The sequence below is a fragment of the Polyodon spathula genome, chromosome 2, assembly GCF_017654505.1.
Source record: "Polyodon spathula isolate WHYD16114869_AA chromosome 2, ASM1765450v1, whole genome shotgun sequence".
NCBI classification, from domain to species: domain Eukaryota; kingdom Metazoa; phylum Chordata; class Actinopteri; order Acipenseriformes; family Polyodontidae; genus Polyodon; species Polyodon spathula.
In genome coordinates this window covers 62,942,093-63,014,181 of record NC_054535.1, presented here as the reverse complement: position 1 = coordinate 63,014,181, position 72,089 = coordinate 62,942,093, and the positions used below count along the sequence as shown (strand labels likewise).

Below are 72,089 nucleotides of genomic sequence, written 5' to 3'. Positions count from 1 at the left end.
AATTTCCAATCAACCCGACAAACTTCCCAATAACCAGACAAACTTCCAACTGTCAATCTTGCACTGTGCCGAAAAAACACTGCAACCTTTCTAGCTAATAGGAGTACACACTAATATTTTAATCAATGAAAATCCAGCCTCACTTAAAACTGCTTCAGCCAATAATATTTAACAAGATACTCGACTCCACTGATTTTCAATGGAGACTTCCGTCTCACTGCGCGCAAACCATTGTAGGATATAGAGAGTTAGACAAAAACCAATTCTATGGAGAGTCAATGCAGGCGTACAAAATGTTGCTGGAAATAAATGAAGAACAGACAAAAAATGAAACCTCAGATGAGAAGTTGGATATGTGTTTATTTTCTCTGCTTTCTGTTGGGGTGTATACACATTTTAGCAACACATTTGTTTTACTATTAGGCAACACTTTAGCCAAATTGATCAACTTATGTTAAAATTCCTACTGGATACTCCTCATCCACTATTTTACCCCATGCATGCTGTAGCCCCAGAGGACCCACTGACTCAGCCTCTATGGTTAATTTATATAATCAATCAATCAATCTTTTACTTGGGTATAACAAGCAAGCCTAAGTCAGAGGACCTCAGCTTGCATGCAGGGACATAGTGGGTCAGCAAGTTGGAGAGATACTCTGGACCTTTGTTATTAAGGGCCTTGTAGACAAGAAGAAGAATTTTGAAAGTAATCCTGAACTTAACAGGTAGCCAGTACAGCTGGGTAAGACAGGGGGTAATGTGATCATGTTCTTTTACATATGGTAAGGATCCTAGCGTCAGCATTTTGAACCAACTGCAATTGGTTTATGGCGCGTCATGGAAGACCACCATAGAGAGAGTTGCAGTAGTCGATTCGAGAGGCGATGACTGAATGACAGAGTATCTCTGCATCCGGGGGGGGGTAACGGACCTTTGAGATGTCACCATAATATCACCATAACTATTTTAATTTGGGCTGTAGCTATAGCATTTATCTCTTCAGCAAAAGTATTGCTTAACTTCTTGATATACTGTAGGCTTCGGGATATTCAAGCTGTTCTGAATCTTGCAGTACAGTATAAAAATTACTTTAACTCAATGTAAGCTTTTGGTATTTGGTAATGCAACACTGTATTTCAAAAGTAATCTGTGACAAACTAGTTTATAGTCAGATAATGCCCTCTAGCATGCAGAAGATGCAGGACAGGTTAACTAATAGCATATTGCATTGGCTTCCATTTTGTCGCGGAGAATACTGTGCCATATTTCGCCATTTTTATAACTGGTTTTGGCTACCACTTTAGTACCAATCTTCATTCCATCTTAATTTCAATCTTCAGTACTTTAAACTGAACATTTCCCCCTTATTGGCAAACAACCCCAGAGTGCATTGCATAACAACCAGCCTTTTACTTTTAGTTTGTCAAATGCTGCTGCTACTTTCAGGTGCAGTCCCATTACAAGTCCTCCAAGTTCTTCTACTGAGTCCTTGATTCCAGGAAGTATAACAAACATTCAGTGATGAGCACTCGAGGAAGGTATCAGAAAAAGGGGATTCTAATGTCTTACCCCTGTGCTCAAAAAAAGAAAGATTTTGATCCTGTTACAGGGATGTGTGCCCTGTAGCAGAACTGTGTATTAAAGAAACTTAAATTTCCACTATTCCAATTGTCAGAAGTCATGTGACTTGTCAGCAGGAATCCAGGATTTTTTTTTTTAAAAAGCTGGTAAGCAATAGGAGGGGAGGAGGTAATGGTGTCGAGAGACGGAATGTGCTGGGTGGTGTTTCCAGCAACAAAAGTGAAGAGAGCAGTGAAGGCATTTGCTCAACCTGCACGGAAAAGAGTTCAACGGCAACTAATATGGTGGAGCAGTGTCAAGAATAATCGTATTTCCACATGTGCAGAAATTCGGAGACAGAGTTCCAAAGGCGACAGTGTTTGTAAATCGGAGAAGAGTAATCCAGTCCCAATGGTACCTTTGTGGAGGGACTTTAAATACAAAGCGAGTAGGGCTTTTATTACTGTCTTGCCGAAGTAAGCTGCAAAACTAAATGTATGCAGTCTGGACAGTAGCTCAGTTAGTGTAATCGCCGAAGAAGCATCTCTACCGAGTAACTCAGACTGCAACTGGCTGTGTTTATTCATGCTTGGCTTTTAAAAAAGCAAACAGCATTCTGTTTGCACCTGCTTTGAAAAGAAAGCCACAGAATGATATGGACTGTTTTATTCACCTGCTCAATTAGATGTTGTGTACCGTGCTTGCTCCAGCAGTAAGTTAAATTGACAAACTGAACACTTTTAAGCAGACAATTTTAATATCAGTGCGTATGATGTGTATGCACTAAAGATACAAAAGCCTGTAGTTTATGTTTTTATGCTTTTAAGCAACAGTCAGTGTATTTTCTATGGACTGTGTTTTCTTTAACCGAGGCTGGGCTGTATTGCATGAACTGTATCAAACGAAACACCATTGAATTCTTATGGTCTGTGTGACCCTGAAATGGCAGTCTGGGGTTTAAATTAAAGACCCAGACTCTACTGAACCAAGACTTTTGTTTAACGACCACGACACGGACTGTAGTAGTTTGTTTTATTATTGTTGTGAAAACAAGCCAACCAGGTACCTGCCAAGCAGAGATTGCATGTCACAGTGTTCGCCAGCAGAGGGTGCTAAAAGAACCTGAAAAAACACAAGGTGCTGTATAATTCCAAGGACTGTAAAAGTGTGCTAAAGTTAGGTTATTACCATAACCTTGGTTCCCTGAAAGAGAATGACAACCATTACTGAATGGGAAGAGCTGTCTCTGACCACCAATCACTGAGCATATATAAAAAGGCTGCCCTATCAGGGCCTTGCTGTGATGGGAAAGTCCTCCCACCTCAAGAGGACGTTATCACAGTAGCATATTGCCATTTTCTTTCGAAAACAGAGGTCACCTTGGGACAAGACCTCGAAGGGTAATGTTTGTCATTCTCTTCAGGGAACCAGGGTTATGGTAATAACCTAACGTTCCTTTCCAATGGAATGACTACCATCACCGAATGGGAAGCTGTACCAAAGCTGTCGTGGCTCCAGATAACCAACAGTACAGCCTCACGGCGATAGCCTCTGAGCCCACATGATGCCTAAGGGCATATAGCCTGCAACACCCTAGAGCCCAGAGAGGGTCTTGTTCGGTTTGCAACATCAAGGCGGTAAAAACATGCAAATATCTGACTACCTGTACATAGCAGCATTGCATAACTCATCTAAGGAGGTGCCATGATCTATGACCTGTTTTGTGTTTGCCTCTGCGCGTCTTTTGGAATGTGTGCAAATTAGCAATCGTCCAGATAGTTCAGGATCCGAATACCCCGCAGCCTGAGTGGAGCCAGTGCTGCATCCATGCACTTTGAAAATGTGCAGGGCACAGGCGAGAGGTCAAATGGCAGCACGCAAAATTCTTACGCGTTGCCTTGAAAGGCGAAGCGCAGATACTTTCTGTATGTGGGACGGATCAGGACATGGAAGTAGACATCTTGCAGGTCGATCGTTTTGAACCAGTGCCTGGTTGGACAGACTGGAGGATACGCTGTGCTATCAACATGTTTAACTTCCTCTGTTTGAGGAACAAATTGAGGACCCTAAGGTCCAGAATAGGTCTGAAACCTCCGTCCCTCTTGGGCACGAGGAAGTACATGGAGTAAAAGCCACTGAGGGCATTGGTTGGATCTACCAAGCACACGGCGTTCTTCTGTTGAAGATTGGTGATCTCCTGTTGAAGATTGGTGATCTCCTGTTGAAGGGGTGTCGTGCTCCCTGGTTCGACAGTGGTGAGGAGCACACCCTTGAAGGGTGGCGGATCTAAGCAGAATTATAAAGCGTATCCATGTCTCATTGTCAATAGCACACAGGAGTCCTGGGTGCAGCCTTGCCATGGGTCGTTGTCTTTGGTCAGTCCGGTTGTGAGGGGCGGTTTCCCTTGGGCTTAGGAGGGAACGTGTCTTTCTTATGCAGAGGTCGCGAGGTCTGTGCAGGGCTGTAGATGGCTCCGATGAGGTTCACCAGTGCTGAATCAATCGGTGCCGGGATCGTTGCACAGATGTAGACGGCTCTGAAGCTAGTCACCGGTGCCGAGTCAATCGGTGCCAGGATCGGCATCGAAGAAAGCACTGTCGGTGCCGAACAGTCGGTGCCGAGTCAAATGGTTCCAAGATCGGTGCCGATGGTAGGCACAGTCGGCGCCAAGCTGTAGGTGGTGCCGAAGATGATTACACTGATGGAGAGTCAATCGGGGCTGGGTAGGCGCTGTTTTTCTCAAGCCTGAAGGTCGGCGGGAAAACCGCGGTTGATGCCGGGGTATGCAGCTGATTCAGTCGGCGTGGTCACCGAGGGCAAGCGCAGTCACGCTAGGTGAGCCCGAGGCTTGAGAGGGACGCTAGGGAATTGTTAAATTATGATTATACATTCTACTCATTTACTGATCCAAGGCCGGATCTGCACTCTGCCAGCAGTCACTGAAAAGAACCTGGACTGGACTTTTATTGTGGTGTGCAACAATTTGTTTTTAACTGTCAACGAGAGAAGCTCATGCCAGATGTAGAGAGGGTTGAAGAAGTAAGATTAGTGGGCAGGTTTTCTTTTGTTTTATTAATTTTCATAAAAGTTTTGTTTGGTCTGTGTGATCTTTTAAATAAGGAATAATAAAACTGCTTATTCAACCTTCTGCCTCCTTGTATCACCTCTCATACAGTCAGTTGACTACCACATCAATTACTGAACACATCGTTCAAAGAAGGACAGCAAGATCTGGCATATTGACCTCTTCTCATGATTTGATTGATAATAGCTTGCACAATGTGTAATCCATGAATCTAGTACTGATCACTCATCCATTGGGATAAACATTTGATTTATCACCATTGACATCTCTTCATGTATATGCAGTTACAACATCTCAGTCAAATTAATCAACTTAAAAGTTCTAAGTCACTTTTGTATTTATGTTAGCTCTGGGTTTGGGTTGTAATGTTGGTGAAAAAGATTTCAAATGTTTATTTTATATATTTTTTCACTATCACACTAACGGATTGTACTTATATTTGTTAAAAGTATCCTGACATGTTTCACCAAAATAGGTGAAACATATTAATCGCTATTTTTGTGTTTCTCTATCGAGGAAAGTGTCATTGGGGCTTTCCCAGATCAATTCAAATAATTTTAAAATGTTTCCAATCATAAACCTAGTATTGTGCCTAGCTTTACTAGCTCTAGCTATCATCATATTGTTACTGTTCTATCCTTGTGTTACTGTTATATCCTTGTGGTGTTACTGTTCTATCCTCATATCGTTACTGTTCTATCCTTGTGTTACTGTTATATCCTTGTGGTGTTACTGTTCTATCCTCATATTGTTACTGTTCTATTCTTGTGTTGTTACTGTTCTATCCTTGTCGTGTTACTGTTCTATCCTAGTGGTGTTACTGGTCTGTCCTCGTATTGTACTGTTCCTTATGGAGCGCCATTTGTGCCAAAACTATCTGGCCATTAGTTTGTCAATTTATTTGTTAATTTGTGAATTTGCCAGTTTGGAAATTGGTCAATTCGTCCATAAATTTGTCAGTTCATACAGTAATTCATAAACGTATTTGTTAATTCATCTAATAATTCATGAATTAATTTGTCAATTGATTAATATGAAAGGCTGTATGGACCAGCAATATTTTGTATGCCTGCATTGACTCTCCATAGAATTTTATTTGCCTAACTCTATATACCACAATGGTTTGTGCGCAGTGAGACAGAAGTGTCCATTAAAAATCAGTGGAGTCAAGTATCTTCTTAAATAGAATATCTTTTGAAACACCCTTCTAAATATTATTGGCTGAAGCAGTTTTAAGTAAGGCTGGATTTTCATTGATTGAATGTTAGTATGTGCTCCCATTGGCGAGAAAGGTTGTAGTGTTTTCGGCAAGGTGCAAGATTCACAGTTGTAAGTTTTTCTGGTTGTTGGGAAGTTTGTCTGGTTGATGGAAATTTGAAGGTTCATACAGCCTTTTGTATTAATGAATTGACAAATTATTTAATTAATTATTAGATTAATTAACAAATCCATTTATGAATTGACAATTTTTTGTGGACAAATTGACCAATTCACAAATTGACAAATTCAAGTGTTACTGTTCCTCATGTTGTTACAGTTCTATCCTCTTGTTACTGTTCTATCTTGTTGTTCCTGCTGTGCTGCAGGTACCTGGTATATTGTGCCATTGATGGTGCAGTGGAACATAAAATCCGGAACGCTTCATAGAAAAGTCAGCGGAAAGATTTTTCTTTCTTAAAAAAACATAAGAATTTAAAGTTTGCAAATGAGAGGAGGCCCTTCAGCCCATCTTGTTCATTTGGTTGTTAGTAGCTTATTGATAACAGAAACTCATCAAGCAGCTTCTTGAAGGATCCCAGGGTGTCACCTTCAACAACATTACTGGGGAGTTGGTTCCAGACCCTCACAATTCTCAGTGTAAAAAGTGCCTCCTATTTTCTGTTCTGAATGCCCCTTTATTTAATCTCCTTTTGTGACTCCTGGTTCTTGTTTCTTTTTTCAAGTCAAAGAAGTCCCTTGGGTCGACATTGTCAATAGCTTTTAGAATTTTGAATGCTTGATCAATGCTTGATCGTCGCATAGTCTTCTTTGTTCAAGACTGAATGGATTAAATTCTTTAAGCCTGTCTGCATATACCATGCCTTTTAAACCTGTAATAATTTTGGTCATTCTTCTTTGCACTCTTTCTAGAGCAGTAATATCCTTTTTTAGCGAGGTGACCAGAACTGAGCCCAGTATTCTAGATGAGGTCTTACTAGTGCATTGTAAAGTTTTAACATTACTTCCCTTAATTTAAAATAAACACTTCAAAATTTATCCGAGCATCTTCTTGGCCTTTTTTATAGATTTCCACATTGTCTAGATGAAGAAGTTTCTGAGTCAACAAAAACTCCTAGGTCTTTTTCATAGATTCCTTTTTCAATTTCAGTATCTCCCATATGATATTTATAATGCACATTTTTATTGCCTGCGTGCAGTATCTTACAATTTTCTCTATTAAATGTCATTTACCATGTGTCTGCCCAGTTCTGAATGCTGTCTAGGTCATTTTGAATGACCTTTGCTACTGCAAATGTGTTTGCCTCGCCTTCTATTTTTATGTCGTCTGCGAATTTATCAAGTTTGCTTACTAGACCAGAATCTAAATCATTAATGTAGATTAGAATAGCAGAGGACCTAATACTGATCCCTGTGGTACTCCACTAGTTACCTCACTCCATTCTGAGGTTTCTCCTCTAATCAGTACTTTCTGTTTTCTACATGTTAGCCACTCCCTAATACATGTACATGCATTTCCTTGAATCCCTACTGCATTCAGTTTGAGAATTAATCTTTTATGTGGGACTTTGTCAAAAGCTTTCTGGAAATCTAAATAAACCATATAAATAAAATATGCTTTGCAGTTATCCATTGTCGATGTTACATCCTCAACAAAGTCAAATAGGTCAGTTAGACATGATCTCCCTTTCCTATGACTGTCTCCTAAGATACTGTCACCATATAGGTAATTTTCCATTTTGGATCTTATATTAGTTTACATATACGAGAAGTCAGGCTTATTGGTCTGTAGTTACCTGGTTTGGTTTTTGTCTCCCTTTTTGCAGATTATGTGGACAACTGAACTGTGAACAAACCAACTAGTTTCATCTAATTTTGTTCCCTTCTAATGAACGAATCTGATTTGTAAATGTTTTTGTAGTGTCTATGTGGGGTTCAATACTTTTTCACTGGACCATTGTGACCTATGGAGTGAGACATATTTTTACATTTCACAACTGCAGGGTCTCGGAAACAGTGGTCAAACCGACTTGATCTGTCTGACGTACAATGGATGAAAACAGCATTCTGGGTTGAGGCAGTTAAAATCATCTCAACAAAACAGGAATCACATTTATCTAACGTCTTTCTTTGCTTTAATAGAACGTTTAAATTAATAGAATTGGCGGACTGGTCTGGGTTAGATGACACAGTCATTATGGGACAGGGAGGATGTGTGACTTTATATTGCTTAAGCTTCTCATTATTAACCCCAGTATAAATCGTAGGCTGTCATAATGGATAGCTGAAGAAAATATTTGGAAATTTCCATTTTTGGCTATGTGGAAATGTCATTTAAATTAAAATAAACTACTGTATAAATCAACTTGTGGAACATTTACAGTAACACAGTAGGTCAGTGGTTTTAAACTTAAATTCAAACTGAGCTGTTTTTGTATTTTGTTGGACATCAGTGTAATGTAGCGATTGTGTTAAACTTTTTTTTTTTTTTTAATGCACTGGTGATAAATTATACTATATCCATATACTATACACATACTATATCAACCTCCTATCTAATTTGCGCAAAGAGATGGTCATCATAATACATCTGGAGCTAGGTAGGGAAATAAATGTAGCTCAGTGTCATTATTCCTCAACATATCCTTTGGAGTGCTGATACACACTGCTACAACATTAGATCATGTTTATAGCAATACATTTTTCTATCAGGTTACTAAAGCACAGTCAGTATTTCTTTAAATTTCACATTGCATGTTATTGTTGATGCTATCTATTTAACAAATATGCCTAGGAGGTTTAATTTCTGGGTTTTGATAAAGGTTAAATGGGAAAATGTTGATATTCTATGATTCATCTTCTCAACAATAGCAAGTATATACATACACACACCACTCTTCTTTGCAAGTAACTACTCTTGTGATAAATAAATAAAAAAAAAACTTCACTGAAAGACAAGAAGGAGTCAGTAAGTTGATTTGCTCTGGGGAGGATGGGAAGAGGAGTTTTAATGGAATGTGACAAGCCAGTGAATAGTGCAGGAAAGCAAAGTCCCTTCGCAGGCAAGCAGAAGAAAAAAAAAAAACATATGTCAAATCATAACCCTTGGATGCATGAAGGGCGTGCACATTTTGTATCTCTGTAGACAAAAGGCCAAGAAAAAAAGCCTGACATTTTTGCAAAAAAATATCTCAGAAGCATAAACCCTTGTTACTAATAACAAACTCGCAATATTGTTTCACCTTGCAAGTTTTTTAAGTCTACTTTCTGGATGAAAAAAATAGGATGCAGTTTACTAGCTCCCCTGAGAACTTTGCAAGAAATGCTGGGGTATTATTAACCACCCGGCACATTATACATATTTGTCTGATTTTGCACTCCTTAATCTTCTGCAATGCGACATATGAATATGCTATCTTGGAAATTGTCTCTGTGCGTTTAAACAGAAGTGTTGAGAAAAATCACACTTTAATGAGGCAGTGTTTCTGAAAGATTTAAGCCAAATGGCATTTGTGTCTAAGGGAACCCATCAATTTTGACACCACACATCCCAGTACACACAAAAATAATAATAGTGTTAGTAAGCCTAATTTATACATGAAAGTAAAGATGAGTGGTGCATCTATGATAGGTTCACATGTTTAGATTTGTTTATATAGACTGAAGCTAGGGTTCTCCTCCAAATAGTAAAGCCCTTTACAATAATGTTTGTCCCAGATGCAAATACAAATTCTAGTAGAATCAAACTGCTGGCTGTAGCAGATTCACCTCAGCATAAGGGGGATGAAGAGTGCTATTTATTAATGATGTAAACTGTCGATTTATTGCTGTAAAAGAGAATAGATTTTCTTGTCCATTGGTGACCCCAGAGGTGAGTGGCTGTGACTATGTTTTACAATTCTAGGAGAGCTGTAGATTTTTGCTGGAGAGATTTCTGGAGGCCATTTGCTGGAGAAACATTGTGATCCGAGAAAGCTGCCGAATCTGATGAGTGAAGCATCGGTGAAGACAGCAAGATCGTGGGAAGCGGAGATGAAGTCTTTGTAAAAAAGAGAGAGGCCTTTCCAGTGTGTAATTAGTGTGGTCCACTTCTTTATATCCTTTTTGGCTTAGGACGATATATATTAATGAAAGAGTTTTTTGCTGTAGTGGAGAGTGCCACAAGACGAGAAATGAATGTTCTACCCTGGGGGTTGATGCGTAAAGCAACGTTGCAATGTCCAAGAGATAATAGATCACGTTTTTTGATGGAAGTGGAGACTTGGAAGCTATTAATAAGAGAGCAAACACATTCTAGTTTAGCAGGAGGGAGTCTGGCTTTGAATTTTTCTGTATCGAGTCTTATTCCTAGAAATTCCAGTGACTTGACTGGGCCGATGATTTTGTGTTAGGAAAGTGGAACACTGACAGTAGAAAAGAGATTTTTTAACTGTTTGATTGCTTAAGCTGGAAGGTTTGATGGAGGGGATATAAGAAGGAAATTGTCCATTAAGTGGATGAGAAATTAAACATGGTAGGAGTTGAGGAGAATCCAGCAAAGTGCTTCGGAGAGTGTGTCAAATATTTCTAGGCTGCTGCGGCAGCAGAATGTAAGCTGAGTAGAAAAGTAGTATTCGCCCTCCCAACAGATATCGAACAGGTGGCGAAGGGAGGGATGGATGGGCATAACTTTAAAGGCATCTGAGATATCAATTTTAGCCAGCCAGTAACCGCGACCTGCTATTTTTATGGATTTAATAGCATCTGGAATCTTTACATAATGTAGGGAGAATTAATCGTGTGGAATGAAAGAATTTATACTACATGTACTGGTTCCTCTAGGTGCTGATAAAGCGATGATGAGGCATTTCTTCCCTGAATATTTATGAATTGCAATGCCTAAATGGTTGATGCGATAGGTGGGAAAGGAAGGACCTGTGAATGGACCAACCATAAAGCCTTTATCGATTTTGGCTTGAATGAGAGAGCTGACAGTTTTGGTTCAGTTAAAGCAGAACACAGATTTTTGCACATGAATGAGGATGATAGAATTTCAGAAAGCCCGGTGAAGAATCCATTTGACAAGCCGTCAGTGAGACAGGAAGGGCAGATGGATTTCGAGTGAGCGTCCCCACAGAAGCTGCAGATGTGGAGATATCTGCAGGTTTTATGATAAAAAAAACAGCAGTGTTGAAATTATTACAAATCTGTTTGACGCCGGTGAAGTTGATATTGCGACCGTATCTGTCCTGAATTGCAGATCTGTTCGGTGGAGCTGCTGAATGAATGGGGTTTGTATTAAGGCATGGAGGGGAGGAGCGTTGACCGGGCTTGGATAAAGGGAGGTAGGATGCGCTGTGGAGGCACAGACGCCGCAAGCATTAGCTCATAGCCCGCTGAAGATGCTGTTAAAGGATCTGTCAGGGGAGGACCAGTCGATAATATGGTGGTCTGAAGATTGACTAGAAGCAGTATTGGCTGAGAAAGCTTTATGATACTCAAAGAACATGGTACCCCCATATCTTACAGAGAGTTCCATGATGTAGAATAGATATTGATCCAGCTCGTGTCGGCGATGTGGGTAGACTGAGCAGAGATCATCATGGTAAATGGAAAAGGCAAGGACGAACTCCCCCAGGATTAAATCCTTCAGCAGACGTGGGTCACAGAATTTGAGGGTAACTGAAAAGCGCCCGTAATCGATTACGCACTGTCCAAAAACTCAGAGTTGGCAATGAGTATGGAGTATTGACATTTTTACCTAGAACTATTTATTTCTTAATATTAGTTGAAAGGGAGTGACACTTAATGCTCGAGGCTGAGTGGGAACCAGAAGCCATTGCTGATGCAAGGCTGTATTCTGGGATGTCAAGGGACCAAAGATGAAGTACCGGAGGTGGAATACTGCGGGATTAGAAAATGCAGAGGTAATAGCTGCTGAAGTTGGTAGTGTGCCTCAGTTTTCCAAGTTGTCGAGCTGGGCATTGATGGTTGCTATAGAGTTTTTTATAGGCTGGATGAGGTCTTTTAAATCTTCGAAGATCCTCTGATGAAGGTAGAGAATGGGGTCTCAGGGTGGAATGGAGATTTGAGAAGGCTCTGTGAGCTCAGGTGTGGGTAAGGTACGTCCGCTTGAAGTTGCTTGCAGGCAAGGAGGAGAGATGGGCTGTCCGGATATAGCTTCATAATTGAACAGAGCCAGGTGATCACTGCTGGTGGGAATGTTGACGCATTTATCAAACAAAGCTTTTAAAAGTTTGGTAATGGCCCAATCTTTATAGTGCAGGCGCAGCGGAGACTGAGAATGGGACCGGTGCTTGAACGGTGTGTATGCTGAGCTGGAGATTGGATAATCACAGGATTGACTGGTGATGATGCGGCTGAAGCCAAAGAAAAAGAAACTGATGGATGAGAACTATCTTCGGCGCAGGTAGGATCAAAGATTATTTGATCAAAGTTGTCCAAGTCAGACAAAGAAGCAAGGCAACGATGTTTCAACATTGCTTAAACAAGTTGTAGGTTGAGTTTCTATTTGGAAGCAGTCTGAATGTCTGTTAAAACAAAAACACTAGACGGGGAAGGTGTGTATAATTCAGGTTTAAATGGGAAATTGGTAATGATAGACAGCAATTAAGGGCCCCAGCAAATGCCCACCGAATCTCGCCAAAGGCGAACATTTATTACTGGTTAGTTAAATTGATAACATAATTACAAGTTAAAATAGAAAACTATTGCACCATTGTCACTGCCTGATACTGAAAATGAAGTCTAAGCTTGGATGAAAAGAATAAAAGTTATCTAGCAACCAGTGTAATATACTGAAGCAATAGTTGAAAATAAATTAATAAAAGAAAAATCTAGTCCTCCAGTTTCTGGAACTCTTAGGTCTGTACAAGAGTTCTTTATCAATTCTGAACACTGTAATTTTATTTTCAAGACATAAAAACATTGCTGAACAAGTTCAAAAAGTAAACCACTGGTTTGAGTGGCACAGTGCAGTAATAAGATTAATTGGCCAATATGCAAATTAAGAAAGTTAGCATTGTTTTCAAATTCTGATGACCAGTTTATGTGCTGTGTTAGTTTGTGGAATGCAGAGGAAATATTTGACTTATTTCATTTAACATTTTTTCCATGAAATTTGCTTTAACAAGACAATACAATTAAACAGAATGCCAGAATTATTGCCTTAATCCTTTATGCAATTCACTGAAAATCAGTTGTACAGATATTCACAAATGACTTGAACATTGGCATGCTTGAAAAAAATAAATAAATGAGTTGTTATTCCAATATAATGCATACTTTTTTGCCTTTTTACCATATAATGTTACATTTAGGAAATATGTTTAGCACTATAGAAGGTTAGATAAATGCTTGAAATAACAACGAAACTTGTACAACAACATGATATGACTCTGAGCTTTTCTTAAAAGGTAAAAGTATGGCTTATACTCAGAGGTTATTTCTTTCTTTTGTTTAAACTAGAGGCTATTTACACACACACACACAAAAAACAAAAAATAACAGGTGGACCATGGTATACTTGGGACTGTGTTCTAAATCTCCCGGGGAGAACATATTTGCCTTATAAACAAAAGGTAACAATCTAATAGCTTTAACCCTGTTACTTTTTGAACATGTCTTGGAGGGGACCAGGAAGATATTTCATGACAGTGTCTAGAATGCTTTCATCCTCCTCCTCTTCTTCATTGCCACAGCCAGCAGGTATTGCCTTCTTTGGGCGAGTAAGACTCCCCTCTGCTGCCACCTCCATAGCTGCCTGAGCTTCAGCTTCTTTTTCCTCTCTCTTCTTAATACCATACTGAAAGATAGAATGAGAGAAATGTTACAATTTGGCTTATCCAGCCATAACTGTTTATCTCCTTTGGTGAGTGCGTAACCAAAGAGAAGAACCACTCACACTATAACACAGACTACTATGCAATACTGTATGTTTGAGAATAATTGCTATTGTCGGTTCATGGGGTTGGTAATTAACATTATTCTGCCACACAAATGTGTTCCTGCTATGCCAGTCTGTCCTAGCTTGATATTTGGTACTCTTGCCAAGAAACTTGTCTGCACCAGGATGAAAATGCATTCACTTCCACACTGATGTGTGTTATACTTCAATACTTATGACCAAAATCAAGTTCTAGAGTCACTGATGTTACAGAACGGAACAGTTAATCAAAAGATGTCATCCGACCTTCAAATGCACACACAATCTTGGACACAATCTTCTTTCCAGTAAGCTGCATCTGGCTTTTTGAGTGTGCAGATGTAGCAGGACTGAACCCCATCTGTATGCAGAGATGAGTGAGAATCACCTTGGCGATAGAAGGAGACAGAGATGACAGATATCTAGCCAAATGCACTGCTTGGCGCAGAATCACAGAAGTGTAAAATGAAAGCCAGCCCTTCCAAAGGGAATGACCTTTGCTACTGTACCTTAACCAACAATATAGAATTGTCATTGCTCAGCCTATTAATTTGTGTTGGATGGCAGATATCATTTTTCAGAAGCTTCATCTGTTGAAGGTCAGAGCCAGTTTAATTGTGAGCAAAGTGTCCCAAATTACACATCTAGTTCAAGGTTTGGGAGCACGGCTGCTGGCTTTTTTTTTTCTTAAGGCCATGTAAGGTTAATAGAAAATCCCAACGCATTCTTATGATGATGCACAGTCTGTCAGCTAATTTCCTTAACTTTTATGCTGAAAATAAAGTCAGAAGTCTAAAACTACAGGTCTATTACAAATAAGGTGAAACTCCTGAGCCATGCATTGAAGAAATGCAAAGGCCATGACTAAGTATACTGGTATATATCATAATACATTGATTAAATGAATGGTTTACTTGAACATCTTTTCTACGATCACTGCATTAATTTTTTATTGCAAATTCCAACAATGCACTGGATCTGGTTTTCAGCACACAAGTACAGTAGGTGCTATGATTTGATAAGGAACAGAAACCCAAAATGGTCAAGAAATAATATTCTTACTGAATAGCAAACAAAAACGACTGTATAACGGCTTATATGGTACATGAGACTATGATTCGGTTTCATTGAAAATGTGATATATATAGTCCCCTTGGACGTTTTAAAAGTTTGTTGTGTTACAACCTGAAATCTTGATGCATTTAAATGGGATTTTGTTTTCCTTTGATTTACACAACCTACTCAACACTTTGAAGAGGCAAGAGAATTTTTTTGTGAAACAACAATGAAAAATAAATTTAAAAAACCCTGAAATATCTTAGTTAGATAAGTATTCACCCCCTTGAATCAATACTTGGTAGAACCACATTTGGCAGCAATTACAGCTGTGAGTCTTTTAGGGTAAGTCTCTACCAGGTTTGCACATCTGGATCATACAATTTTCACCCATTCTTCTTGGTAAAATTATTCAAGCTCTGTCAAGTTGGATGGGGATCGTTGGTGGACAGCAATCTTCAAGTCTTGCCACATATTCTCGATCGGATTCAAGTCCGGGCTTCGACTGGGCCACTCTAGAACATTCACTTTCTAGTTTTTAAGCCACTCCAGTGTCGCTTTGGCTGTGTCCTTGGGGTCATTGTCCTGCTGAAAGGTGAGTCTCCATCCCAGTCGTTTTCAGACTGAAGCAGGTTTTGCTCAAGGATTTGCCTATATTTAAATCCATCCATTTTGCCCTCTACTCTCTAGCAAGACTTGTGGAGTAGGTAAAGGGTGGCTCAGGGCTGAGTCGATCAACTGGCAGATCTGCTATCTTCTGTTATTCCAGTCTGCAACGGAGCTTACAGCAAGTGGTGCACTTGTAGATGACACGTTTGATACATCTTTTCGCTCCAACGATCTACAATCCAGCTGAGCGGATGGCTCCCTCTGTGAAAAGGCGACCTTGGCGTCTGATTTGCTCATGAAAATGACGCACAAGCAATGTGGCAATATGATGACCAGGTATTATTAGTGGGTTTTTCTCGTCTCGATCCAGGTTTGCATGTATAATGCACCCCTCAATTCTCATTGGCCGACCTCATCAATGACTCGACCCAAATTCCTAAGTGGGCTGTCCTTAGGCAACCTTTATGCTGTTAGAAGCTATTTTGTGGAGTCTCAGGCTGGAAGCAGTTAACATGTCTTGGGTCTTTCCAAGCAGATTGATGGCTTCTGTATCTGTGGGCAGCGATTTAAGACCGTAATCTACACAGAAATCTCTTTCTACAAAACATTTGGCATCCAGTGTCGTGGTCTCTCTCTCCTACTTGTGCTGCTTTTCTGACTCCGTAGATGCCTACCGCTGGAGATGGGCTATTACCGAAAACATGCACCTTAATTCTGTACTCAACAATGTCTTTTTTTCGAGGTCGTTGTCACGGTACCACATGAATCTCAGGGAGTTTCTGTTGTCTTCTTTGAAGCAGTGGAACATCTGTTGAATGTCAGCCGTTATCACAACTGGTTCTTTTCTGAAGTGAATGAGCACTCCACAGACTGTTGTTCAGGTCTGGTCCTATAAGGAGAAAATCATTCAGAGAGATGCCATTGTACTGTGCACTAGAGTCAAATACTATTCTAAATTGACCTGTTTTTTGAGGATGGTACACACCGAAGGTTGATAAGTACAAGCATTCTTCATCTTCTTTCAGTGGGGGAGCTGACTGTGCATGGTCATTTTCAAATATTTTCTGCGTGAAGGCCACAAAGTGATCTTTCATGTCAGGTTTTTTCTACAGTGTGGGGCGCAGTGAGCTGAGACAATTGAGGGCTTGTTCTCTGTTGTTAGGCAGGCGATGCCTTGATGTTCTAAATGGGAGAGGAGCAACCCAGCTGTTGCTGTCGTCCATGAAGAGCTCTTTGTCCATTGTCTTTTAAAAAGATTTCATCCTCGATGGAGGGAGCTGGCTGATCATCATCCTTCGTTCTGTAAAAAATTGTGCATCCCAGGCCATCTTCATTTGGCCCATGAGTAGAGCTGTCTATGAAGGAGCTGTCTATGAACAACTTGGTTGCCGTCCTTTGCTGCCAAATCTCTCTTACTTGAATGCGATTAGCACATGGACTGAAGAGAGATGGGCATCCATTCGCTAACACACTCATGTTAAATCCATTCACAGTGGATGACTTGTGAGCGTTGCCCAGGCAGACTTCACCAACTATGGTCCATCCCAGGTCATAAATAACAAGGGAACCAGTCTACTCGGAGAAAAGATCCTCGAGCAGGTTCAGAAGCATTTAAACTAGAAAGGAAGGGGGGAGAAATCAACAAAAAAACAGAAGGGAGACCGCATCAAAACAAGAACAACAACTCAGGTAAGACAACCATTAAATGTATTTATCTAAATGCTAGAAGTATCAGAAACAAAATTCTAGAACTGGAAGCTACTGCACTAACAGGTAACTATGATGTGATAGGTGTTACAGAAACGTGGTTGTCTGAGAGTGATGGGGACGAATATAATATTTGTGGGTATACACTGTATAGGAAAGACAGGCAGGACAGAAGAGGAGGAGGGGTAGCGCTATACATAAAAAAACAGTCTTGAAGCCCAGGTGTTAAACCTGGACAAAGAAAATAAAACCGAATCAATATGGGTCAGAATAATGGAGAAAAATTCAAAGGGCATAATAATAGGAGCATGCTATAGACCTCCAGATTCAGACGGTGAGCACAATAATCTGTTATACAATGACATTAGAAATGCGTATAGCAAAGGAGAAGCCATACTAATGGGGGATTTCAAGTTCCCTCAAATAAAATGGGAAAACCAGGTGGGTAGTGCAAAGGATGAAACAGAAATGGTGGAAATGACAAATGACTGCTTCCTAACACAATTTGTCAAGGCACCGACTAGAGGGGAGGCATGCCTTGATTTAGTCTTTTCAAATAACGAAGATAGAATAACTAAAACAGAGGTCAGAGAACCACTGGCAAACTCAGACCACAACATGGTCTCATTTGAAGTGTTTTTTAAAACCCCAAAAGTAATGACTAAAGCTAAGGTTTACAATTTTAGAAAAGCAAACTATGAAGGTATGAAACAGAGACTAACAGAAGTAGATTGGAGTAAAATAGAGAAAACACCCACAGAAGAAGGATGGTTGTTCTTCAAAAATGTAGTACTAGAGGCGCAAAACAATTACATCCCTAAAGTAGACAAATCTAAATGTAAAACTAAATTGCCAAAATGGTTTAATAGATCAATTAAAAAAAATATTCAGAGAAAAAAGGCACTTTACAGAGCATTAAAAAAGGACCAAAAAGAAAGTACGCAGAAAGAGTACACAGAACTGCAAATGCAAGTCAAAAAGGAAGTTAGAAAGGCCAAGAGAGAAATAGAAATGAACATTGCTAAGGGAGCTAAAACCAATTCCAAAATGTTTTTCCAATATTACAACAGCAAGAGAACATTCAAAGAGGAGATTAAATGTTTAAGAGATACAAATGGCAAAATCGTAGATGAACAAAAAAAATAGGCAAATATATTAAATGATTATTAATTTTCACAAGTTTTTACAAAGGAAGATACTGACAACATGCCCCACATGTCATCCAGTTCCTATCCAGTTTTAAATAACTTTAGCATAACTGAGGCAGAAGTGTTAAAGGGACTAGGAGCTCTTAAAATAAACAAATCCCCTGGGCCGGATGAGATCCTCCCAGTAGTACTCAAATAAATGAAAGAAGTAATTTACAAACCGCTAACCAAGATCATGCAGCAGTCTCTTGACACAGGGGTGGTACCGACAGACTGGAAAATTGCAAAAGTAATACCGATCCACAAAAAGGGAAACAAAACTGAACCAGGTAACTACAGACCAGTAAGCCTGACTTCTATTATATGCAAACTTATGGAAACTATAATAAGATCCAAAATGGAAAATTACCTATATGGTAACAGGGTACTGGGAGACAGTCAACATGGTTTTTGGAAAGGGAGATCGCGTCTAACTAACTTGCTTGATTTTTTTGAGGATGCAACATCGATAATGGATAATTGCAAAGCATATGACATGGTTTATTTAGATTTCCAGAGAGCTTTTGACAAAGTCCCGCACAAAAGATTAATTCTCAAACTGAACGCAGTTGGGATTCAAGGAAACACATGTACATGGATTAGGGAGTGGTTAACATGTAGAAAACAGAAAGTACTTATTAGAGGAAAAACCTCAGAATGGAGTGTGGTAACCAGTGGTGTATCAGTATTAGGTCTTCTGCTATTCCTAATCTATATTAATGATTTAGATTCTGGTATAGTAAGCAAACTTGTTCAATTTGCAGACGACACAAAAGTAGGAGGAGTGGCAAACACTGTTGCAGCAGCAAAGGTCATTCAAAATGATCTAGACAAGATTCAGAACTGGGCAGACACATGGCAAATGACATTTAATAGAGAAAAGTGTAAGGTACTGCACGCAGGAAATAAAAATGTACATTATAAATATCATATGGGAGATATTGAAATTGGAGAAGGAATCTATGAAAAAGACCTAGGAGTTTTTGTTGACTCAGAAATGTCTTCATCTAGACAATGTGGGGAAGCTATAAAAAAGGCTAACAAGATGCTCGGATACATTGTGAAAAGTGTTGAATTTAAATCAAGGGAAGTAATGTTAAAAATGTACAATGCACTAGTAAGACCTCATCTTGAATATTGTGTGCAGTTCTGGTCACATTGCTATAAAAAAGATATTGCTGCTCTAGAAAGAGTGCAAAGAAGAGCGACCAGAATTATTCCAGGCTTAAAAGGCATGTCATATGCAGACAGGTTAAAATAATCGAATCTGTTCAGTCTTGAACAAAGAAGACTACGTGGCGACCTAATTCAAGCATTCAAAATTCTAAAAGGTATTGACAGTGTCGACCCAAGGGACTTTTTCAGCCTGAAGAAAGAAACAAGGACCAGGGGTCACAAATGGAGATTAGACAAAGGGGCATTCAGAACAGAAAATAGGAGGCACTTTTTTACACAGAGAATTGTGAGGGTCTGGAATCAACTCCCCAGTAATGTTGTTGAAGCTGACACCCTGGGATCCTTCAAGAAGCTGCTTGATGAGATTTTGGGATCAATAAGCTACTAACAATTAAACGAGCAAGATGGGCCGAATGGCCTCCTCTCGTTTGTAAACTTTCTTATGTTCTTATGTTCTTATATCTCTATGCGTAGGGAGCACAGTGGGGACAATTGAGCTGTTGGCGCATATTGTGGACTTGCAGGAAGTCTCTCCTCAGCAGTAGGAGAATCTGAGCCTGGGAATCCAGTTCTGGGATCCTGAGTAGCTATAGATTTCAAATGGTGATGATGCCATGCTACTTCAGGTGTAGGGATCTCCAACCTGTCATTTGGCATCTGGTTGCACTCAATGACAGTGGGAAGAGTCAGAATTGTTCTTCAATCCATGGCTTCTACCTGGTAGCCATTTGCTCTTCTCCATTACTCTAGTGCATGTTTTGAGTGTGTATGGAGAAGTATCTCCTTTAATGCAGAACAATTAAGTCAGGTGACAGCAGACGTGCTTGCTTCGCCCTCTTGATCATGTTCTGAAGCAGTAGCAGAGGCCTTGGAGGTTCAAGGAACGGGTCCTGGGTGGAGAGCTGTCTTGTGGCTATCACTTTCGCATTCTATGCATTTAACAGCTTTCTTGCATTTCTTTGCTAGGTGAGTTGTAGAACAGAAACATCTGAAACTTAAACTCAAAATCAATTATTGTAAGGAGACATTGGTTTTATGTCGGCAAATATTTAAGAAAAATAAACTGAAATATCTTTCTTGCGGAAGTATTCAACCCCCACACATTAATATTTGCTAGAGCCACCTTTCGCCGCAATAACAGCTTTAAGTCTTTTAGGGTAAATATGTACCAGCTTTGCACACAGTGTCAGAGTGATTTTGGCCCATTCTTCTTGGCAGATTTGCTCCAGATTGTTCAGGTTGGTTGGACGACGCTTGTGGACTGCAATTTTAAAATAGTGCCACAGATTCTCAAAGGGATTGAGATCAGGACTTTGACTCGGCCACTGTAGGACATTCACCTTTTTGTTCTTGAGCCACTCCAATGTTGCTTTGGCCTTGTGCTTGGGATCATTGTCCTGCTGAAAGGTGAATTTTCTCCCAAGCTTCAGTTTTTTAGTGTACTGAAGCAGATTCTCCTGCAGTATTTTCCTATATTTTGCTCCATCCATCCTTCCTTCAATTGTATCAAGATGCCCAGTCCCTGCTGATGAGAAGCATACCCACAGCATGATGCTGCAACCACCATACTTCACTGTAGGGATGGTGTGTCTTGAGGAATGGGCAGTGTTAGGTTTGCGCCACACATAGTGCTTTGAGTTTTGGCCATAAAGCTCTATCTTGGTCTCATCTGACCACAAAACCTTTTCCCACATCGCAGCTGGGTCACTCTTTCTGGCAAACTCCAGGCGTGCTTTCAGATGGTACTTTTTGAGTAATGGCTTCTTTCTTGCCACCCTCCCATACAGGACAGTGTTATGCAGAGCTCTTGATATGGTTGACTGGTGCACCATTACTCCACTCCCAGCCACTGAACTCTGTAGCTCCTCAAAATGATTGTTGGCCTCTCTGTGGCTTCTCTCACAAGTCTCCTTGTTTGAGTTTTGAGGGATGGCCTTTTCTTGGCAGTGCCTGGGTGGTGTGATGCAGCTTCCACTTCCTGATTTTTGATCCAACTGTGCTCACTGGGATATCCAAACACTTGGATATTATTTTGTATCCTTTACCTAATTTATGCATTTGTATTGCTTTATGTCTAATTTCTTTAGAATGCTCTTTGGTCTTCATTTTCCTTCAGATTCACAGCCTTACCAACGATCCTTCCACAGTGGAGGCCAATGGTAAGGTAATAGTGTCCTCGTTAGGGCAATTTCTTTCATCGGTGCAAACTGGGAGCTTCCACAGCACGGGGTTGAATACTTATGCAAGCATGATATTTCAGTTTTTTTTATTTTTCTTCCCAACATAAAACTAATGTCACCTTACAATAATTGATTCTAAGTTTCAGTGTTTTAAAATAAAATATCAAACAGAATGAAATTTCAATGTACCATTTGTAATTCGGTAATATGAGAAAATTGGTCAGGGGTCTGAATACTTTTGCAAGGCACTGATATTGCATTTATAGCAGAAAAAAAAAGAACAAATCAAAATATATTTGTATAGCATTTCGCACATACAACTGCCACAGTCAGAGCATTTAAATAACCGTGTACACATAATAATACAAAAGCAGCAATTTTAAAGTTACAATAAAACCCACTAAGGTAAGAGAGCCATTTTATAAAAGCACATTTTTAGTCTTGACTTGAAAACTGTAACAGTCCCAGCTTCCCTAACAAACAAAGGCAGAGCATTCCATAATTTAGGAGCTCTACAAGGAAAAGCTCTCCCTCCTCCCGTGTTGCTTTTGTTGCCCCTAGGAATAACCAGCAGCCCCACATCCTGTGATCTCAGAGTGCAGTTTGGAAGATACAGGGTCAGTAACTCAAACAACTAGGTGCTAATCTATTCAGGGCCTTGTAAGTTAACAGCCAAATCTTAAAATCAATTCTATACTGCACAGGGAGCTAGTGTAAAAAGGCCAAAACAGGGATAATATGTTCACTTATCCTGGTTTTAGTCAGAATTCTAAGTCGGTACTCTGAACAAGCTATAAGTGGGATACCACACGTTTTGGGACACCAGAAAAAAGTGCATATAATAATCAGTTCCAGATGAAACAAAGGCATGCATTAGTCTCTCTGCATCAGATACTGAAATAATTGATCAAAGTTTGGCTATATTTCTCAAATGGTAAAAAGATACTTCAGTAACTTCCCTAATGTGAGCCTCAAATGAGAGATCAGGATGACCCCTAAACTCTAAATTTCTAGTTTAAGTTTTGATGAGAGACTGCAAGGGTCAAGCTCATGTAGTCTCACAGTTCCTATTAGTTGGTTCTGTGAGCCCACTCGCATAATCTGTTTTATCTGAATTCAACATTAAAAAATCTTGTGCCATGCAATGCTTGATGTCTGTAAGACAAGTAGCTAATAACACACAGGCACAAGAAATTCCTGGCTTTATGGACAAATATAGCTGGGTATAGGGATGAAACAATAGTAAATTTCCACGATACGAATAGTTGAGAGCCCACTCTTTCACAATACACTGATTATCACAACAGTAGTGGTTATTTTTCAATTAATTTTTTAACTGAATAAAAAGAAAAATACAAGTTATTCTCTCCGTGGGATATGGTCTTCAACAAAAGGAAGCTACATACTTTAAAAAAGAGCAAGACTATCAAGAATGAAAAAACTCACTAGCACACAGGTGGAAAAAATAATCTTAATGAAATTGTCCTTGTACCATCATTCATAGTTGAAAAAAATGATACCTTGTCAAAATGGCACTGCAAGCTTTTTTTTTTTTTTTTTTTCCATTTTTCAATCAGTATTTTTTTCAATACATTTAAAGTACTTGCTTTACACACATACTGCTAAGTATTCTTTTTTTTTTTTTTTTTTTTTTAAATAGTCTGCAAAATAAATTATTTTGTACTATATAACCTGTAAATATGGAACAGAGCAGTATGGGCATGATGTTCTTTATGCATATTACTTTTTTAATTCATTTTTTGTCATTATTTCACTTATAATTTTAAGAAAACACATTTCAATACCGTTATCAATTTTACCCAAGGTAGCCTGTTTTTCTGGTGGCACAATAGCCAGAGGACAGTATAGGGAGGGCGCCGCACTGGAAAAAAGTACATTATTAAAGTGATCTTGTTGATTTGACATGTTTGAAGTTTTCCTGCTTTCGTTGTTGTGCTTTCGCCACATTCTGTGGATTGGATGTACAGTGTATGGGACTGTATTTCCCTGCTATATATTTTTTTGTAGTGAAAGTACACACTAGGGCTGTCAGTTAAGCCTCAAAATAGCAATCTATTAACGGGACACACAAAATATAATCGTTCTAACAAATATCTGATTGCACCATACATATTCGGTGCATTCCTCTCCCTGTGAAGTTATTTTAATAGCACTGTGGTTAAGTAAAAGCTTGTGCACAACAATTGAATGCAAGGGGCAATTATGCCTTGGTAGTGTCAAGAGCAAAATAAAAACCACAGCTTTCGCAACAAGCTTAGCAAGTTTAACATATTACAGGAGTGTTACTAAAATATTTCTTCCAAACAGATTACAGTACTTTGGAATGTAAGCTATATAAACTATACATGAGTTTACAAAAAACATTTATTTTTATTTTTTATTCAGCGACAGCTGGAGTATCATGCATTGCATCTTTGCAATTGCATTGCATCTTGTTAACCATAGTGCGGTCTCCCCAGCACATCAGCATGACAACCATATGGATTGAGCTAAGTAGGGTATATCTCTGGGTTCTTCAAGTGGGCACCTTCCATCCTCTTTCATCGACTAGCCCACGACATCTCAAGAGGGCTCGTCCCAGCATCACCCCCCTCCATCCCCCACTCAACTTAGCCCAGCTTACTTACCTGTACATCAGCTTTGCTTTCTCCTATTGTACTTGAGATCCCCAGCCAGAATCTTTCTGTCTCAACCACAGCCAGTTGCTGCTCCTTTCTACTGCTTCAGATAAATTCATCACCATGCGATGCAACTCTTGGCCACTGAATCTGACATCTCTGAGAAACCGGGTTGTAGAGTGCCAGAAATCCTCCAAAACCCACCTCCACTGGGTAAACCCAGACTCTCCATCCTTGCTGTTCTGCTTCAGCAGCTAAGTGAGCACACCAAAGTTTCTTCCTCTCATGTATCGCATCCTCCCAAGGCACTGTTAACTCTACCATGTGAACAAGGTGTGCTGATCCACACCACAAGACAAAGGTCGAAGGTTAATGGTGGCAATCTCAGGTGGAAAAATAAGCCATTGACCAACATCTGCAAGCATTTTCCAGTCTCTAGCAGCTTCCAGTTGTCTTGGACGAGGCTTGGTTTTAATACATTTTCTTGGTGGTTGCTCTCCTGGACAGAGGAATATTGTCTTTTGGTGTGTTATGCTTTGATTAAACTTATTGGTCAGGTTACACTCATCTTCCAATGCTAAGGCCAAACATCGCAGCACCTGGTCATGGCGCCAAATAAACCGCCCTTGGCCCACCTTATATCCTGTGAATATGTGCCTTAAAATGTTGCAGGTGATGAACACAAAGGACATGAGGGATCCTCACCCACCCAGAGGTTTAGGTTCTGTGGTGATGGGAAAACATCACATGTTGATCTGATGAGGAAACTGATCCTGCTCTGTTCCATTGTCCATAGGTCTTGCCAGCCAATCTTGCATTGTTCCACACTCTCCCATCTCATCCATTCTCCCTGCTTGGCCTAGGAAACAGCCTTTACACACCTCATCCTCTCCTCCTGCTTTTGTAGCTCATTGACTACCAGCTTCCTCCATTGAGCTGGGGTTGCCTTGTGCCATGTAGGAGAAGCTGAACTAAGACCAAGACCCCCTCTTCCATGCTGAACTTGGTCGTATTCACATTCCAGAAGCCCACTTTCTTCCAGTTTTCAACACAGGTGCTGCCTCCCTTATGCATCTGTCACTTAAATCTACTAATATCATTTCCAGTCAGACCTTGGCGCACTTAAACTCCTCGGTTAGAGCAGAGACTGGGTATTAGTATTGCCTCACCATTAATGTAAAACCTTTTATCTACTACTTTACCTTTAATTATAGAGATGCTCCTTGATTTTGTGGGCTTTAATTGCATTCGGGCCCATTCAATGTTATTGGTTAATTTGCCAAATAACGGATTAGTGCAGGCTACTGTTGTAGTCATGGTGGTCATGTTATCCATGTATGCTCAAATTGGTGGCATTTCAGAAACTAAGCGCTCTCCTCACATTACCCATTTTAATGCCCTAATTAATTCCATTGCCATGATAAAAGCCAGTGGAGAAATAGTACATCCTGCCATTATTCCAACTTCTAGGCACTGCCATGTAGTGCTGAATTCTGAAGTTGAAAAACTAAATTGCAAATCTCCAAAGTAGGCTTTCACTAAATTTGTTATTGTCATCCGTACGCTGAAAAAATCAAATGCTGCCCAAAGAAGTTCATGTGGCACTGAACCATTTGCATTAGTCAAATCCAGGAATGTCACATGGAGCTCCTTCCTCTCCTTTTTTGCTGATTGAATTTGTTGCCAGATTACGCTGATGTGTTCTAAGCATCCTGGGAAACCTGGAATGCCTGCTTTTTGTACTGAAGTGTCAATGAAGCAGTTCTTTAATAGGTAGGTTGACAATCTCTGAGCAAAAATGCTGAAGAATCTTGCCTTCTATGTTTAATAGGAAAATAGGACAAAACTGACTGATGCTTGTAGAATCTTTTTCTTTTGGTATAAAGACTCCACCTGCTCGGTGCTATGCTCTTGGTACAACCTATTTTTCCCATTCCACTTTCATCAATTTCCACAGGATTTGTAGAATTCCAGAAGCAATCTTGTACACTCTGTACGGAACTCCATTAGGCCCTGGAGATGATGATGATGCCCTTGCTTTTTTCACAGCTTGCTCTACTTCTTTCCACTTAGGTGCACAGTCCTTCATTTGATATGTGGATTGATAGGTGGGATGTCTGAAGGAATTAACATAGGGTCCTGTCTTTTTGAATCTGTATGTGTTTCCTCCAAATATCTCTCCAGCTCAAACTTAGATGATTTTAGTGTGCCATTTTTCTCACTGATGAATATGTTCTTTACAAATTTGAATGGATCTTTATAAAAGTTATTTCTTGCACACTCTTTCTTTTTGTAGCGTTTCCATAGGCGCTCAGCACAATGTTGCATGCTTATCTTTTATGACCCTTTGTAACAGATTGAGACCCTCCTTCTGACTTTGTTCTTCTCTTCTCCATTGCTTCCTCAACTGCCTCCTTTCTCTAACTAAGCATTCAATCTCACAGACTCTAGGGGTATTTTTCTCTTTAGCCTTGGGTGGGTGTCTCCAGCATCCTGTTTACCTTTGAAAACACAGAGCTGGATACTGCCAACCAGGGTAGCTAACCCTTGCCAGCCCCAATGGGGTCTCTTTCCTCCTGTCAGCTGTCTCTCCATGCTGTCACAAGGTCTTTCCCTTGTTGCCAGCTGCACTATTCACAGCAGTCACTGTTATTATTCATAATAATACATTGATTTGAATTTGATACCACAAATTCCATATCCGCTAGCTGATCCTTACTCCGATGCGTTTAACATCACTGATCATTTAATTATTTATTTTTAATGTTATTGAATATTGTAAAATAGTCATTATATAACAATTCATTTTGAAACTCCAAAGCAGTGCAAACTATATACAGTACCCCCCCCCCAATGTGCACAATTTATTTACAGGCTGCTTGCCAGGAATATAAGCCTTTGGTCCTGCTCTTGATACAAGGTTGCGTGGTTGTGTTTTTTTTTTTGTTTTTTTTTGGGGGGGGGGTGCACAGTGAATACACAGAGGGGCGTAGTAACAAATAATTTTAAAAACTGATTTGCTGCTAGGATGGGACCATTAACTCGGATGCTAGTTAACAGGAGCAGGCGAAGAAGAGCACACCCACTGCTTGTCTGCAAGGCAGTTTCAGTTTCAGCGCAGTTTCGTTGACAAACTTAAATAATGTTATTAATTATGCACGTTACAAAAATGTAATTATTGAATCAATTATGCAGTATTTACATCCATGTACATAATGAGGAATGGAATAGATCAAAAAATAGATTTGTGGTTTAATCGTAGCAGCCCTAGTACACACCGATGATTTTACCCATATTTGGAGAGAAAAGCATCTGTTCTGCTTCCAGCCATGTTTAGTGAATATGTGACTATTGTTTTGTTTTCTACGATTAGCAAATAATTAATCATATCGTTAACATTTTTTATCACATATTTGTAATAATGACATATCATACTATAAAAACGTTTCATCCCTAGCTCGGTATCTTGAGCATAGCAATGGAAGTTCACACTGTGTCACAGATAATGTCACCTAATGGTAGCATATATAATGAAAACAAACAAAAAGGGATCCTTGTGGAACTTCACAGACAACTTCTGATAATGCTGATTTTTTACCTCCCCAATAGAGATGAACTGAAACCTATCAAAAAGATACGATTTGAACCAGGATAGGACAAAGCCAGACAGTCTTACTGTGCCTTCAAGATGATTTCATAGGATGGAAGTGGTCTACAGTATCAAAGGCAGCACAGATCAAGAAGAAGTAATACCCTTAAGAGATAGAAATTTTTGTAATAGAATTGCAACAACTCTCATTAGAACCTTATCTAAGAATGGTAGGTTGGCGATTGGCCTATAGTTACTGAGGTGTCCCGTCAAAGACATATAATTTCGCTTATCTCAAGACCAGTGACAGACAGTATGTTTAAGTAGCTGTTTATGTTATCAGATTTGTTTTAGATTAGAATGTCTTTATGGATGGATTGATTTTAAATTTAATTAACAGTTAAGCACTTCAACATTCCAGCGGGCATCGATGCAAAATAGAAGCCCACTAGATCTGGAAGCTGATTGGCTGTTCGCACTCATTATTTTCTAATTCTATTTATTTCAATTAAAACAGAAGGATGATATGTCTATTTCAGATGATCTAAAGATTCAAATGATGTTCATCCCATTGTATTGCCAGTCTCCAGGAACAACAGTTCTCCCCTGCAGAGGCAAAGATTTTGACAGACTTCAAATTAAATTAACTACTGTACAACACAGTTGTGAAAATCCCACTGGAATAACATTATAGTTGATTTTGTACTACCCTACAGAAATCCCAGAAGAACACATTCTAACCAGCAATGGCAACATATATTACAACATGGATATCAGAGAAGAAACATTGTGCCGTGATGAAAGCAGCCGAGGATTGCAACACGGATATCAAAGACAAGCGAGCATTGCAAGATCATTAACTGCAGTCATTTTTAAGAACAGTGATTCCCAATTGTGGTGGGGAGAAGTGGCAGGAAGAAATGAACACATTTTACTACCATGTCATTCTTTCAATTAAAGCTCAGGATGGTAGCCACTGTTTCAATGTGAGCACTGCTCCTGGCCTATGTGAAATGCATGGTGATCTTGGACCATTTTCTACTGAGATAGTGGTCACTTATTGATGCCCGTACCTTCGCAAATGGCACCATTTCAGAAGTTTGAATGTATTGGATTTATACATGTATTTTTTCATGTCTAACCATTATTTATTATGTTTAATCGTTGCCAGCCCATGATTGGTAAATTGCACCACGTTTCAAAACATGGTTATAGAACTCAGCTGGAAACAATCATGGAGTACAATGGTACCATGACTAAAATGTTTGCTGATTAAAAATGGATGAAAATGAATTAGTTGGTAAATTATTATCCAGGGGCTCTTTAATTAAGCATTGCAACTGCTCACATGTTGCACTTGATCAGATGTACAAACTTTTTGGCTGAAAGAGATATATTGATTACCAGGGAGCTCTTACAAGACAAAAAAAGAACTAACAGTAGCAATTACTCTAATACTTTGTTTTCATTAGTTTTCAATAGCTAATGTTTATAACACAAACTGACTTAGAAATATATTGAAACACAAAGCCAAAATAAACAAAATTAACAGACTTCAATTCAACCCTTAATTTAAAAATAGTTAAAGAGGTTACTCTTTTGTAATAGCTTTCTGCCATAGACCTACATAACCCAGGATATATAAAAAGAAACTCGATCTTAAATATATTTCACTAGATGTGCTGGCTCTTAGTTCAATTAAGATACTGATCAATCCTGTTGTACACATGTCTTCTGCATTGGAACATTCTGACCAAATGGAGGAAATCAGTGTTATAAATGTATTAAAAAAAAAAAAAAAAAAGCTTCATATTACATCAAGGTCTAGTAAAATTTGTCACTAGATATCCTGTTCCTGTTGATTACAAACATGTCTTTTGGCTATAATGGTGTCAAAATATATTCACGGAACAGGAGTAAGGGCTGGGAGGGGTAGGCCCTGGGACTTGAAATAGGAATTCTGTGCTTGTGATTACATGGAGAGTTGCCCTCACAGACGTGATTCCAAAACAATTTGCCTCCAACGCTGGGAAGCAACCATTACTTCCCCCCAAGGGAAAAATGATGAGAAGAACAGAAGATACCCCGACTAACAAGGAATTCCTACACTTCGGGAGATTGGCATGGCCAGACTTCTGAGACAGAGCCACGCGAGGTAACAGGAATTCTGAAAGGGAGAAGGAAATGTCCACTCAGAGGTGAGAACGAGGCCGGGGAGCGTGTATGCTGCCCTGTGGCAAAGTGCCCAAACTTTTATTATTTATGTGTTGTTGTTGTTATTATTATTATTATTATTATTATTATTATTATTATTATACATTGTATTTTTGTGTGGATGGACGAAAGCCATCTAATATTGTTATTTATTATTTGAGACCGGTGAAATGTGGTTGGCATGTATGTGATTGAATCCCCCATCCTAAGTAACTTGTGGGAATGTGGCTCGAGTCTTAATAAGGTAATTATTTATTGGGTAATTAAGGCTCCACCCACAGCATAAAAGACCCACTCCGGGCTCAGAGAGGAGGAGAGTATTAGAGAGAGTTAGGGAAATAACAGTGAATGCTACCAGCCAGTAAACAAGGTACTAGTTTTAATAAGAATTATTTGTTAGTGTTTATTTTTACTTTGGCCAGTGTGCCCTTTATTTTTGTGTTTTGTATAAACTGTTTGTTTATTTTTGTTTATTAATAAAATACTGAGTGCCGTAGTGCTTCAGTTTCATTTGTACGTCCTGTGTTTTTGGTTTTCATTTCCTGGTCTGACGTCACCACTGCAGCCTTCACTGTCACATGCCCCCAAGGGGAACACATGATAGAAAAGAGAGATTTGAGAAAGTGCAGGGTTGCCCCCTGGCTCAGAGAGATGCTGCCCTCTCTGAGGAGACCAAACCAATCGGCCTCCAAGGCAGGGGAGCATGTATGCTGCCCCCCGGGGGAACCTTGAATGATAGAAAGATTGTTAAGTTAGATTTCCCCTCTGGTTCTTGGAGAGCCTTCCTCTCGGAGGTCACCAGCTCGGCTGGGCCTAAGGTTGGGAAGGGAACGTCACCTGACCCCAGAGGGAGACCGTTGAAGAGGCGGTGCTGCTTTTCGAAGGAGGTGGGAGGGGCAGGTGGAAAACGCAGAAACCAGAAAATGAAAATGAGTGTTCGACCCATACCTTAAATAAGGAGATTAATTGATAGATTGGCTAGATTAACTAGGGAAGAGCCCCTGCACCTGCTCCTCGAATAACACACAATGGCCACAAATCAATTTAACATTGAACAGTGATCTGATGGTTCTGTTTCAGTTTTAATCTTGATGGATTTGTTGGCAGACGCTTGCTTTAAATTGTTCCTAGATTAGGAACATTCGTGTTATTTTGGTTGAATTTGTAGCTAGATTACCAAATTAGTACTTGCATTGTTTTTCAGTGCCACATGCCTGATTACATCTAACAGATGAAATATATGTTTACATAAATTGTTTTCCTTTTTTTTTTTGCTTTCACCCTGAATATACTGTAACAAAGGGTTGGTGCTGGGACTTTGTTTGTGTGTGTGTGTCTGTGCTTGAACTGTTCTTGCACTAAAAGTTGTTGCCTCATTATTGTTTCTAATGATAATGATTAAGCTGAAAAAGTGTAACTTCTGATTATTTGGGTCAATAAAATGAAAATGCTTCTTAAATCCTGGAATGTGTGTGCTCCTTCAAACGGAGAAATACATCAATAAATAATTTAGTATCCTTGCAAGTGCTTACTATTTTGACATATACAGATACAAATACTGCAATGTAAACCAACTATCATACATGTGATTAACTGATCAATGCAGATCATGCCAAACTTTTTTACAACCTACTTTGACCACTCTGAAAAAAGTACAAGCAAAATCTGGCATCGAAACACACCTCTCTGTCCACTTTGACGTGTTATGATACATGTATTCTTTGCCCCATGTCCACGAGCAGCAAGGTAATCTCCAGTTGATTCAGTCTTTGCTTTCCCAATGGGAGTAACCAATATAAATAAGAATTCAATTTGTGTAACATAAGGGCTTATCGAAAAGAAATGCATTCCATAATGTATGTACAGTATAAACTTACTGTGGTAAATTGTAGCAAGAAGTGTCCTTACCTTATCCCGAATGCCTTGTCGCATCGTTTCCCTTTCAGCTTCCATTTTTTGATATTTTGCCTTCCTTTCCTCTTCTTCCTGCCGAAGGGCTTCCTGTCTTTCTTCCTCCTTCTTTTCAGCATCAGGATCTTTCTCTTCATCACCCCCCAACATCTTCCCCATGTCTTTGGTGGCCCCTATAGAATAAAGTAAAACACAACACAAAATTGTTATTCAAATAAGCTAAAAGTAACATAAAGCTGCAGTGCTGCAACACTTACACAGATAGTTAAGAAGGTCTCAGTGTCGAAGCTATCAGAATTCTGATATTAATTCCACTTTTAATTTGTAAAACATTGCTATTGTCTTCATTATCATTATCTATGTACAGTACTGTTTTTGTAATCAAGCAGGATTTAACAGCCCTGTTTCTGAAACTAAAGGCACAACACCATTGTTTCTGATATAACTATTGACTGCACAAAAATGTTTTCATCACGTTTAAATCAATATGTCATTGTCATTTAGTAGGACAATGCTTAAACAACTAATCTAAAGCAACCATACAAAGCTTTCAATTTTTTTTTTTCCTGGTGTATAACTAATTTTACCTAGAAAAATAGGAGAGCATGGGGGTCAACTTAACATTTGTTTATAATATAACTACAATAAAATCAATTTGCCTGGAAAACAAATATGTCAGTATTGTTTACAGAGGATGCAGGTATGATCAGCACAAGTTTTGCTAGGACAGCCATACAATTAAATAGGCAGTACTAGATTGTGTGCAACATTTAGTTGGATGGATCCAATCACCACTTTGTCAGGAGATGGTAGGGAACAAACAGCAAAAACATTTTCAAAAACATAACAGCATGAAAAGCCAGGAGACCAGATTAGAAAATTATTGTCACCCTCGGTCTGTTTGAAAGCAAAAATGAATGCTCCAAATGAACCCATTCTCTTTCAGAGTTAGTTTTAATTTTACCCACCTAAGGAAAAACAAACTACAGTCCTCAAATACACTATATTACAACTAAATTAAATTTAATTTGTATTACCTTTTTTTTAACTCATACTTTTTTTGTCTCTTCTGAACATGACATAGAATTATGTCCTCCCTTATTACAAAAAGAGATGCAGTTCATTCTGACTATGATTTTTCTATAACTTTTGGCACATTTGTAAGCTTAGCATCTGTTTTATGCTTTAGTAATTCTAATTAAAACAAGAGATTTGCCACAGTTTCCAATTCGTTGTGTGAAATGCATTTAATTTGCATATTAATGAAGTACTCTGCTGCTGCATATTAATATGGCAGTCTTCTACTGATTGATGATCATATTCATGAAGTACACCCAAACACCCAAACTTAAGAACATAAGAACATAAGAAAGTTTACAAACGAGAGGAGGCCATTCGGCCCATCTTGCTCGTTTGGTTGTTAGTAGCTTATTGATCCCAAAATCTCATCAAGCAGCTTCTTGAAGGATCCCAGGGTGTCAGCTTCAACAACATTACTGGGGAGTTGATTCCAGGGCTATACTTATTAATCGTGTGTAAAAACATTATTTAAATGGTTTGTACGCAAAGAGTTTAGAATGTTTCCACACACAATTAAGTTCTGATTTATCACTCTTGAATAAGGCACTCATATGCACATATTTAGGACAGTTTTGCGTATCTGACTGCGAACCAAAGTGAGGGCGGATATGTAAAAATTCGGATGAATGAATCCTATTTTAAATATCATTATACACAGCTGTAACAATTACTATATTCATACAATTACTGTTTTGAGATTCAGATTTATATTACGGAACTCCCCTAAATCCCTTGTTTAGAAAGATACAGGGTATTAATGCTTGTGGCAGAGTAGCCGTCTGCCATGTGGGCGTGTGCATTCGCAGCTGAGTGACAAGCAGGAGGTCGAGACAGAGGTTGAAGTTGATACGGCCCACCCCACAAGTGAACAGAATTTATTTACATATCAACACACTAAACAGATCATGTGACACTACCAGCAATGGTTGCGCATGGAGCACATACGAAAGTTTACAAACGACAGGAGGCCATTCAGCCCATCTTGCTGGTTTGGTTGTTAGTAGCTTATTGATCCCAGAATCTCAAGGATCCCAGGGTGTTGGCTTCAACAGCTTTACTGGGGAGTTGGTACCAGACACTCACAATTTTCTGTGTAAAATAGTGCTTCCTGTTTTCTGCTCTGAATGCCCCTTTGTCTAATCTCCCTTTGTGACCCCTGGTCCTTGTTTCTTTTTTCAGGTTGAAAAAGTCCCTTGGGTCGACATTGTCAATACCTTTTAGAATTGTGGATGCTTGAATCAGATCACAGTGTAGTCTTCTTTTTTTTTCAAGACTGAATAGATTCAAGTCTTTTAGGCTGTCTGCATATGACATGCCTTTTAAACCCAGAATAATTCTGGTTGCTCTTATTTGCACTCTTTCTAGAGCAGCAATACCCTTTTTGTAGTGAGCAGACCAGAACTGAACACAATATTCAAGATGAGGTCTTACTACTGCACTGTACAGTTTTAACATTACTTCCCTTGATTTAAATTAAACACTTTTCACAATATATCCGAGCATCTTGTTGGCCTTTTTTTATAGCTTCCTCACATTGTCTAGAGGAAGACTAGGTCTTTTTCATAGATTCCTTCCTCAATTTCAGAATCTCCCATATGATATTTATAATGTACATTTTTATTGCAGTACCTTACACTTTTCTCTATTAAATGTCATTTGCCATGTGTCTGCCCAGTTCTGAATCTTGTCTAGATCATTTTGAATGACCTTTGCTGCTGCAACAGTGCTTGCCACTCCTCCTATTTTGTGTCGTCTGCAAATCTAACAAGTTTGCTTACTATACCAGAATCTAAATCATTAATGTAGATTAGGAATAGCAGAGGACCTAATACTGATCCCTGTGGTACTCCACTGGTTACCACACTCCATTCTGAGGTTTCTCCTCTAATCAGTACTTTCTGTTTTCTACATGTTAACCACTTCCTAATCCATGTACATGTGTTTCCTTGAATCCCTACTGCGTTAAGTTTGAGAATTCATCTTTAATGTGGGACTTCGTCAGAAGCTTTCTAGAAATCTAAATAAACCATGTCAAATGCTTTCCTTTTCCTTCCATCGGCATCAGCTCCCCCGTCACAGTCCGTAACCGGGCAATGGTCCCCTCTATCAGCCACGGTCTCCCTTGATGCCTTTTCAAGACGTCTGACCACACGATTCCTAACACCGGCCAAAGGTTGCTGGCATTTCCCAGCACGGCGGCTCTCTGGACACTCTCAGCGCGCAGATGGCCAGGCTGTCCACATCTCCAGCACAGAAGGGGTGGTCGCTGACATACTCCTGGGCTGTGTCCCGCACCGCCCAGATAAGAGCGACAACCTCTGGGAGCCAGTCAGGCGACCCCTCACAGGGAACAGCCTCCTCTGCCTCCATCTGCGGGGTCCGGACTTGTAGTGGACCCAGTCCCGCAGGTCCCTGCCGCTCTGTGGCCCAGACCATCTCCCACTAGTACACCAGTTCCACAACTTCCCGGAGGTTTTGGGATCAGAAGAGTCTCACTTGTGCCCGCAGTTCTCCGGTCCCGACTTCCTCCACAAATTGGTCCCTGGCCAGCTCTTCCTGCCACGATGCGGTGTTGGGATCACTGGCACCAGTCCCCCTTTGGATGGACGCCCAGGGTCTGATGGCTCACACCCCTCTGGCTGTTTGGTCTGATGGCTCCTCCCCAGGTTCCTTCTTGACTGGTCGCCACATCCCAATGCTAACACCAAATGTAGCAATGTCAAAAAGGAGACGAAAACAGTGCTTCTAGAAGTACAACACTTGGCTTTATTTCGCACACAAAACACTGACCAAAATAACAAGTTTAAACAATTTCCAGCTCCCAGACCCTTTTATAGGGGAGCTGAAGGGAGGCAGTGATCGCTTCAGCCAATCCAGAGCGGAAACTCCCCAGCCCAGTGATCTGTAGAAAGTCCTCGCGTGGCAGCTGTGGCACCCGCCCTTACAATATATATATTTGCGCTCCAGGACAAGGTAAAACTCTTCAGCATATTATGAAACAGCTCCAATCGCAGTTTTAATTCCGGCATGGTCTGAATATATTTTGATTTATTTATTAATTAATAATAATAATAATAATAATAATAATAATAATAATAATATGTGTTTTTCTTTTTGTGTTTTGCACTTCTTGACACCGTAGTTTGTATCTATCAAATAAAATGCAAAACAAACCACGATCCCCACCCCTCCACATTTACATACAAATCCACCATCCCCACACCTCAACATTTATATACAAACCCACCATTCCCACCTCTCAACATTTACATACAAACCCACGATCCCCAGCACTCAACATTTACATACAAATCCACCATCCCCACCATTCAACATTTAAATACAAACCCACCATCCCCACCACTCAACATTTAAATACAAACGCACCATCCCCACCACTCAAAATTTACATATAAATCCACCATCCCCACCATTCAACATTTAAATACAAACCGACGATCCCCACCCCTCAACATTTACACACAAACCCACCATCCCCACCACTCAACATTTACATACAAACCCACCATCCCTCCCCTCAACATTTACATGCCATTTCACAACATTTTACTGCTGGCTGACATATTAAAATAGCTTTTTAATTTGTCGAATGGGTCAATTTTTTCCCTGCTCCTGCTATGCTAAAATCTGCCGTCTTGCGGAGTCAATATTCACGCCTCTTCAGTGTGAACACAAAAACTCTGCTTGCAGTCTATGCCACCCACACCGTCTACAAATAAGTGAAAGTGCTTCTTAATGCATGAACCTGACATTTAAATGTAGCAATCTAGTACAGTTAGAACAACAAACAAACACCAGAGTATATTTAATAAAATTATTTGAGTCTGTGTAGTCAAGTGTGTACAGTACTTGTTGGGCTGTTTTAAAAAAAAAAGTGAATTTTGCCTTTTAGAAGCATTTGAAGACAAACTTTCCCTGACAAAAAATATTTTCCAAACTAGCTTACACCTTACACTTTTCTCTATTAAATGTCATTTGCCATGTGTCTGCCCAGTTCTGAATCTTGTCTAGATCATTTTGAATGACCTTTGCTGCTGCAACAGTGTTTGCCACTCCTCCTACTTTTGTGTCGTCTGCAAATTTAACAAGTTTGCTTACTATACCAGAATCTAAATCATTAATGTAGATTAGGAATAGCAGAGGACCTAATACTGATCCCTGTGGTACACCGCTGGTTACCACACTCCATTCTGAGGTTTTTCCTCTAATCAGTACTTTCTGTTTTCTACATGTTAACCACTCCCTAATCCATGTACATGTGTTTCCTTGAATCCCAACTGCGTTCAGTTTGAGAATTAATCTTTTGTGCGGGACTTTGTCAAAAGCTTTCTGGAAATCTAAATAAACCATGTCATATGCTTTGCAATTATCCATTATCGATGTTGCATCCTCAAAAAAATCAAGCAAGTTAGTTAGCCATCAGGAGGATATTATATGAGGACTATAATAGAAATAAACAAAAGAAAAAACATATTTTGTCTTTGCTGAATTTGATGGAGCCTTGTGGAAAAGTGCCCACTCCTGTGTGTATTGTGTTATATGTTGTGTGTTAATGTTGGTGTATAGTCATTGGTACATGGGATATAAACGGGTCTGTGTAAACACGAGTGTTTAAAATGTACATTTGTATTTAGGCACGAGGATTGCACAGCACTTCACGTGCAAGTAAAAAGTAATAAGATGTGAGCGGGGAATTGCACTTTATTAATTCACGTGCAGTTGTACCGCGACTCCAATTGAATGATTGATTAGCAATCGAATCTCGGTACAGCTGCATAAATGCAACATGTTTTCACCCACTCGTGGTTGTGTGTTCGGCGAGTGGAAAATGGGTGTGGAGAGGAGAGAATGAAGCCGTTTGCTGCATTTGTTACAACCTTTTTATTTACTGTTCTGTTCACTCATTAAACGCTGAGCGAAACCATTCGCTCAGCTCCACCAAACTCCACCTCTCTGTCGTTTATTGCCTGGTTTTTATTTCTGGTCTGACGCCCCCCCACTCCGGTCGTCTTTGTGACAAGCCTACTGGAAATATTGCATGCATTTTGGTAGAAAGACAGTACAAAATGCAGAGAAACCTGAATCTGGGGTTCAGCAGTTACAAAACTGCAAGAACGTCAAGAAAAATCACAATTCCACAAAGCAGCAGTCATAGTTGGCAATGATTTTGTATCTGTGATGCAACAAACTAAAACACCTAACCCTATCATAACATCAGGAGTTGGTTTCAGCTTATAGAGAAAGAGTTAAAACAAATTTACGAGCCAATGTGTTCCAAACTGCACTGAAAGGAACATTTCCTTAAAGTATGTTATACATTTGTTGAGGTGAGGTGGGGTCACAGGGAACCTTTTGTGTATCGTGAAGAATTTAGTGAACGAGTCAAGTTAGAAAGCTAAATCTGCCCCTGTTAATCACTAATTGACTGTGTTCATTGTTAAATAAAACCAATCCTGCAAGTTATACTCTACTTTTTTGTGTGTTTTGTGTGACGAGGAGGGAGCAAGTAGATTTTTAAGAAGGACAAGTAGATTTTTCTAGCAAATTCCCTTGGACAACAACTATCGTTTAAAAAATTGCACACCCCTGGTTCAGTCTATAGCACCAGCAGAATTGGGAAACCCAGCAATTAACTGTAAATCCATTTTTAGTTCAATCTGCTGTCTGTTACTATAAGGAAACTGCATGTACTGAGGACAAATGGCAAGATCATTTTTAAGAAATTTACATTCTGTGAATTTACAGTGAAAAATGTTTACGTGTTAATAGGCTACACCATCTGTTTCTACTTATTATATTATTTTGGAATTCACAATGCAGAAAGGACTAACAGCATTGCTTTCTATTTAGTTTGTAATACTCAGGGTGTTGATAATCAATATTGATACCACTGCATGGATAACAATTATAATTTTAGGCTAATCTTATTAAAATGCAGAGCAATTAATTTTATTCTACCACCTTAATTAAGAAGTCTTAATGAATCCAGTCGTTTCACTTTTTAATAACAACAGTCAGCAAAAACATATTTATAGGCAGGTATAGCCATCAGAAATAAAACCCCCAAAACAGAAACTCTGTATATAATTTAAATAGATATTAAATTGGAATACAGGCAGTACATCAAATCAAAGCAACTGTCTATACACCTGCCACTCACGAAAGACGAGAAGTGGGGTGTGGCAGAGCACAGCTCTGCTCTTTAGAAATTGGCAGGGATGGGGTTAAATTCCCCTACCTGCCTTGGTTCATTGTGTTCAGGTGGCTGGGGTTGATTAGATGATTAGTTTAATTAACGATCAATCAGCGCCCAGCCACCTGACATAAAAGGAGGCCTCTGCTTTTCATTTAGGAGGAGGGAGCTGAGGAAGCAGGTTGGTGTTTTGGTGTTTGTGATTTTTGAATGTTTTGAATCCAGTGAAGGCATTGCACAGCCTGGAAACCTTTATTTTTGTGAGTGTATTTTTGCTTTATTTTGTGTTTAAATTGCTTTGTTTTGGCCCTTGTGCCCTTTCATTTTTGTGTTTATAATAAAATAGTTATTTTTTTGAACTCCAGACTGTCTCTGGGCCTCTATCCACTCACCAGCCTGCCACATGGGGGCTATACAGTCTCAACATAAGTACAACAGACACAATTTAAGTATACAGTATGTCGACCTGCACAATGCTTGACAAACACAAAACGACCATTTATACACACAATTTCCACTGTGTATTGGCCTATTCACAGAGCCAAATGTTTGGGTCTCAGGACCCAGCTGTGGCACACCACAGAAGGCCCTAAATGTATAAAGCATATTCATGTATAATAAGGTACAGGGGCATGCCCCCAAACCCCCATGCAAAATTATGAAATAATATTCACAACCTGGGTCCTAAACTATTGTAATAATTGTCAGAATGTGCATAAACTGGGTTTACAAGCCGCTTCCACTAGTGGTTTAGAATAGGAACATCAATAAGCTGGGTTCACGAAACTGCGGACTACGAACATGTTTAGCTAACAGCTATGGTGGTATGAACTGATTCGTATGGTGTCGCTGTAGTCTGCAATGACAGTAAAAATATTTTGAAGAGCACAGAGGCTACAGACATCAGTGGGACTTGGGAATTAATGTATGCATACGAGGGGTGAAATGCATTTATTTTGCGGCAAAGTAACGTGTAAGAGACCCGAAATAAATAATTATTAGTATGATTTTAAATGAGGCCCGTGTCTTGGGTGCCTCATAGCTGCTACGGCCTTGATAACAGCCCAGGTAAATTGCATTTTGTCTTGAAAATGTTAGTGTGTTTATGTGAAATGTAAAAAGTGACCTATGAATTTCAGTAGTTGGTTTTGTTGGTACAGTACCATATTTTCAACAGAAGTAGTATTTTAATTCAGAACGATATGATTCTGAAAATATCACTTTCCAAAAGCGACGACATGTGGACTGTAATACAATACATACTGTGGTGGGAGGGCAGCTGATTTGCAAGACAATGTGGGAATGGACCTGATTATGGACTGGGGAAGGGGGTGGGAGTACTCTGTAAATAATGTGTGTTTGTAAACTGTGTTATTCTTGTTCAGATATGTTGGCATTCTCTGTGTGTTTTGGTGCTTGTGTGACTTAGAGCTGTGCCTGTGTGTGACTGTGTCACTGAGGGGGGGGGGGGGGGGGGTCGGAGCAGGTTGAAATGACCAGTCAGGGATAGGACCAATGAGTGTTGGACCAATGAGTGAGGAACAGGGAGGGACTTGGGGTGTGTGTGTGTGGAGATGACAGTCTGAAAGAGAGAAGCAGGACCTGATGGCTGGAGAATTGAAAGAGTTGAGAGAGGGCATTGAGTTTGCGAGTGAGAGGAGAGGAATGGGAGCCATTGAAAGCTAGCTAAAAATAATAATCAATCAATGTAGCGGTTTCCTGGATACCCCTTAGCTCAGCGCTACAATACTTTTAAATCCAGTATGTATTGTTGCAGTATGTAAAATTCCACATTAATGACCCAACAGCAAAATGTAATCAAAATGTTACCCATGCACATACAAGGCTATGCATTTTAGCAAAAGATAAAAAAAAACAACAACACTAGTTTCCAGATTTAAAACAGTATCCAAAGTCAGTATTCAAAATTGCAGAATATAGTGCTTGATAAGGTCCTAATGTCACAGTTTACTTGCAAATAAAAATGCACAAAAGCAACTAAAGGTCACCGATTAAAAAATAAATAAAAAATGCATCACAGTATATAAAACTGTTTAATGATTAATGTTTTTAGATTGCCATAGCTTGTCTTATTTGCTTTGTTTTTGCTGCATTTTCATCATTAGAAATTGGAGGAAGCGATGTGTAACTTCACAATTAAAACAGACTGATTTGGCATGTGATAAAAAAAAAATGCAAGCTGTGACTGATAAAGAAGTAAATTGTAACATTGAAGAGATGGTCAGAAATCGCGTGTGACGGCAAGTGCATTAATTTGTTACATATATATATATATATAATGGGGATTGATTTTATTCTTAATACAAGGGCGATAAAACAAGACTGATGTATATCTGGGTAACAGATATCCGAGTGCTGACTGTAATTTATTAAGTTTAGTGTTTCTTTTTTATTTATCTGTGAACTGTTTAGTATCATTCTATAGTCCACGTGAGTCTATATTATCACTACCATCAACTTTGCTGATATCATAAGGGTCAAGTTAAATTAAATCCATAATTTAATTGGAAATGCGAAACATGCTAATAAACTACTGTCTAGAAAAAAGAGACAGTCACATATTATACCTAATGGGGTTTTCATGAATCGGACAATCTGGAAACACTGTCTGCTTGTATACATAGTCCTCATTGTATTTCTTATTACATAATTTTATTTAACATCAAAACCATGATTTGGAGATATATATAATTTTATTTTATTTTTTTAAGCACCCAGCTGGCCATTTATTTTCGCAATTTCCGTGTAAAAAATGTAATTTCTTTAAGTGCAGATTTTTAATTCTTAGCCCTTAAATAAGCAATTTGGATAATTTTGAATTTATTTATTTATTTATAAATTTTTGCTTTATTTATAAAAATACAAACTTTTTATTGTTATGAAAAAATGGAAATATATTCTTTCAATAGAACTTAAACAATAAAATAACAATGTGTTTACAATTGTAGCATTATAACAATATAAATCACAGCAAAACATTTTTTTTTTTTTTTTTACAATTGCAGTACTATAACAACAGTACAAAGTCATTCTGCAGTCAAATCACATTTTAGAAATTCTTTTTTGTGTTATAGATTTCAAAGCAGACTCCCTTCAAACTCTCATCAGTGCTAATCTTTGTCTAAAGAAAACTGCATCGTCATATACAGGGTAATTGGAAACCACATCACGCACCATACCATTTATGTGGTATACTTGCTTTCTATCTTCCACAGTTTCGGGTACAGGTGTGTATCGCTGTTATATGCATTATAATCTGTAAAGTGTTGGTTACTTCACCAGCAGAATAAATTGGCCATTTTGACCAGTACCAATCCTGACAAAGTTTCCATACAACCCCTTGTAACATCAACAAAGAAATAAATACCTTCATCTCATTCTCTGTAGCAGGAATTCATTTTTTCTGGGATCTTTTATTTTAGCTCATGAAACATGGGACCAACGCTTTACATGTTGCGTTTATATTTTTGTTCAGTGTAGTTAATTGGGCTGAGCTTACCTTACTCAACATTAATCAGTGTAAATAAAGAAAAGAAATGCAAATCAAATACAACACTGCACTGTTAGATCCAACACATTTAAAATAATTTCACAATACAATGATGGGATGAAGACCACAGTAAGTAGCTCACCAAGCAGAACCTGAATTCCACTGCACAGGATCCTGTTTTAAACGTCACTTTTCCCGTGGAAAGCCAGTCAAGTATTTAATTTTGAATAATTCATCAACTTGGATTACTCTTGAGAAACTGTGCCCACTTGGGGTAATGATAATAAACACAAAATGTACTGTGTAGCATGTCTGTGGGCGGGGTTACATTAGCTCCCAATAAAAACTGAATAAATTAGGATGGTGGTTTGGCTGTGCTAGTTCCTGAATACCATAAAACTTCAAATAATCACCTGTCTCCAATACACGCCGGGTCTGCTGGGAAATATTGTAAATAAACGCCAGGTCTCATTATTGCCATTGAAGCTGAAGAAGATGAGGAGGAGCCTGAGTGTGATGAAGTGACAGTGATGAAAGTGACTCTCAGGATTAATAAATAATAATCATAGAAAACGTAATTTAAGGTAGGCCTACATGTAATGCATATTTGTTTAATGCATTTATTATGTTATTAAAAGTTTTTATATCATTTTAAGTGTCTGAAATTAGGCCAGATACAAACCTCTTGGTGTATTTTAACGTGTTTTATTGTATTAGCAATGTACAAGTTTGAGATTAAATACTACATTATTTTTGATAATGATACTTATTGCTTTTATTTTTAAAAACATTTTAAAAGTTTGTATTATTATTATTATTATTATTATTATTATTATTATTATTATTAACAACGGTAGTGCTAATTCCATTTTTAAATACAAATTTGTACATCTGTTTGTTCATTTTCCAATATTTTGCATACTGTATCCTTGTTAACACTAGTTTTAGTGTTTCATACTTGAGGGTGTACAATACAATGTAATTTTGTTAAAACAAAACTGTTACTTAGTTCCCACTGACACAAAACCTTATAACAAAGTTGCTGGAATGTTTAAATTGAGTTACGATGTTGCTACAAGGATGTGTGTTAGTGTCGATTCAATGAACGCATGAAGGTAGTGATCTAATATAAACGCCGGTCTCAAATAATCGCTGGTCTCCAATACGCGTCGGGTCTGCTGGCAAATATTGTAAACAAACACCTGAGCCATCCACAAACTTGTTTCTTCAGAGGCCTGTGACTTCAATCCAGGGTACACATTCTTATGGTTATTATTTTTGTCGAGTCTGGTCATAATCGCTTGGGTAGAGGATACTGTGGGCTGTGAGAAGATCATGCAGTATGCATGGCAGCCCTTGAGGAAAGTACAGGGAACTAGGCCTGTGGCTCCAGTTGATGTTTCCTGGTTCGACTGTGAATTATGCTTACAGCCTCCTTCATTGACAAGACCTTTGCACTGCTCGGAGCAAATGGGAAGCCCTATTTGGAAGTAAATGACAACACAGAAGGATGTTAATTTTAAGTGTTATAGAAATGAGAAATTAGTGTTTAATTGTATGAAATACAATTAAACACTAAACAAAAAAAATTTAATTGTAATTTAACCTATTGTAATAGACCTTTTACAGTAGTGTACAGTTGCGTATATTCAACTCCTGGGATAGCATTAAAATTGAATTTGTATTGGATCAATTCACATCCTTTGAAATTAGCCAATTCTTTCAAGTTAAAATTCCCTTTTTGTTGTATCTTACACCCAGTGACCTTCGCAAGAACAGGGAATGACAAAATCAAGATTACTCTTTTGTCACTGCCAAAGCACCCCCACACAAACATGCCCGCTATCTTAGCCTCAAATAAGCTAAAAGCACAGGCTGTCTTACTGACTTCAAAAAAGCCCCCTGAGAAATGTTTTTCATTTACAAACAAGCATTGGCACTCAGTTGGTGGAGTCTTTTAAGTGCTTATGCTGCAGAATTTGGTCTGTGTCAGTGTGTTAATGCTATGCTAAACAAGCTACCAAGACTGAGACTAGATCAAATAATCATATCTGTGCATGTATGTAAGTAATGTGTGTGTGTATGAGTGTGCACCTGCATATGTGTGGCTGGGGGAGGGCTCAGAAAACTGTCTACATCCATTAGTCATTGTGATTCTCAAGGTCGGGATGACAGGAGTGAAGGGCTGGTGATGAATAACTCACTGCAGGATCTCAGGCTGGCAAGAGGGGAAAACTGTGACAAGCTCTAGGGCACTGCACCAATTACTCCTTCACTGTTTGGTCACAAGACTAATTTACTAATCTGTAATTAGACCTCCAAGCTAGGGTATTGTTCAATTGGGCTTTCAGTTCATTTTATTCTACAACAAACACTGAGGGTAGGTGTACTAAAGTGTTGCGCCTGTCTCAATAATCGCAAAACAGTTGCAAGAGAGTGAGAAGTCTAGAGTGAAATGTACTAAACAAGCACAATGCTATATGTAATTTTTTTAGGGAATGCTTTGTGGCAGAAGTTTTTCTTTGCGGTTCAACATTTGATGAATATATAATTATGGGTGTTAATGCATAAATTTGCAAACATTCGCAGAGCTCTCAAATATTATAATGAGATGTAATAAAGCTGTCAGCAATTGCGACACTTACAATTGCATTAATTTGTTAAGAACTTTTGGAAGCATGTTTCAAACGAACAGTCACAATTATTGATTGCATTCCCCAGTCAACTTTTTCTCTTGTGTTGCCAGTTGTGCTGCATTTTTGAGGCAAACACCCAAGTACCTAATTTTCACTAAAGGCAGGGTGTACTTACAAGCCTTGAAAACTAACGCATTGGGAGCAATAGACTCCACACATGGGCAACTAACCCTTCCAGTTCATTCTGAGCATCTGTACAGTTCATGATCTATTTTGTGTTAATTGTCTAGGCTATTGAGTAGGCCAAGTTAAAATAATAATAATTAAAAACAACAAAAAAAAAAAACCCACTAAAATCATTTAGTTTCATTTTAAAATAATCTTTTATTCGCATTGTACACCAATGTGTACAGTGCAGCAGCATGATTTATTTTGTCTTACCAGCAGTCTACAGTCTAAAGTAAAAAGAAAGTGTGCTTGGTATTCATTTGATTGTACTACTGTACTGTATACTGTATAGGCCTACTGTACAGATTTATATTTTTACAAAATGTAATGTGTAGCGTACCCAAAACACATTAGTGTTATTTCATCGCAATGGTTTACATTTAAAATACACTGAGCATTAAAAATGTATGTGTGTGCGATTTTACTGTATTGTTTTTAAATCTGACACTAAACATGTCCGGTTTAGCGAGGGGCTACAGAATGATTATGAAAAGTTTTTTGGGGGTGGACAGGGGGCCCCTACTATAGAATCTGATGGGAATAAACTGCCTTTAACTGCCTTTTATATATATATATATATATATATATATATATATATATATATATATACAACAGTATTAAAATAGTTTAAATGAAGACAGGACAGAATGCATTGTACAGATTATGTTTGCATTTAGCAAAAACAATGCTATATTGATTCTTGCACCCTTGCATGTATAGACGTTATCTTTTGGGCATCCACTGCTGCAGCAAACCACAAGTCAGCTCCTGCTGTTTATTTGAACAATGTCGCACAACTCGTGCAACAGAAATCTCGCTAAGACAACGCAACAGATATTTCAATTAGTATATTGTGGCTCTTTTCATTAACATATTTTCTCTTATGGATTTGTCAAAGAAAGTGTTCTATAATAATGTCAGCAAGCCAGCCCAACAGAATGAAACAGAGCAATGCTTCTGTCTATTATAATTTGTTTATAATAATAATAATAATAATATAAACAATTAAAATATATATAAAAAGGAAACTGAGAAGAAAAGAAAATATACAGTATAATTTGAAATGCATTAAGGTGAGTAATAAACTGACTCCACTGTGATTTAGCAGTTGGTTCAAACAGTTTAATGGAAAATGTTAGAATTTTTCTGTATAATTCTGTGTAAATAAGACTATAAAGGGGCAGCAATATTAATCCAGGAATAAGACAACAGTTTTTTTTTTTTTTATTCTGGGTTGTTTTAGATAATAATAATAATAATAATAATAATAATAATAATAATAATAATAATAATAATAATAATTTCACTTATATAGTGCTCTTCACACAAGCATTCCAGGGTGTTTTACAAAAGAAACATAAAAAGCCTGTGGCAAATTGTGGCAAATTGCCCGCCCCTGTGTGTATTTTGTGTTGTATGTAGTATGTTTAATGTAGGTGTTTATGTATAAAATATACAGGATATAAATATGGGTTGCGAGCACAAGTGTTTAAAATGTATATTTTGTATTTAGGCACGAGGATTGCACAGCACTTCACGTGCAAGTAAAAAATAATATGTGAGCACAGGGAATTGCACTTTTATTAATTCACGTGCAGTTGTACCGAGACTACAATTGAATGACTGATTACACCGTTTAACAATTTTTTTTTTTTTTTTGGTTCCTGGGTAGTAAGTGTTATTTCCTAATTGCTTATGCCTCAAAAGTATTGAAATTGGCTATTATTCCCCACAAACTTTGCTTTTGTGACCAGAACAGTGATATTTTGAAATTTACCTATTTTCCAGAACATTCCAGATAGATTTAGTGCTGAGTAAACTTGGAGTAACTTCTAGAACTTTCTAGAACTTTCCAGTAATATAAATAGTAGTATAAATACAGGGGCCTTAAGCCCACCAGTTCAGTTTAATTCCAGCTGCCTAAATGGATACATATCTGCATTTTTCTGAGGCTGCAAGCATCTGGCAGATGCATTTTGCTATGTCTGCGGCCAATTTATCAAGACAAGAGCAAAAAAGTACTCCGTGGAAGCATCTGCTAAGATGTGTGAGGACTGCAAGGCATATTCCGGCATGCCTGTCGGGGATCAAGACAAACCCTGGGCACCTCATTTCACCTGCGAGCACTGCAAAAAAAACTCTGGAAGGTAAGATGGACAATTGTTGCTCGGAATTTTATGTTATAAAATTTGTTAAAATTGTAAAAGTTTTTAATTTTAAAATGTTTTACAATTTTCAATGTTATTGAAAAAATATATCATATATGAAAAATGTTGCGAGAATCTCTTACACATTAGTCATGGGTGAAATAAATGTATTTTTGTAGGATGGTACAGAGGGGAAAAGAGAGCCATGAAGTTTGCTATCCCAAGAATTTGGCGGGAACCCACTGACCACTCAAGCAACTGCTACTTCTGCATGGTGGACCCTTCCAAACGTTGGACTGGCAAGAATGCACCTGCTATCACGTATCCGGACCTTCCTTCATCCATCGCCCCGGTTCCACACTGCCATGAGCTCCCCGTACCCACTCCTCCGGAGAGAGAGCAGCCGTCTTTAGAAGAGAGCAGCAAGTCAGAGAGCGAGGAAGACGTTGTAGATCCAGATGACAATTTCAGAGGTGGAGCTGAGGAGAGAAACCCATACTACCCCAACCAAAAAGACCTCAACGACTTGATTAGAGATCTTGGTCTCACCAAGTCCAATGCCGAGCTTTTGACGTCTAGGCTCAAGCAATGGAACTTGTTGGATGAAAGTGTGCAAGTTGCAGATCAGAGGAAGTGTCACCAACCTTTTTCCAGCTTCTTCACCCGTCAAGATGGGCTCTGCTTCTGCCACAATGTGACCAGTCTGTTCGAGGCAATCGGAATCGCCTGTAACCAGAATGAGTGGCGCCTCTTCATTGACAGCTCATCCAGGAGCCTCAAAGCCATGCTGCTCCATAATGGTAACAAGTACCCGTCTCTTCCCCTGGCTCACTTGGTGCACCTCAAAGAGGATTACAACAGCATCAGGACCTTGCTGGATGCCTTGAAGTATAATGAGTATGGCTGGGAGGTCATAGGAGACTTCAAAATGGTGGCATTCCTGATGGGTCTCCAAGGCGGTTTTACCAAGTTTCCCTGCTATCTTTGCCTTTGGGACAGCAGGGACACTAAGGCGCACTACCACAGGCAGGACTGGCCACAGCGGACCGAGTTCTCTGTGGGGAGGAACAACGTCAAGTGGGAGCCACTGGTGGACCCCTGGAAGGTGCTGATGCCACCACTGCACATCAAATTGGGCCTTATGAAACAATTTGTCAGAGCTCTAGATAAGGAGTCGGCAGCCTTCAAGTACCTTCAAGACTTCTTCCCTAAGCTGTCTGAGGCAAAGGTCAAAGCCGGTGTCTTCGTCGGACCACAGATAAAGAAGATCTTGGAGTGCAATGAATTCCCCAAGAAGCTCACTAGTAAGGAGAAAGCAGCTTAGAACAGCTTTGTCGCAGTGGTTCAGGGCTTCCTGGGCAATCACAAGGCCGAAAACTATGTGGAGCTGGTTGAGACTCTGGTAAAGAACTACGGCACAATGGGCTGTAGGATGTCCCTCAAAGTCCATATCCTTGATGCTCATCTTGATAAATTCAAGGAGAACATGGGAGCGTACTCGGAGGAGCAAGGCGCGCGCTTCCACCAGGATATACTGGATTTTGAATGCTGCTACCAAGGACAGTATAACGAGAACATGATGGGAGACTACATTTGGGGGCTGATTCGTGAAAGTGATTTACAGTATAATCGTAAATCTCGAAAAACTACTCACTTCTAAATGTTTTGTAGTCATTTTTGTATTACTTTAATATAAATACATGTTAATTTAGATTCATATGTTTTTTCTGACTTTATGTGAACGAAAAGACACAAATTCGCCCGTTTTCTCATTGGAAATAGGTAAATTTCAAAATATCACTGTCCTGGTCACAAAAGCAAAGTTTAATAGCCATTGTCTATACTTTTGAGGCATAAGCAATTAGGAAATAACACTTACTACCCAGGAACAAAAATTGTGTTATATAGTGTTAGCAATCGAGTCTCGGTACAGCTGCATAAAAGCAGCATGTTTTCACATACTCGGGGTTGTGTGTTCGGTGAGTGGAGAACAGGATTGGAGATGGAAGTAATTGTAATAATAACAACAATAACAATATTTAAAATAGAAGCTGACCGTGTTTTGTCTGTATAGTCCGTTTTGTTTATCTTTTTGTTTTGGCTACGAGTGTCGTGTTCTGTGTCTTGTTTGTCTTACAACCTTTTATTTTCTGTCTGTCTGTGCACTATTAAATGCTGAGCGAGACCATTCGTTCAGCTTCACCAAACTCCATCTCTGTTGTTTATTTCCTGGTTTCTGGTCTGACGTCACCCACTACAGCCGTCTTTGTGAAACAAATATACAATCCAGTTACAAATAAATAAAATAGACCCAAACAAATACATTTTCAAACAGAATTTAAAGAATAAATTGTGCTAGCATTCCTGATATGAAACGGGAGCAAGTTCTGAAGATGAGGGATATAATAACTAAATGCCCTGGCTCTGACAGAGTTCAAACGGATTTTAGGGACCGTCAGAAGATTAGCATTTTCCGATCTCAGGGAACAACCAAGGACATATGGGGTCAGTCAGCAGATTTTGAAGAAAAGAGGTTCAAGGCCTTATAAAAACTTTAAAATAATAATAGTAGTAGTAATAATAATAATAATAATAATAATAATAATATAATAATAATAATAATAATAATAATAATAATAATAATATCAGTACTAAAACAAAAAAATAAGATGGATGCAGTAATTATATCAATTAAATATACAATTAAAGCCAAGATTAACTAAAATTAGAAATTGTAATCGCAAGATTAACAGAGTTTAATTTTTGACAGCCATATAAGCAGTTAATTAAGGTGAAAGAACAGCGTTGACCATGTTGAAATACAACACTGGGACTTCAAGGTTTATACCCAAAGAAGAATCTCTGATTCCACAGCCTTGACCTTCATTAACTGTGCTGTCCTTCCCAAGTGGAATGCAATTTCAGACCATACTTCTGGGAGGAAACGTATTGAAAGCAAGCAGGACATTAAATATTAAAAGTAATATCTTGAGATATCCAGAGAAATGCTCTAAGATTTATATAAATAAACTGGCACCTAACAAACTTGAGCTCTTCTTATTGTCTTATTACTGGCACCGTGACTTCTGCACCTCTCCTTTTTTATATAAATACATAATCTAGTCAGCTATAATGCATGTCCTGTTAATCTGTTGGTTTTATTTGTAATGCCAAATACATTCATTCACACTTCTAATTATACCGCTAAGTTAATGCCTGCTCAGCACATACTTTTGGCTGTTTCTAGGTCAATACATAAATCAGTAAGATTCAGCATACATCTATTATAGCATACATCCATTAACACTTTTCCCTTGAGTAATACGTGCACTATTTTTATTTCCCCATTAAATATGACATTATAAAACATAATTAAATACAAAAACAAAAGTAAAGCATGTTATAGCCATTCTGTAATTTGCTAATGTGTAAGTCTACTGTTTGAATGGGTTTACAATGTATCAGCATCACGTTGTTAATTAGGGCACTGGGCTCTATATGTTCTGTTTATGCAATGAAGGGAAATGGACTTTCTTTCAAAATAAACAAACCACTATGTACAATTAATGTCTTAACAAGTTTTCACACTACACCTCTAAAACCTGGGTTTAGTCGACAGGGGGTGGCCCCTGGTTGACTCCCCCCTGAGTTCAGCAATGCATGCATTCACATTTGCTATGCTGTACAATTATGGGGTTAAGATTGGCCCTGGGGCTGCATATTTTCAACCCGTGTCAAACACAGTGGCAGAAGGAAATATCCAACATGGCTCGAGACATGGCATTCATTTCTCTATGTGCTTTATTGCAAGCTTTGTTGATTATTTTGTGAAGGAGGGCTTGTGTACAACAAGCTCGGAGGAGGCGCTGGCAACATGTGCTCCATGCAGAATGTGACCTTTTCAGGTTATTACAACAACAATCCCGAAACAATCTCTCTCTCTCTTTTTTTCTTTAATTATTGTCTTTATTTTTACTTAATTGTGTGTAGGCTACATATTTGTATAGGGTTCTTTGTGCAACCAAAAGTATTTTTGTTATTTCTTATTGTTTACACCAATCCTGGAGGACCTCATCATTACTCCATAACATTTTATTTTTTTTATTTACAACTGCGCACTGATGCGTCAACCTTGCCCCTTGACGTTTGTTTTTGGCTACTTTCATGTGCGTTTTCAACCTGAGGTGAGCATAACCCTGTTATTTTTTGTACTGAAGATAAAATAATGATTTGGGTTAACTATGTCAACTTCTTTTAAGATTTTAAGACTTCAATCATGCACCCTCCTGATTCTTTTTTTCCCTCAGACAAAACAGATTCAGTTCTTTCAGCCTTTCTTCATAGCATAGCTTTTTTAAATCATGAGGTTACTAGTGTGTTCTTCTCTGGATTCTCTTCACATTCAGCTGTTAGATGCTGCATTTAATATGAAGTTTCTACAACAGCTTTGTGTTCTGCCCTCCTCAAATAAATAATTCAGTGGAAGAAAACTTTCTCAAGAGCAAAATCATTTTGCACATAGTTCAGAGGGTTTTAATCATTTTCTTTACTGATATAGCAGTGTGCTGGACCAGAGGCTTGACAAATGATCTTATCTAAAGGCTGGTTAATGGAGTGAATCCCATTCCAGTTCTCTGCTGCATATTCCCTGCAATCAGCAGTTCAAGCAAGGAGATTCATCACATCAACTCGTCCGCCCAGTTTCTCTTGTGATTACATAAACTAGAAGAATAAACACTCATTAAAAAAAAGGTATCAAATTCTCCTTAAAGGGTTCCTGAATTTGATTGATTCTTTATGCTAACAATTTAAAAAAGTAAATGTAAAAAATGTATAGTTAGAACAGTGCAGTCAACATTAACAGGCACTTTACTTCCCTCAATCAATGTGATCAATCACTTGACGTCCGGGTCCTTTCATAGATTGATTTAGTTTAAGAAAATTTAAGAAAAATATACAACCATTTATGCGCTTAACATTTACGTGCTTTAGAATATACTGTATATGCCCCATGTGGTCTTTGTTCACCTTTTTGTTTATGCTTAAATTATAAAGTATTATTAGACATCTACTATTAATGAGGCTTCTGCAGTCTTAAATAATTATTATAAATGTATACTACCTGTCTACCAAAGCTGAATCAGCAATTGCTTGTTTAAGCAACTCAAAACCTTCTGCAGAATTTACTGAAATTCATCTAAATATACCGTAGCGTATTTTAACTCGTTATATATATCCCCATGTCCATTCTATTCCACTGCACAGATCGGAATGCTTTGTAAAGCTAATGTGTGTTTTATTTCATTATACAAATCTACTTTATGTGATGAGCTAAAGCTCTTTGTGCCCTATGCTGATTCCAGACTAGATCAACTTTAGTTTTTATGAAGCTATAACGAATGCATATTGCCTTTTAATTTGCGTTTCAGGGTATTTGTAAGTTGAAGTTGCGCAAGAACATAAAATACCGGAAACAAAACGACCCCTGTCACATATTCCATTAAGAAGACGTTCAACGGAATAAGAACAGTGACTGTATGGAACACGGTAGATTGTTATACTTCAATCAACAATACAAAGCAACTACACACACACACACACACACAGTATTAAACATGTGGAGAAAGTATGAGATTTGTTTATAAAAAATTCTAAACACCCGAGTCCACCCCATTCTAACCAGCTACAGTGTCAATTTGACGGAACACAGCAGTGTAAATCCACTGTTAAAATAATAAATTCGCCGCATGTCAGTTCGGTTACGGTTAGCGCTGTCTTTCGCCTAGTCTGCATTTTATAAACTATCTAGCCTTGTCTCTCAGATTAAACTCCTGAGACTGCAGATATCAGGTAGCTATTTGTCCTCCCACGCTAACTGCACTTACCTCCCAAAGCTTGCTTCATAACAAAATCCATGGCGATGGCTTTTAATTCCTTCCTCCCTCTACTTCACAGTTTACATTCAGATTTGACAAGTAGTCTTCTGTAGGCAGATCTGTAAAAAAGTAACAAATAAATAAATAAATAAATGCAACTGCTAGATTGTATTAATAGAAACCGGTTTCTAAAAGTAAACTTTTATATATAATATCGAATAAACGTAGCAGTTGTACTATTATTTATGTCAATTGCTCCACTTGTAACGTGTTATACGCTAATTTATACATAAAAATGCAAACATTTCAGCTATTTAGAACAGTGCGAGTAATTCATATTCTCATTCTTTTCAGGTCCCTTAAACTGTTATTTGCATCTAAAAAAAATAAGTAAGTACAAAAAAGCTGTAATGTCGATTAATACGGATACCCCTAACGTTGGTTGCAATCATATAATTTGAAAGGCACATCACATCCCAAAATGTCCCACAATCTACATCTCTCCCATACGAGATTCGCACAGAACTACAGAGGACCAAGCATTCTCCATTACATGACGGGTTACTTCTTCACAGTTTATGTATCTCAAGCGCTTCAAGACGTTTACAAAACAAAGCATTGACGTAATCGGCTTCAGAAGCGACATAATCCGATTCCTTAACGACAAACTTTATATTTTCTTAGAAATGTGATCATGCTAAACTGAAATGATCAGTGAGTACAGTGCATTTTACTGATTTATATATGCAAGTCATCTGTTTTTTTCAGTTATCGTTACGATGGCATTATGGAGTAATATTTTTTTTTGTATTCTACAAAGATGATATTGTAAAATACAAACCCGAAACATGTTACTTCAGATGGACTCTACTGGGTATCTCTAAAAATAAAGAGCTACTGCACTACCTTTAAAGAACCCAGAAATGTTTCAGCACCATTATAAAAGGAAAGCTCACATTTCGTCCCACAGTCGGGTTAACTGTAGACAAGGCTTTCCCACAGTGTAGCCAAATAAATAAATACCTGTCCCGGCGATCTCAGTCTTAACAAACGACGATTTAACACTCCAACCTTTCTGTTAGCAGCAGGCTGGGCTATTTAACTGCTCACTCTCTGTTTCCTGCCTAAAGGACGTCCTTGTTTCTTGCAGCACTGTGACTGCACGAGTGTTTTATGAAAGGAACTGCAGCTGCTGATGAAGGCACTCACTAAATCACATGGAGTTCTACCTTCTGAAACGTCCCACGTCCTGAAAAGAGAGCAATCAATTATTAATCCTGCTTGTTCTCACTGCACCCTCCCCTTTCATGCAGTGGAATTTCTTGATCTGGTCGCTACTACACACACAATTCTCCCAACATATTTTATATAGCACTTTCCTCCTTTTTATTCTGACCTACATACGCTTGTTATCTTCCACATGAGTGTTTTCTTAGACGTTGGTTGTTCACCACCTGTTTTTTTTTTTTTTTCTTTTTCTGGTACAAAGAAAGGATAATTGATCTGCCGCAAATACTTAAGGCGTATGAACAATGATGAGATTGTGTGAGCATTGCATACATGCTAAGCGCTCACCTCTTTCAGTCCTTGAGAGCATTCGAACGTCTAATAAAACATATACTAATGATATATGGCTCAGAAACATAATGCTAGCGATTTGCATTTCTGTTGAAGAGATTTTAGCGGCATAACTGGTCAAATGATGTCTATAAAGTGACACATTCTGCTTATGACCTGTGATTGGCATACTCTTTAACTCGAGTGTCGCTAGCATAATCTGAATGAGAAGAACTCCCTAAATCCTATTTTATCTTCCAGATCGTTTTCAGTGAAGAAGAGCGGTACTCACCCTAGATAAATGAGCACGCCAGCTGCATTAGCTAAAAGAACCATCCCATGTAAACGATGTACTGTACATTAACTTACCATCATTCCCTCGATTATTTTAAAATCAATCCAAAAAAAAAAACAAACAAAAAAAAATACAGCACCAATTAATTATTATATGTTGCAGGATCGAGTCACTGTATAAACCTCTTTCTCTTTTTTCCACCGTTTCCGGCCCTCTTGCAATTATCAGACACGCACCCAAGTGGCACACCCAGGTGCGTCAAGGTCACACAATAATGAGGAAGGACACTGCAGGGAAACACAAGTGAGAAGACGGGTTCGTCACTTCACTTTTTTTCCTGCTAATACTGCAAGTAGCTTTATTGTACGTGTTAAGAATGAATAGCATCATCTAGTTGTTTTGTCAAAATGGTTTATAATTATTTATTTACTATCACAGGTCACTTTCCATATACACTCTCTCTTAATTACAATTCAATGTAATAGTTATTACTTGTAACTCATATAATCAGCAGTGTGTTTTATAATATGATAATACTAACGTTAGTATAACCATGTGTTTTTCTTTTTATAGAGACCAATTATGTTTTTGTTTCCAAAATGTTTCTGTAAGAGAGTATTTTCAAAATGGTCAATAACTACCCACAAACCACCTAAATGCTTATTCTCTTGACATGTACAATCCTTAGTGAATCAGAAAGGGTGCACCACAGAGACATAAAATAACAATGCATGTGTAATGACACATAAATTATATATAAGGTTATTATGTCCCCATAGTGCCTCCTTCCATATTCACCCTGTGTGTACAGTGCATGCATTTGTATTATCTTTACATTAGCACATAAGCATTTATTTTTATGTGACATGGCATAATGTATATTACTCTATGTAATACTGACTGGATGTCCAGTTTGTATTTATTTTTTTTAGCTAACAACTTTCACTGAAAATATGAGAAACTAATTGATGGTAGTTAACTAGCCTGGAAAATAATTATCTGAGCAGAAACACTAGTCATGCAGAACCACATGATTAAACTGGTAAAATGGTTAAATATTGAAAATGCAGATTATATGAAGTATCCATTTAGCAATCAAATCAAATCCAATAGATCAGACATGCAAATACAAACAATAAATTCACCAGAGTGAAGTGCTAACCTTGTCTCCATTTTCAGAAGACCTTTGCTGCAATGATTCATCTCCTTTCTAAATTAATAGGATTTGAGCTTGCTGAAATGTCTCTCAACATCTAGCATGTTGCACTTCATTAAATAACATTTTTAATGATTCAGTTTTGTTTTCTTAGCCCTCTATATCTATTGCACATGACTGTTGCTACAGATCATTTTTTAAATGATTTCCAAACACAGATGCAATTGCTCTTTTTTAAGGGGAGAGATATTTGATAGCTGTTCTATTTTTCCCCTGGATCACCCCAAAGCAGACGTAGTGGGTTCCACAGACATCTACCTTGAGTTTACTGATAAAAAATAAATAAGATACTGTGGGCCTAATTCATAAAGCTTTTACTCATTATTAAAAAGTAATTGCCCCTAAAAAAAATGTGCTCAATGCAATCCTGGTTGGTTCCCCAGTACTGTGAAGGGCTCCCATAAAATCCAGCTGTGGCTTATACTGGTGGGTTATAGATTGATCATACCTACCCCTTAGTTGTTTATTCAGTCTTTGTGTCATATTAGTTTCTAACAATTATACATAACACAGTTTATGATGTATGGGTGGCCTGAGGGTGGGCATGTGATCACTCAGTTAATAGATGACTCAGCTGAATCCCAATCAGACATCGACTCAGGTAAGTCTAGTTTAATCTACAATTCTGCGTCATCACCTCACTGAGGTAGCCCATGGGATTTTAAAGCAATTTGATGCACACAATGGATATTCAAGCAAATAACTTTAATATATGCACCAGAAGAAATTAACACATTCTATTTGTAAATGCAGAACATTCTTGCCAGTACAGTTTTTGCAAATAAACTTTTGTCTTCCAATTTTACATTTAGATTATAATGTTTTGCAAAAGTACGAGCAGAGGACCAACCTGCTGTTTTCAGTATCTGCTGAACTGGCATAAATGCCTTACTAGCAGCTGACACAGATGCTGCGCTAGGACTGTGTGCTTTGAGCACAGAAATATCTATCCCAGCATTTTTCATTACTTCTCTAATCCATCTGCTTACTGTACTGCTAGTTAGAATCAGATGGTTTTAAATAACTAATCAGTAACTTTGACTCTTCCCTTCTTAGAGCTGCTGTTTAGCAATGTAATTATGTAGTTTTAATAACACATGTTTGTCTTCTTTGTATGTCTCAAGTTCAATATTATGAATGTTAACATCCCAAATGTAAGCATATCTAGACATTGTTGGTCTATTCTGAAAAAAACCCTTTCATAAATCTGACCATTAAAGAATGTGCACCTGTTGTTTCATTTCCTTGAGATAAAATTAGACAAAAGTGGAGATCTAGCCATGTTAATAGCACTATATCCTAGTCCAGATTCAAACAAATCAGTCAAAAATTGTAATACATGCTCTACAGAGGCCTGAACGGGATCAATACTCCATTGACTGCAGAACACTGCCCATCTCTTAAAATAAATATCGTACTGTTTCTTAGTGGATTCTCTCCATGCATCCAAGATGATTGATTGAGGTGCTTCTGTAACCCTTTGCACATGTAGGGCTCTCCTGACAAGTGACAGGCCATTGAAACTATTTTGTATCCCAGAGGATGCAAAATGTTTGAGTGTGACAATGTCAACAAACTCCTTGATCTGGGTTGGACTAGGATAGTCTATTATCATGGTTAGAAGAACTACCATTATTCCCTCTGCTTTGTCTACTTGAATCTTCTGAAAACACTTGCTGATCATATTGGAAAGAGGGAACGCATAAAAATAAATACTTGCCCATGAAATAGAAAATGCATCTCTATGTGATGCTATCGGATCTGGTTTCCATGACAAAAACCAGTGTAATTATGAATTAATTTTTTTATTAAACATCCTTCTGCCTCTGTCTGACCTAAGAAAAACAGTTCCTTAACTTTTTTTTTTTTAAAAAAGCGTTAACAAATTATTAAAAACTTTTTTTTTTTTTTTTTTTTTTTAGTAAACATTGAACTGATTAAAAACAAGAAGCACTATTTATAGATGTTAAATTGCACATTGCAATTGAAATTGTAGTTTTGAAGATTTACAGGCCCTTTAGATTTTCACTGTGAACAGTAGGTGGAGCTGCTGCAAGTGACTTCAAGCAACATGGTGTTTGATCATTGCAGTACTTGTCGTTGTCTAAGGAAGTGAAGGACAGAGTGTGGTTCCACTGTTTGCTATCACTTGAAGACATTGCCCAGTAATTTTAAGTCTTCCGTCATGCCTGTGACCAGTGACAGACATTATTTTCCGTGTTTCAAGCCCTGCTTCGGACGTCTAAGATGTAAATAAAAACTTGGGGCACTGGCTTCAGGGATTTTACCAATACATTTTTTCAAACTTAGAATGGGGCAGAGATGACTTCCAGGGATGGTGAAAATGAAACCTGCGAGTTTTTCTTTATTTGATTCATTATAATAATTGTGATTCTTGGTTTATTCATTCACTTTTAAAGTGAAATATTCCTGGCTGTTTTCATCATGGCAAAGCACAAACCAGTCTTCTTTTAAATCAAGCAGACCTTCTTTGCCACGTCTGGCCATATTTAGTTGCACATCAAACTAAACCTCTCTCACAGACCTGTGGCAGTGTCAAGTGACAGTGCTGGGGAGGTTTTTATTTTTTTGTAAATCATCTTTTGTGATATGGGAGGTAGTGACAGGAGGTATCCATGCCAGATTTGTGGTACCACTTCACTGTGGCAAAAGAGATGTTTGCATTTTGAAAAACTTCTCAAATTCACCTCTGCGGTTATTGCTGGACTGTTTAAAAAATGGTTAAGGCATGTTCATAGCTTGAGATTTAATACTCCTGTCTGTCTGCGCTATGGACAGTGGCATAAAACTCCCATAGCAAATTATTTAGATCAGGCAGAGGAATTACTTTGAAATCAATATTTAATGATTTCTGTTTTAGCCTTACAAATAGGACACCTGATGCCCAGGAGGTGGTCTTTTGTGTATTTTTTTGTTCTTTCTCCAGAGACTGTGCTTCAGTAAGTTCAAGATGCCTAGGAGTAGTACTTCCTTTTTCACCACTTGAATTTGTGTTGATGTCCGATTCAGACTCATCCAAAATCTCATCTAGAGTTTGATTTCTCAAAAGACCAAAATTGACATAAATCTTGTCAGTCATCTTTATTGCCAATTTAAATATAGCTTTTTTTTTTTTTTTTTTTTTTTAATTAATTTGTTAATTTTATATTAAGTGTGGTTAGTCATGTTTATTAATATGAATTTAAATATGGCTACCTTTTTTTCAAAATTCAAGTGGCATATGGATATCTAGTGGTGATTCTCCACTTTTTGAAAAGAAGTGCCAACGCATGGGGATATGCTGTAATAGTCACACTCCCATGTGACCAGTTTTGACCAATCAGGACAGAGTATTTAAAAAGACCCATTTTATAACCTTTTTTATACCCCACATCCAAATGTCTTCTGCAACAGAATCACACTGAATAGATTTAATTCCACCTATTTTAGTAATATAAGCTACTGCTGTTACATTATCCAGCTGTAGTTGGATGTGAGTATTTAACATATCATTACATAAAGCCTTCAAGGCAAATAAGGCATCTAAAAATTCTAATTCATGAATATGTCTCTTAAGTTCTTCCTCAGTCCATCTGGCCCCAGTTGTTTTTCCCTTAAGCTCTGCTCTCCAGCCTGCTCTGAAAGCATCTGATCTTAGAACATGCACTGGATTAGTATGATAAATACATTTTTATATATTATTTTTTTATATTATTCAATAATATTGTCAATCCACCAAGTTTCATTTCATCTGTAATACACATGTATGCATTAACAGGGGCGTAGCTATTAATAGAATTATTATTATTTTTTTTTTTTTAAAAACCCTGCTTATCCTGTATATGTTACAAAGGTGAAAGTTGTCATTTTATAAAGCCTGGAGACTATTAATGCAAACTACAAAGCCATATATGCCGCCATCTCTTTTTACCCAGTGACTCACCTTGGATGACATTTGAAATATCATGACCCATATTTTTTAAAACAAATTGCGTCCTAGCAAAAACACACCAACCTAAAATGACCCAATTCACACTGTTAGAAATATGTGATTTTAAAAAGGACAAGAAGACTATAACTTATAAATATGAATAAGTAAATGGGGGAGACATGCGTTTGGTTCACTGGTGCTGACACTGCTGGACTGGTAAGTTTCAGTGAAAACCACGACAGTAACGTTATACATTTATTAGTATAAGAGATATAGCGGAATGACATTTTCAAGTTTGTTATAAACCAGTGGTGTGCATTAGAAATAATTGCTTTGCACATTTTGTATAATGCATTTTAAGAATAAGAATGCTATCTGGTCCAATCATTGTCTGTTTTTGATGCTATTTGGGACACAATGCTCAATGTTGACATAGCTTTACCCCCTCCCTCCCCCGAATGTTTGTGAAATAAAGCCACTGATTAGGGAAATATATACAGCTGTCGCCAAACTCTGAAATTATGGATTGAATTACCTCCAAATCTAGCCCATGGCATCGGGGCCATTGCACAAAATTACAAGACATGAAAAGCACTAAAAACTAGCAACTATTATTAATCGTTATATGGAAATGAATTGCCATTGTGAAAGAAATGTTGACCTACCAAAACTTATTGCAGCTAAATATCACACAGGACTGTCAGCAGAAATAATGTGTTAAGATTGGTTTCTTTGTTTACTTTTTGAGAATTTACAGTACCGAACCATCCACTAAATAACATACTGGACTACCTGCTGCTCCAAGGGTGTACTAACGAGAACAAAAAATGGGATCGGATCCAAATTCAGTCAGATCATAATAAGGTGTTGTACTAAGCGGATCTGGATCAAGCTCCACTGATCCGTAATCTTGATCCAATTCTGGAGCTACGCATGGCATAGGGAAACTGACCAATGAGAAGCGAACATGTCTGTGTCACTGTGGCCTTGGCTGCCTCAATGTACGCTACGCTTCTGCTCAAAGTTTCCCCTTACTGAGTTCTAAAGCAGAAAGGTTTTGCTTAAATGTCCTACAGGAACAGTGAAGGCAACTGCCCACCCTGGCCTGTACTCAGTTTTGTGTGCGAGACCTGTTTTTTGTTTGCTTTTTATTTTCGCTCTGTGAGCAGTGTTTTGTTTTAATATCGTATTACTTCAATTTGGCTCTGCCGCGTTTATTTTAAATTGACCAAAATGACTGCAGAGCTTAAAAAAAGGGCAGCCTTTATATGAGGGTGACCTTTATTAATAATACTATGATTTTCAAATGCTGCAATATTTTATTATGTGATTTATAACATTTTAGACAAGTATCGCGATTGCTTATTTTCTGTAATATGGTAGTGTGACGGAAATATGAGTTCTGGTGATGAATCTTCCTCCCGACCTGTGAGGGCGCTAAAGAACGAGAGGAGAAGTATCTGGAAGGGCTAGCCTGACAGTTCGTTTCCAGGACAGGGAAGTGGGTCAGCCTAGAAAGAAGCGCGACTCTGTTGTAAGACCGTATTGATTTGAAAGGTAAATGAGAGGCAGCTGCAAGGAATAAGGCAGCTGCAACCGTTTACCTCGCTATCATGCGGGATTACATATAGGGGCCAGGGTAACACTGATCTTTTCCTTCGTTTGGGTAGAACGTTTGGAGGAAGAAGGAGCGAGAGTGGAACTCACACTGTTTTTGTGATTACGTGTTGTGTTTGTTTATTAACTGTCTGTGTTTGTTTCACTGTAGACAGTTAGAGCACTACTCCGAAGCTGTCGCAAAGGGTCAGCACTGTTCGGAGTACCCCTGCACACCACCGTATCTGTGTATTCACCACGCACCCTCACGTCTGCACTCACCCAGGACTGGTGACGGTGAGTTCATTTTTGTTCTGGACTGTGCCCTGTTTCTCCGCGCTTTACGCATTGTTGTGTATCGCCAGGGATTTATTATTTTACGGTCACCAGACCTGGATTATAAATAAAAGCTCCTTTTCACTGGAAACTGTTGTCTGCCTGTCACTCCTGCATCGCATCACCGCTACACCTGTTCCCCTCCACTAGCCACTTTGCCACAGGTAACCTACCTGTATGTGGAAGCAATTGTGGATAGGCTACACTGAACGAAAATAAACGCAACATGCAACAATTTCAAAGATTTTACTTACGTTATAGTTCATATAAGGACCTGTCAGTATCTGGTGTGACCACCATTTGCCTCATGGAGCGCGACACATCTCCTTCGCATAGAGTTAATCAGGCTGTTGATTGTGGCCTGTAGAATGTTGTCCCATTCCTCTTCAATAGCTGTGCGAAGTTGCTGGATATTGGGGAACTGGAACGTGCTGTTGTACACGTCGATCCAGAGCATCCCAAACATGCTCAATGGGTGACATGTCTGATGAGTATGCAGGCCATGGAATAACTGGGACATTTTCAGTTTCCAGAAATTGTCTACAGATCCTTGCGACATGGGGCTGTGCATTATCATGCTGAAACATGAGGCGATGGCGGCGGATGAATGGCACGATAATGGGCCTCAGGATCTCGTCACGGTATCTCTGTGCATTCAAATTGCCATCGATAAAATGCAATTGTGTTCGTTGTCCATAGCTTATGCCTGCCCATACCATAACCCCATCGCCACCATGGGGCACTTTGTTCACAATGTTGACATCAGCAAACCGCTCACCAACGATGCCATACACGTTTTCTGCCATCTGCCCAGGACAGTTGAAACGGTTGGACGTACACTCAAATTCTCTAAATTGATGGTGGAGGTGGCTTATGGTAAAGAAATGAACATTCAATTCTCTGGCAACATAAGAACATAAGAAAGTTTACAAACGAGAGGAGGCCATTCGGCCCATCTTGCTCGTTTGGTTGTTAGTAGCTTATTGATCCCAGAATCTCATCAAGCAGCTTCTTGAAGGATCCCAGGGTGTCAGCTTCAACAACATTACTGGGGAGTTGATTCCAGACCCTCACAATTCTCTGTGTAAAAAAGTGCCTCATATTTTCTGTTCTGAATGCCCCTTTGTCTAATCTCCATTTGTGACCCCTGGTCCTTGTTTCTTTTTTCAGGCTGAAAAAGTCCCTTGGGTCGACACTGTCAATACCTTTTAGAATTTTGAATGCTTGAATTAGGTCGCCACGTAGTCTTCTTTGTTCAAGACTGAACAGATTCAATTCTTTTAGCCTGTCTGCATATGACATGCCTTTTAAGCCCGGAATAATTCTGGTCGCTCTTCTTTGCACTCTTTCTAGAGCAGCAATATCTTTTTTATAGCGAGGTGACCAGAACTGCACACAATATTCAAGATGAGGTCTTACTAGTGCATTGTACAGTTTTAACATTGCTTCCCTTGATTTAAATTCGACACTTTTCACAATGTATCCGAGCATCTTGTTAGCCTTTTTTATAGCTTCCCCACATTGTCTAGATGAAGACATTTTTGAGTCAACAAAAACTCCTAGGTCTTTTTCATAGATTCCTTCTCCAATTTCAGTATCTCCCATGTGATATTTATAATGTACATTTTTATTTCCTGCGTGTAGTACCTTACACTTTTCTCTATTAAATGTCATTTGCCATGTGTCTGCCAAGTTCTGAATCTTGTCTAGTTCATTTTGAATGACCTTTGCTGCTGCAACAGTGTTTGCCACTCCTCCTACTTTTGTGTCGTCTGCAAATTTAACAAGTTTGCTTACTATACCAGAATCTAAATCATTAATGTAGATTAGGAATAGCAGAGGACCTAATACTGATCCCTGTGGTACACCACTGGTTACCACACTCCATTCTGAGGTTTTTCCTCTAATCAGTACTTTCTCTTTTCTACATGTTAACCACTCCCTAATCCATGTACATGTGTTTCCTTGAATTCCAACTGAGTTCAGTTTGAGAATTAATCTTTTGTGTGGGACTTTGTCAAAAGCTTTCTGGAAATCTAAATAAACCATGTCATATGCTTTGCAATTATCCATTATCGATGTTGCATCCTCAAAAAAATCAAGCAAGTTAGTTAGACACGATCTCCCTTTCCTAAAACCATGTTGACTGTCTCCCAGGACCCTGTTACCATATAGGTAATTTTCCATTTTGGATCTTATTATAGTTTCCATAAGTTACTTACTGGTCTGTAGTTTCCTGGATTAGTTTTGTTTCCCTTTTTGTGGATCGGTATTACGTTTGCAATTTTCCAGTCTGTCGGTACCACCCCTGTGTCAAGAGACTGATCCATGATCTTGGTTAGCGTTTTGTAAATTACTTCTTTCATTTCTTTGAGTACTACTGGGAGGATCTCATCCGGCCCAGGGGATTTGTTTATTTTAAGAGCTCCTAGTCCCTTTAACACTTCTGCCTCAGTTATGCTAAAGTTATTTAAAACTGGATAGGAACTGGATGACATGTGGGGCATGTTGTCAGTATCTTCCTTTGTAAAAACTTGTGAAAAGTAATCATTTAACATATTTGCTATTTTTTTTTCTTCATCTACGATTTTGCCATTTGTATCTCTTAAACATTTAATCTCCTCTTTGAATGTTCTCTTGCTGTTGTAATATTGGAAAAACATTTTGGAATTGGTTTTAGCTCCCTCAGCAATGTTCATTTCTATTTCTCTCTTGGCCTTTCTAACTTCCTTTTAGACTTGCGTTTGCAGTTCCGTGTACTCTTTCTGCATACTTTCTTTTTGATCCTTTTTTAATGCTCTGTAAAGTGCCTTTTTTTGCTGAATATTTTTTTTAATTGATCTATTAAACCATTTTGGCAATTTAGTTTTACATTTAGATTTGTCTACTTTAGGGATGTAATTGTTTTGCGCCTCTAGTACTACATTTTTGAAGAACAACCATCCTTCTGTGGGTGTTTTCTCTATTTTACTCCAGTGTACTTCTGTTAGTCTCTATTTCATACCTTCATAGTTTGCTTTTCTAAAATTGTAAACCTTAGCTTTAGTCATTAATTTGGGGTTTTAAAAAACACTTCAAATGAGACCATGCTGTGGTATGAGTTTGCCAGTGGTTCTCCGACCTCTGTTTTCTGTCTTTGTTATTTGAAAAGACCAAATCAAGGCATGCCTCCCCTCTAGTCAGTGCCTTGACAAATTGTGTTAGGAAGCAGTCATTTGTCATTTCCACCATTTCAATTTCATCCTTCGTGCTACCCACCAGGTTTTCCCATTTTATATGGGGGAAGTTGAAATTCCCCATTAGTATGGCTTCTCCTTTGCTACATACATTTCTAATGTCATTGTATAACAGATTATTTTGCTCACTGTCTGAATCTGGCGGTCTATAGCATGCTCCTATTATTATGCCCTTTGAATTTTTGTCCGTTATTCTGACCCATATTGATTCGGCTTTATTTTCTTTGTCCAGGTTTAACACCTGGGCTTCAAGACTGTTTCTTATGTATAGCGCTACCCCTCCTCCTCTTCTGTCCTGCCTGTCTTTTCTATACAGTGTATACCCACAAATATTATATTCGTCCCCATCACTCTCAGACAACCAAGTTTCACTAACACCTATCACATCATAGTTACTTGTTAATGCAGTAGCTTCAAGTTCTAGAATTTTGTTTCTGATACTTCTAGCATTTAGATAAATACATTTAATGGTTGTCTTACCTGAGTTGTTGTTCTTGTTTTGATGCGGTCTCCCTTCTGTTTTTTTGTTGATTTCTCCCCCCTTTCTTTCTAGTTTATATGCTTCTGAACCTGCTCGAGGATCTTTTCTCCGAGAAGACTGGTTCCCTTGTTATTTAAGTGCAGTCCATCCCGTCTATACAGATAGTCCTCGTTGTAGAATGTGGTCCAATGATCAAGATAGGTGAAGCCTTCCCGTGTGCACCACTTCTTCAGCCATGCGTTTTGATTAATTATTTCCAGCTGTCCATATGGTCCTTTGCAAGGTGCCGGTAGTATACCAGAAAATACCACAGTTTTGGTTTTCTCTTTTAATTTCCTTCCTAGCTCTCTGAATTTGTTTTGCAGGGATTTTGGTCCGTCTCTTCCAATGTTGTTTGTACCGATGTGGACAACTACTACCGGGTCGTCTCCTGTTCGTTCTAGGAGCCTGTCCACATTCTCAGTGATGTGCTTGACCGAGGCTCCCGGAAGGCAGCACACTGTTGTAGTAAGGGGGTCCAAACTGCGAATTGAACTTGCTGTGTTTCTCAATATGGAGTCTCCAACAATCAGGACATCCCTTCTTTTTGCTGTCTGGTCACCACTGTCAATGGGGTCCTGGATGTTGCTCCTTTCATTCTCTTGTTGTTGGTTCTGCTCATCAAAATTCTGAAGTGACTCAAATTTGTTTGTTGTTTTGATTTCTAGTGGTTGTGTTTGACGAAGTTTCTTTTTTTCCCCTGCTTCTGCCTACCTGAACCCAGCTGTTCTGACTTTCTATCTCCCTGGTGGCTTTCAGTCTGTTAGGGGTGATGCAGACTTCCATGAATTGTGGGTGTGCCAGTTCCTCAAGATCCTGTTGCTATCGCACTTCTTCCAGCTCCATTTCTAGCATACTTACTAGTTTATGCAAATCCTGGATCGCGCGGCACTTTATGCACACTTGGTTTAGCTCCGCTGGGTTTTCTCGGATTTCCCACATCAAGCAGGTGTCACAGATTACTGGCTTGAAGACCATGTTGAGATTTTTTTTTTTGAAGTTTAGTTTCTTCTGCAGCTGTCAACCTGCTTTCAAACTGCTTCTAAACTGCTCTGTACTTTTCCACACCTGTACTTCTCCCACTCGCTGTCGCTTCCACTCGCCGTCGCCGGGAAGACTACCTCGTTTAACTGCGTTGTTCTGCTGTGCTGTTGGCTCCTCCCCTCGCCCGTGTCTCAAAACGGCGCTGAATATGAATCAGCTGCTCCGAGTTTCAGCTTGTTTGCTATCAGAAAAACACACGCGGCTGTTTGACTTTGAGCTGCTGCTGTGTTTCCCCAATGTCCTCTGTTTTCTGATTAAAGCAATTCAAGATGCAATTTCTCCTTACTGCTTCTAAACTGCTCTGTACTTTTCCACACCTGTACTTCTCCCACTCGCTGTCAGTTCCACTTCTGTGCTGGGTGCTTGTTAATCCCCAATAAATAAACAAAAATGATAATCCAAAACAGCCCAGATAATCCAGCAGCAAAAAATAATATTCCTCCCCATTAGGGGATCTCATCCATTTCTTTCTTGGTCCTGTAGAGCTTGGAGTTTCCATCCAGGTAAGAAGACAAAAGGTGATGATTTGGATAATAAATTGATTAGTCACTGTTGTTGTTCTTAGGATCCAAATAAACAATTTGAATGACGTGGATAGTTTCAATTTTGCAGGAGTTTAGATAACTGGTTACTTTCAAACTGGAAAAATGGCAGATTAGAGAAAATACAATGTTTCTAATAACCAAAAGATTATTGCTTCCTGATTTCTCCTTTACAGACCAGCAACCGCCCTCTTCAAACACTGCATCCACAAAAACCACACCCGAAAAAGAATCACCCCAGCAAAAAAAAGGAACCACCCCCTTCCCAGGAAGATGTAGTCCTATTTAAACAGCAACCAATTAAGATACTTAACTTAATAATAAATCAAGCCCAATAAGACCTTTGCCATGGCAATTAGCAAAACACCTGAATCTAATTAGAATTTCCATGTGGAAATTAAGGAAAAGATCATTCAGTTAAAACAAGAGAGAAAGTCCAGTGCAGAGATAAACCCCTTACCAAAATTTAACAGTAAATTAAATAGCTTCTCCTAATTTTACCTTATGGAATCTGAAAGGCCCACTTTAAAAAATGAGAACAAAATTACTTATTTAGCAATTGAACAGAGAATTAAATTAACCTTGCCAGGTATTCTGATACTCAATTAAGAGCAGCAGGCAGCAAATTACTTATGCTGCGTTCGTGTAGCTAGTGCTACACTCTGATACTCTTGTGGCCCACGTGCAATTGTGATATGCTTCTGACTTATGCACCCCCATTGGCAATGTAAACATCTTTACAGCCTCCTTTACAACAGTTTATGCACATTTAGAGCAGTATAATCTAATGGATCGGCTACAGAGAAGATGTCTTCACCATGACACAGTGTGACCAGCATGGCTTTGCAGGGGTGACGTCAGACCAGAAACAGATATCACAAAACAAAAGGTACATTGGCCAAACAAATAAACAAATAAAAAACAGAAACAAAACAAGTATTGTGCTGGTGTATAAACCAGCACGCTAGCAATTATTATATTCCTCTTACACAGACTTACATCTCTCCTCTTACACTTCACCTCGAGAGCAGACAGCTGCCGGCTTTTATATTCTATATATAGATTAACTAGCTATTAATTAAAATTACCTTATTACCCCTCGACCACAATCTGCACAAGAATTAAATAAGGATGCGTGACTGTCAGCTAGTTAAATAATCAGTAGCTGATCAGTCACGCATGCCCACAAGGTTTTCAAAAACAAAAACACCAACCTGGCGGACGGCGTCTCGCTCATCCTGCCAAACAATACACAACAATAATATCAGCTGGCTTTCGCCATCGCATTAATATATAAAGCAAAACAATAATAAACAAAGGGGCGGGACACTCTGCCACACATGGCCTTAAAAGTCCAGTTCCCCCCTTAGTCCCTAAAGTCCCAGTTTATAGTCCCGGCCCAGGAACAGGGGCAGCAACAGGCCAAATGTGGCGGCCACGGTAGGAGGTCCTCCTCCCACCCCAACAGCTGTAGCCCGGCTGTCTGTGAGGGTGGTCTCCTGACCACCTCCCTCTTCTCTATAGCCGGCCACCAAATTCCCTGCAGCGAAAGTTCTGCCGGGGAAGGAGGTGGTCTTCTGACCATAGCTGGCAGCTCCCCCTTGTGGGGCTCCGGCCACAGTATTTTCTGTGGAAAAGCATGTCTGACAGTAACCCCAGGCAATGCAAAGCAGCAGGCAACCCCAGGTGATGCGGAGCAGCAGGCAACCCCAGGCGATGCGGAGCAGCAGGCAACCGGTGCAGCTCTCCCTTTAACCCCTGGAAAGTGGTACCTGTGTCCATGCTGTGCTGTGCAGGGAAGATAGTGCTCAGGGGGGTAGTGCTGGCTCTGTGGCGGCAGCTCCTGGTTCTCTTCTCGTGATCGTGGTAGGGATGGAGGCAGAGGCAGCTCCTGCTCCTCTCCTCGTGATGGTGGTGGTGAAACCAGCAGGCATTCTCCCTCTGCTGGTGGTGGTGCGAACGACATGTAGTCCTCCCACAGTGGAGGAGGTGGAACCAGTAGGTATTCTCCCTCTGCTGGTGGTGGAGGAACCAGCGGGCATTCTCCCTCTGCTGGTGGTGGAGGAACCAGCAGGCATTCTCCCTCTGCTGATGGAGATGGGAACAGCAGGCACTTTTACCCCCGCTGTTCTAATCTTGGGCTGTGGACCTGGGGGCTTCCCTTTCTTGGGCTGCAGATGCTCGGTCCTCCCTCTTGGGCTGTGGACATTCGTGCTCCTGCCCCTCAGGCTGTGGAGGGGAAACCAGCAGGCATTCTCCCTCTGCTGGAGGAAACAGCAGCGATGGCTCCTTTCCCTCTGATGCTGGAGATGGCAGCGATGGCTCCTTTCCCTCTGATGCTGGAGATAGCGGGGCTTCCCCCTCTTGCACTGAGATAGTGGGGCTTCCCCCTCTTGCACTGGAGATAGCGGGGCTTCCCCCTCTTGCATTGGAGATGGCGGGGCTTCCCCCTCTTGCACTGGAGATGGCGGGGCTTCCCCCTCTTGCACTGGAGATGGCGGGGCTTCCCCCTCTTGCACTGGAGATGGCGGGGCTTCCCCCTCTTGCACTGGAGATGGCTCGGCTTCCCCCACTTGCACTTGAGATGGCGGGGCTTCCCCCTCTTGCACTGGAGATGGCAGCGATGGCTCCAGTGATGGACAGGCTCCTCCCACTCAGGCATAGAGCTTTCAGGCTCCTCTGTCTCTGGCAAAGGAGAGGGTTGGTCGGGTGCTATATGCCCAACCTCGCCAACGGCAAAGCACCATTACTCACCTTTCAGGCAGGTGAGGCAGACGTCCAGAGTGGTAGAGACACCGCAGGACCTGCGACCAGTCCTGTGTTGCTGCTGATACACCTGCTGCTGCTGTTGCTGTCTGCTTCCCCCCCCCCCACCCCCCCCCCCCCCCCAAAGGCCACTTCAAAACTTCACACACATAAAAACAAATGCTGTCCTTCCCTGGTCTGACTTGTGGAGGCTGGGTTTGTCCCTGTTCAGACACCATGTGTGACCAGGATGGCTTTGCAGGAGTGATGCCAGACCAGAAACAGACTCAAAACAAGTGAAGGTCGGGGCAAAACTGAAGCGCAATGGCGCTCAGTGTTTTATTAAATAAACAATAAAACAAACCGTTTGAACAAAACAAAAGGCACATTGGCCAAACAAATAAACAAATAATAAACAGCAACAAAATAAGTATTGTGGTGTATAAACCAGCACGCAAGCAATCGTTATATTCCTCTTACACAGACTTTCATCTCTCCTCTTACACTCCACCTCGAGTGCAGACAGCTGCCAGCATTTATATTCTGGACAAGGAGTTAACTAGCTATTAATTAAATTACCTTATTACCCCTTGGCCACAGTCTGCACAAGATTAAATAAGGATGTGTGACTGTCAGCTAGTTAAATAATCAGCATCTGATCAGTCACGCATCCCCACGAGGTTTTCAACGCGCAGCAGCTACCCCTGTGGCTGATAGGTCGCCTGCGGGTCTGCAGTGGAGTCTCCAGATCTGTGTTGTCCTCCGGCACTATAGGTCTGGTGGTCTTGAAACGACACCTTGGTGTCACACATTTTACTGCCTAACCGTCCTCGTGTAAAGCCTCCTGTTCACGAGGTCGGAGGCAAGGGCTCAACCGCCGCCCGCCGCCCGCCGCGGCCGCCGCCCGCCGCCCCAACGCTCGTTACTCGCTCCTATCCTGTTGTTGTTACACACGTATGGTTTAACCCACTCTTTTTGGCCCCCCAATTTTTTAAGCACTACACTAAATTTATAATAAATAAATAAATAAATAGTAATATCAGATAGCTTTCGCCGCCGCATTAATATATAAATCAAAATAATAATAAACAAAGGGGAGGGACACTCTGCCACACACGGACTCTGCAATCTTTGCGAGTAGAGCTGGAGATCTGAACCCTCCATTAGAAGATTAACTAGGGGAATTGACTAGTGCACTTAAACCTGGTGATTACATTACAGAATTTGTTTCAGGGGAACTCAAAACATACGTCTATAAAACAAAGGATGGAAAAACGCTTAATTATGAAAATTCCAAAACCATTAATCTCTCATCTCTGAAAGA

General features: G+C 39.2%; 1 protein-coding gene across 5 annotated transcripts; it reads right to left on the bottom strand.

Moving 5' to 3' along the window:
• Positions 1-13,023: 13,023 nt before the first annotated feature.
• Positions 13,024-55,861, bottom strand: LOC121299022 (complexin-1). 5 transcript variants are annotated; one of them, XM_041226477.1, is made up of 5 exons: positions 55,674-55,861; positions 54,957-54,996; positions 53,757-53,866; positions 32,053-32,228; positions 13,024-13,667 (listed from the first exon to the last, which is right to left on the bottom strand). In XM_041226477.1, exons 3-5 carry the CDS (start codon positions 53,785-53,787, stop codon positions 13,470-13,472), a joined length of 405 nt encoding a protein of 134 aa, XP_041082411.1. In that variant the 5' UTR covers positions 53,788-53,866; positions 54,957-54,996; positions 55,674-55,861; the 3' UTR covers positions 13,024-13,469. The 5 variants fall into 5 exon arrangements, with proteins under 5 accessions (XP_041082411.1, XP_041082419.1, XP_041082402.1 ...); XM_041226485.1 differs by lacking the exon at positions 55,674-55,861 and adding an exon at positions 55,597-55,629; XM_041226468.1 differs by lacking the exons at positions 54,957-54,996; positions 55,674-55,861 and adding an exon at positions 54,771-54,950.
• Positions 55,862-72,089: the final 16,228 nt, after the last annotated feature.

Excerpts from the sequence above, each read along its gene's own strand:
- LOC121299022 (XM_041226477.1), bottom strand. The coding sequence starts at position 53,787 with ATGGATTTTGTTATGAAGCAAGCTTTGGGAG. Across the intron at positions 32,229-53,756 it reads TATGAAGCAAGCTTTGGGAG|GGGCCACCAAAGACATGGGG; the intron begins GTAAGTGCAGTT and ends TTTATTCTATAG. Across the intron at positions 13,668-32,052 it reads GACAAGGCATTCGGGATAAG|TATGGTATTAAGAAGAGAGA; the intron begins GTAAGGACACTT and ends TCTATCTTTCAG.